The sequence below is a fragment of the Copadichromis virginalis genome, linkage group LG3 (assembly GCF_057382275.1).
Source record: "Copadichromis virginalis isolate Kocher_CV1m ecotype Utaka linkage group LG3, C_Virginalis_male_GT1.1, whole genome shotgun sequence".
Taxonomy (NCBI): domain Eukaryota; kingdom Metazoa; phylum Chordata; class Actinopteri; order Cichliformes; family Cichlidae; genus Copadichromis; species Copadichromis virginalis.
The window spans coordinates 12723196-12795033 of NC_140620.1; the positions used below are offsets into that span (position 1 = coordinate 12723196).

Below are 71838 nucleotides of genomic sequence, written 5' to 3' on the forward strand. Positions count from 1 at the left end.
ATATATTTTAACTCAAACGTACAGTTTTTAAATTTAATGTTGCTGAAACAACAAAGGGATAAAATAATAAATCTATCTGATGGAGAAATCACTCATCTTTGGAAAAGAGAGTTTATTACAGAGAAATGGCTCTTTCCAAAATAAAAGCTATACTAGACGCTTATTCTGGGTTATATTCTCAGCAGCATATTAAACATATCAGGTCCCCATAAGGAGAATCATGTGCTAACGGCTGTCTAAATGACTCGGGTAAAGTTTGTAGCATGCGTGCTTGTTGTTTTTGTCTGCTTCCACTTGTCTTTGCACTCGGATGATGTCGGCGTAAATGTGCAGTCATATTCGTTGTGTTCCCACTAGTGCTGTCAGCATTACGTAATCTCGTTGAAATGACGTTAACGCCACAACACGGCAAATCTCCGTTAACGAGCTACCGCGGACGTGGGGCGTGGGGCTGGACGGCCAACTCGTTAACAAGCTAACTGCGCTAACGCACTAGTTCCCACCCATGTAATAGAGATTGAAAATGTGACGTCATTCAGGGGTAAAACCGCAAAGAATTCTGGGAACTCGTGGCAAGAGGTACTAGCGCACGCAGGCTTTCAATTGAAATCAGTTTTGCAGCGATAAAAAGAAACACAAAAATGTCAAGAAGCTGTTGTATTATTAACTGCAATAGCCGGTCGCATGACAGCCATGGGAAGCCGACGGGTAAAGAGATCGGTTGTTATCGGATTACGTCGTTGAAGAGAAATTGTTCGAGCCATGTTTCCGAAGTAACAAAGAGGCGACTGGATTGCAGCCATTCAAAGATCAAATATAACGTCCCAGAACTCTCCAGCTCACAGGTTAGTCTGCTCCAAGCATTCCCACAAAGGTCAGAGTTTTGTTGTAGTTAATGCGTCATTTTTCTTAACATAATTGGTGATATAGGTTACAAACAAGTCTGGTGCTGAACAGAAATTGTCGCACTATGCTTCTATGTTTATTGTGCATAAATAGTAAATTGTCCTGACACAATATTGTGTTTCGCTTCTGTTATTATGGTACATTGACAAAAACATATACTTTTATTCACAGGATAAAACAGTTGTTTTGTATCACTAATTGTCCAGTGCGATTACAGCATACAATATTATTGTCACTGCTACATTTCTGTGATGAACCAGAAATTATTTCCACTACTAATTAATTACCGTTGAGCTCAAAGGTTATATTAATAAACGGTTAACGAATGTGTATTTATGACGATGTCCTATTAATAAACGGTCTCCTTGCAACATGGCAAATTGAACCCCCCCCCCCCCACCCTCAATCAGATCTGGCGTTTGGAACTATTTTGGTTTTCATGTGACGTATGACCCTGAAGGTAAGCGCGTCATGGACAAAAGTAAAACAGTATGTCGGATGTGCCACGCAATGCTCAATAGAGATTGACAGACCACGTGACTTTTGCGCATTGCATGCCGGGAACTCGTGGCAAATCCAAGTACCTGCATCAAATGCAAACATTTGCAGCACCGCAAAACGTTCATTCTTCGGTTCCAATAAATTCTTGTTTTTTCTTTGCCGCACAAAAAAGGTATGTACAAAACGAAGGAGAACAATGCCGGTCCGTACAAAGACAGACTTGATGAAAAGTCAAAGAAAAGATACGAGGAAAAAAATCAAACCAGTGAAAGGGTCAGACCCTCACAAGCACACAGAGGGACAAAATACGTTAGCGTGCTGCCCAACTTTCACCACGCTCATATTTATAATTATACGATTCTTGGAGTGAGTGCATAAACTCATGAAGTCTAGTAACTTCAGGTCACTGCAACAATCCCCAGTTTGGGTGCAGGACCTTGAAATGCACCGTGTAGAAAGTAAAGACTATCGTACGAACAAAGGTAAGTTTACCAGTCTCACAAATCGTCTTCATAAATACACATTCGGCTTAACTTCTGTCTTGCTAGCTTGCCCTGCGCTCAGTGAATCTGCGTTCGACTACTCCGCCTGGGCTGCACTGTCAAGCACAGATCCACTGAGCGCTCAACACAGACAGCATCGTCAGAAGGAAAGTTGATAAAATAAGTTAAAAATTTTGTATTGTTCGATACATATGCGTACCGAACCGAAAGCACTGTATCGAACGGTTCTGTATCGATACGAGTATTGTTGCACCCCTAATACATACACACACACACACACACACACACACACACACACACACACACACACACACACACACACACATACATACATACATACATACATACATACATACGTGGACACACCATCAGTGCCAAAAGCCAACATAACACAGACTCTGATGCTGCAGGTTTTGTCTCTCTCCATCCAAAATTCACCAAACCAGCAGCAAAAGAAGATCAAAACTACACGTCACATGTAAGAAACATCGTAATTCCCTCTTACTTTTGCTGTTTTGCTTCCACCACAATAAAATCACACTTCCTGCACAGCTCTCTCTCTCTTTGTATTTCAAGAACAGTTTCACATCTCGAATCTCTGTTTTCTGCAGTATTCGATTGCAGCCTACTGTGGTTTTCTCAAAAATGACCTCTGACAAGAAAGTCTCATTTCTCCAGTTCAATACTGAAGAGATTTAAACTTTTTAAATTGCAAAACTCTTAGCTGTGTCTCTAATAAAACCTCTATAACTTTGCTCTGCTTCGCTTCAACAGCATCAGGTAATGTTCACATGTTAATTCATGGCTTTTGTCAGTTTTTTGATCTACTGCAGAATATTTTTAAGGTTATCTGCAATAAAAAGTCAGGCCAGGAAAATCTCCTTAATGTTCTTCTGTGTTTCATCCTGAGTTACTTTGACACAAAGACATCTGCTGTGATGCTTACACCTCTGATGTAGTCTGACTTTTTATTCAATTTTTATAGCTCCACATAAAAACAACAGTTGCCTCAAGGTTTAATATTGTAAGTTTATATTGATGATAAGTATTTATTAAGCTCTGAATTAAAGCTTCACATGTAAATCACAATGATGCAGAACAGCTGATTGTTCTGTAAATAGTTTGAAATGTTTGTTTAAAAAACTGCTTTGGCTGCATTAAAAAAAATAGCTGCAAAAAACTTTGTTTGCCAAACTCAGTTACTTTTTTGAAGAAGTAATTATGTAATTAATTGCTCAACATTGGTCTTTAAATACTGTATTTTGCAGACAGAGTTACAGACTCTCTCCCAGACCACAGACTCAGACTCATAATTCAAGTCAGAGCTTTAAAAGTTGTGTTTTCAAAATTGGAGTTCAAGTTATTTTTACTTCCAATAGTGTCAACATGCTACAGGTCATGAACAAGATTTTTTTAAATTTTCATTGTAAGTGGGCTAAAGCAGTTAATTAAAAGTAGTCTAACATAAATGTAAATGTTGTAATTTGATTATTTTAATAAACATGTAACTTGGATGGATTAGATGCTGGGGTGACCACAGTGCACACGTCTGCTGTGGCTCACAGTGGTCCAAGGGACGCTCAGGGAGTTTGTGTGTTCGCTCAGACACGTGAAAAATTAGAGGGAACATTGATGACCAGTGTTATCAGCCACACCCAAACACACTGCAGCAAGAAGCTCCATCAGTGTCACACTAACTCGAGTCAAAAAGAAGCAGCACAAGTTTAAAAGAATAAAAAGTCACTGATGGATATAAAGGACATTTTATCTGTTCAGTCTCTTCATATGTCTCATGTTCACATGTTCCATATCTTAACTGTGTGTAGCAACAACAGATAACACACATGTGTGGGCCTCATCTGAGCTCTGACACATGTAGCTCAGTGACAGCACTGTCTCTCTCTGCCTCTCTGTCTACATGGCTGTGAACAAAAATATAAACACTGAGGCTTCAAAATGCAGCATCTACAACACTGTCACTCTGCCTCCACCATGGAGACAGTCTCCATGGTGATGAGTACAACTGGCAGCTGAAACTGTTGTGAACTTCTCCATGAGTCATATTTCCTGTTTCAGAGCTGCTGATTGGCTCTTTGGGCCCTTTACCTTCAGGAGGTCATGGACAAAGCACTGAAGCCGTTTATCACGTAAAAAATATTTTTAGTTTATAATAATTTGATAAATAATAAAATATTAATAAAAACTGGAGGTTTTTTTAGAACTTAGATTTTAAGCTATTTATGCCTTTTTTGCTGCTCTTTTTTAAACTTATTCCCTTTAAACTGTATTTATTCTTTTTAAAATATATTGGTTATTGCACTGTAGAGGCTGCTGAGGAACAGTATTTCGTTTCAGGCTGTGTAACACGAAATGACAATAACCAATAAAGTCTTGAGAGCTGCCATCATTGTTCCAGCAGGAGGCAGTAAAACACCAAACTGCACCTGTTGTGCTGAAAAGGTGTGAGCATGTGCAGTAACCCAGTAAGTTACCTGAAAACAGAGATTGTTTTTAAACCTGTAAAGGAGGAAATCCTGACGAACCAATCCACAGCCAGAAAAGAAGTCTAACTCTGTGCTGCTCCAATCAGGAATCAGCTCTGTTACTGTGTGAGTGTGTAAAGTCACAGAGTAGCTGGTTTCAAATGTATCTATAAAGTTTATTTACATTTTATTTAGGCATCAAAAAACAGTCCAAGTTTATTTCTTTGGACTTTGTTCACTTAGCGCCACCTGGAGGACAGTCAGCTCCCTGCAGCAGCTCTGGAGGACTGTTAACTGATGAAGAGCTCGGACTGCACAGCCTGCTTCATCACCGACTTCTTTAAATAAACATGACCACGATCAGTCGCAGCACCTCAGACAAACGTTTGTTACACAGCAGCCGCCTTCACACCGACTGAGCTCCATCACAGCTTCAGAGCTCAGCTTACTAAAGTCAAAGTTTATTTCCTCTCAGGTTTCTTACTTTCAGTAAAGTTTCACTGTTAGAGCCCTGACCAGCATCCTGCAGCATCTGGAGCAGCTGTGTGGTGCTGTCATGGCAATAAGGATCCAAATCTGTGGGGATGTTTCCAGCAGGGGTTATAACCTGCAGTCAGCAAGGTGTGCCTAATAAAGTGGCAGTGTTTATGTCACAGTGCAGCACCATCAGAAAACGGTGGTTTACATCTCTGTTACAGGAAACCTGAAGAGTTAAAACACAAGAGAAGAAAATCTAAACGTTACACAAAGAACATAAAAGAAGTAAACTTCATAAAAACTTCACAAATGATGCTTTAAATGAAAAATAAATCCCTGTAAATAATTCAACAGGTCACATGTTAGAATCAGAATCAGAATCAGAATCAGAAAGGGTTTTATTGCCAAATGTTGAGCAGGTTTACAACATTAGGAAATTGCTGCGGTGCTTCAGTGCAAACATACTGTCATAAAAATATAAAAATAAGAATAAGAATTAAAAGTGCTAAGTGGATAGATATATACATGAGTGCAGGTGGTGATCAGTGCCAAACATGGAATGATGCAGTGAACACAGTGTAGGGTCATGTGTTAGTGGTGGGAACAGTCATACGGTTATTGTTCATGTGTTCAACAGCAGAGGGGAAGAAACTGTTCTTATGGCGAGAGGTTCTGGTGCGAATGGACCGGAGCCTCCTGCCTGAGGGGAGCAGGTCAAACAGACTGTGTCCAGGGTGAGAAGGGTCAGCTGAGATCCGAGCTGCACGCCGCAATGTCCTGGAGGTGTACAGGTCCTGCAGAGATGGGAGTCTGCAGCCAATCACCTTCTCAGCAGAGCGCACAACACGCTGCAGTCTCTGTTTGTCCCTGATAGTGGCTCCAGCGTACCACACAGTGATGGAGGAGGTGAGGATGGACTCGATGATTGCAGTGTAGAATTGCGTCATCGTCCGTGTTGGCAGGTTGAATTTCTTCAGCTGCCTCAGGAAGTACATCCTCTGCTGGGCTTTCTTGATGACGGAGGTGATGGTGGGCTCCCACTTCAGGTCCTGGGTGATGGTGGTACCCAGGAAGCGGAATGAGTCCACAGAGGTGATGGGGGTGTCAGTCAGGATGATGGGGGGGAGTGGGGCTGTGTGCTTCCTGAAGTCCACAATAATCTCCACTGTCTTCTGGGCATTCAGCACCAGGCTGTTGTGGCTGCACCAGGACACCAGACGTTCAACCTCCCTCCTGTAGGCAGACTCATCCCCGTCCGAGATGAGCCCAATAACGGTGGTGTCATCTGCAAACTTGATTAGCTTGACAGACTGGTGGGTGGAGGTGCAGCAGTTGGTGTACAGGGAGAAGAGCAGAGGAGAAAGAACACAGCCCTGAGGGGAGCCGGTGCTGATGGTCCGGGAGTCCGAGACATTCTTTCCCAGCCTCACATGCTGCTTCCTGTCCGTCAGGAAGTCAGTGATCCACCGGCAGATGGGATCAGGCACATTCATCTGGGAAAGCTTGCCTTGGAGATGGTCTGGAAGGATGGTGTTGAAGGCAGAGCTGAAGTCCACAAACAGGATCCTGGCGTAGGTTCCTGGGGAGTCCAGATGCTGCAGGATGAAGTGTAGGGCCATGTTGATTGCGTCATCTACAGACCTGTTGGCTCTGTATGCAAACTGCAGGGGGTCCAGGAGGGGGGCAGTGAGGGTCTTGAGATAGGAGAGAACCAGGTGCTCAAATGACTTCATGACCACAGATGTCAGAGCCACGGGTCTGTAGTCATTTAGTCCAGTGATCCTAGGTTTCTTGGGGACAGGGATTATGGTAGAGGACTTGAAGCAGGCAGGCACATGACATGCCTGCAGTGAGGAGTTAAAAATGCCAGAAAACACTGGGGCCAGCTCGTTTGCACAGTGTCTGAGGGTGGCAGGAGACACGTCGTCTGAACCGGGAGCTTTTCGAGCATTCAGACTCTTAAACTGCTTCCTCACATCTGCTTCATGAATATGAAGAGTTGTGGTGGGAGGAGGTGGTGTGAAATCCTCTTTTGTGTGGGGTGAGGAGGGGGGTGTTGTAGGTGAAGTGTTTGAAGGTGGTGATGGCTCTATGGAGGGGGGAGAGGTGGGGGAATGAGTGTCCAAAGTGTCTCTATTGTTGGGGCCGTTGGAGGTGTGAAGGCTGCCTGATGGCTCGTCAAAACGGCAGTAGAAGTCGTTAAGGGTGTTGGCTAAGAGCAAGTCATCAGTGGAGTGGGGGGTTTTAGGCTTGTAGTTGGTGATATTCCTAAAACCTTTCCACACAGAGGCCGAGTCATTCTCTGAGATCTGCTGCTGCATCTTCTCAGAGTGCTGGTGTTTTGCAATGTCCACTTCTTTAGTGAACCTGTACTTGGCCTCTCTGTAGGTGACTAGTAAACAAGATGGCGGCGCGCACAGACGCAGCGGCCCGGAGCTCCTACACTTTTGCACTTTTGGTGGTACTGTGTATTATTTCACACAGTCTGGGGTTACTTCAATACAACAGAGATGATCTACTACAACTAAGCCGTGGAGATCTTCAACTAACATCCGAGTATCTCATCCCCCCGGAGATCGTTAAGCAACCCCCGGGGCTACCCGCAACAGCAAGCCGCAGGAGGAGACGTTGCGAGCGGAGGCAGAAGAGAGGCAGGCGGACAGCGCCATTCCCGATGCGTCTATTGATCTAGCAGGCCGCACCGCCTATCGAGCCGACAGATCTGCGGACTCGGGTAAGAAGACTGGCGGGGGGCTGTGCATCTATATTAACAACTTTTGGTGCACGAACGTCACGGTAACGGAAAGACTGTGCAGTACAGAGGTAGAACTGTTGGTGTTAAAGTGCCGTCCATTCTATCTCCCTCGGGAATTTTCTGCCGTTTACATCTGCGCTGTTTACATTCCACCAGATGCTAATGCTAAGCTAGCGTTAGCACAATTGAGCAGCAGCATCAATAACAGCCTGGTAGCACACCCGGACAGTGTCTTTATTGCGGCTGGGGATTTTAACCACGCGGACCTGAAATCTGTACTTCACAATTTCCACTATAATGTGAAGTGTGCTACCAGAGGAGATAGAACGTTGGACCAGGTGTACACCAACATGGCGAATGCGTACAGAGCCCAGGCTTATCCCCACCTGGGTCTGTCAGACCATCTCTCCCTTCTGCTACACCCAATATACACACAAAAGATCAAGAGCACTGGGATTACAACCAAAACCGTGAGAACATGGCCGCAGGATGCTATTCCGATGCTTCAGGACTGTTTCCACTGCACAGACTGGGATGTATTCAAGGTGCAGGACACTGACAATCGTGTCGCATTGGACAGTTACACCTCCACTGTCTTGGACTACATCTGTTTCTGTGTGGACAATGTAACAACTTGGAAACGATTCCGTGTGTTCCCTAATAATCCACCCTGGATGACACACGGAGTTCAACAACTTATTCGAACGAGGAACAACGCTTTCAAATCCGGGGACCAGGAGGCATACAGTGCTGCCAGGGCCAACCTGAGAAGAGGCATCAAGACTGCCAAGCAGCACCACAGGAAGCGTATCGAGGCCAGGTTTGAGAACAACACAAACCCAAGGCAAGTCTGGGAGGGCATCAGGGCTATCACGGACTACAAAAGAAGAACACATTCACCCTCAGCCGACAGTTCTACTCTGGCTGAGGATCTAAATCTTTTTTATGCCCGTTTTGATAGGGAGAACACCGACCCTGTCCTGTCCCCTCTCCCCTCAACCAATCCTGCTCCAGTCCTGAGCACTCGTGAGCTGAGGCGTGTGTTCCGGAGCATTAACACCAGGAAGGCGGCCGGGCCAGATGGAGTGCTGGGCCGGGTGCTAAAAGACTGTGCTGCGGACCTGGCGGACGTCTTCACCTCTATATATAACACCTCGTTGTCCTGTTCACTGGTACCATCCTGTTTCAAAGCAGCAACCATCGTTCCCATCCCAAAAAAGTCAAATGTCACATGCCTGAACGATTTCAGACCTGTGGCACTCACCCCCATTCCCGCCAAATGCCTGGAGAGACTGGTTATTAAACACATCAGAGCTGCTTTTCCACCATCCCTGGACTCGCACCAGTTTGCATACAGGGAGAACCGGTCAACCGAGGATGCGATCGCCACAGTGCTGCACACATTACTGAAGCACTTGGAACACAGGAACACCTATGCACGGCTCCTCTTTGTAGACTACAGCTCGGCTTTTAATACCATCCGGCCATACAAACTCCATCCCAAACTCCACCAACTGGGACTTAACTCCTCTCTGTGCAACTGGATTGTGGACTTCCTCACTAACCGTAGACAGAGTGTCAGAGTGGGTAAGAACACCTCTTCCACCCTTGTGGTCAACACCGGTGCCCCTCAGGGGTGTGTCCTGAGCCCTCTGCTATACACTCTCTTCACCCATGACTGTATTTCCTCCTGCGCGTCCAATCTCATTGTTAAGTTTGCAGATGACACTACAGTGCTCGGACTTATATCCAACAATGATGAGACAAACTATAGGACAGAGGTGCAACAACTAGAGTCATGGTGCCACGACAATAACTTGGTCTTAAACACCAAAAAGACCAAGGAGATCATTGTAGATTTCCGGAAGAAGGGTCATAACAACCATCTGCCTCTCTTCATTGGCAGTGAGGCGGTGGAGAGGGTGAGCAGTTTTAAATTCTTGGGAGTAACTGTGACCGAGGACCTGTCCTGGGGCAACCATATCACCTCAGTTGTACGGAAGGCCCAACAGCGCCTCTACTACCTGAGGAGACTGCGGAGCGCACACATTCCCAGATCTCTGATGTTGAACTTCTACAACTGTGCCATCAGCAGCGTTCTGACGTATGGATTTCTAGTGTGGTTCCCCAGCTGCACCAAGGCCGATCAGCAAGCACTCCAGCGGGTGGTGAAAGAAGCTGGCAGAATTATTGGAACAAGTCTGCCAGAGATCAGTAATATCTTCCCCACTCGCTGTCTGAGGAGGGTGCACAGTATCCTGCGGGACCACTTTTTTCAAATCACTTTTTTTTTATTGTCACATCACATGTGCAGGCACACTGGCACAGCACATGCGAGTGAAATTCTTGTGTGTGAGCCCCACAAGCAACAGAGATGTGCAAACACAACAACACAAACGAGCAAAATACAAGAATGGCCAACCTGAAACTAATAAATATATGTACAATATATAATAGTGTATGCATTTCTGGATGTGTATACTAAATATTTTCCTACGTGTGTGTGTGTGTGTGTGTGTGTGTGTATACACATTTTTACAAATTAAATAGTAAAAAAATAAAATAAAGTAATAATAATAATAATAATAAAATATATAAAATATACAGAGTTGAATATGTGCAAAACAAGTGGCATTTATATACAGTGTGGAGTGCATAATGTTGAAGTTCCAGTAGTGAAGCTGAGGTGTCTATGACGTGTTCAGCAGTCTGATGGCCTGATGGAAAAAGCTGTCTCTCAGTCTGCTGGTACGGGACCGGATGCTGCAGAACCTCCTTCCTGATGGAAGCAGTCTGAACAGTTTATGGCTGGGGTGACTGGAGTCCTTGATGATCCTCCCCGCTTTCCTCAGGCACCGCTTCCTGTAGATGTCTTGGAGGGAGGGAAGCTCACCTCCAATTATCTGTTCAGAGCACCGCACTACTCGCTGGAGAGCTTTGCAGTTGTAGGCGGTGCTGTTGCCATACCAGGTGGTGATGCATCCAGTGAGGATGCTCTCAATGACCAACATCACCCTGCGCGCCACCTTTTCCATCTGCTGCCCTCAGGGAGAAGGTACAGGTCTATACAGGCCAGAACATCCAGACTGGCCAACAGCCTGTATCCACAGGCTGTGAGGCTCCTGAACTCTCTGCCCCCCTCTCACGGACAATAACCATATCCAACTTCTTAATAGCAATGAACTGGTCTGCATTGGTGCATCATATCTTTATGTAAACAGCGGCCAGGTTGAATGAAGCAAACTCCCGCGGAGAATAAAACGGTTTGCAGTGAATAAAAAGGTATTCCAGAGAGGGAGAGCAGTGCTGAGCAATCACTGTTACATCTGTGCACCAGCCACTATTAATGTAGAAGCAGACACCTCCACCTTTGGTCTTACCAGAAAGAGAGGCCTGCCGGTCCGCGCGCAGCAGATGAAAGCCCTCCAGCTTGAGCGCGCTGTCCGGGATGTCCTCACAGAGCCACGTCTCCGTAAAACATAACACACAGGAGGAGGCAAAGTCTCTGTTCATGCTTCTCATCAGGGCCAGTTCGTCTGTCTTATTCCTGAGTGATCGTACATTGGAAAGGAAGATCCCAGGAAGAGCAGTTCGCAGTCCACGTCTCCTCAGACGCACGAGTGCGCCGGCTCGCTTACCTCTCTTTCGGCGTCTCACCACCTTAACTAAACTCTGTAGCCGGTCACTGTGGTTTGTCCCAGCAGCTCTTAGGAAACAAACTGCTAACTTCAGTGTCAGCACACACTGTTAGTAAACTATGCAACACTGAATTCAGGTTTCAGTTGTGTTAAGTTGTGAAGTTGTGATGAAAGTCTTCTTACTGACACAGGTAGGATGGTCAGGCGTCCTCTGTTCCTTCACCGTTCATGAACTGTCACTTATAAAATGCTGCCAAACATCAACTACACTCAATAACTAAACGTGTGCAGGTTAAAGTGATGGACGCCCAGATCTGCACTCCAAATACAAACAGACTAAAGGTGTTTCCTCCAGAAACAAAGACAATATTTACAAAGGTCTCACAGGTAAATTGTGAGCGATCACAGCAGCATCTCATCCTGACTAACAGCTTTTAGATGCAGGGAGAGTGTCGTGGTTCAGAGGTGGTTCAGCAGATGATGAAGGCCTTTCTGTTGCATTGTGTAGTGCTGTGGAGGCCATGATGGTCGACTGGGTCTGCTTCTACTGAACTCACAAACACTTCTGAGGTATTTACACCTGAAGCCTCATTGAATGTGAGTCAGAAACAAACGGCTCAGCTGTGATTAATGGATGTTTCCCTGCATTTCTATTTTCACACAGTTTATTTCTTACAGCAGGAAAACTGAACAGAATGTATGTAAGAGGTCAGAGTGAGGATGACGTCACTTAATACAGGAAATACATGTTTGTCTGTTTTGATGATGAAGGACTTCTTCAGCTCTGTAAACAGCTACACTTGAGAGGACAGAGGTGATTTCATGGATCAATAACAATGTGTTTATCAGCTTTCATCATCGCAGTGCAGACATGACGTCAGATCTATCAGAGTGAAGGCCGTCTCTCTGATGACGTCACAGAGCAGAGTCCTTCTGTCCAATAAAGGATCTCAGATCAGCTGCTGCCATCTTGTGGCCACAGTTGGTTACTGTCTCTGAAAGTTGTCTCATGTTTCCTGTTGTCCTGCTAACAAAGGCTGGAGCTCATCATGCTGAGATGGCAGCAGCATTTTGTGGCTCTTCACACATGTTCATTATATTCTGATGATCCTGGATGGAGACAAACTACAGATAAGTGTGTTCAGCCCAACTAGTTTATCTCATTACAGCAGTTTGATGTTTCCCTTTGAATCCCCCTGAAGATCCTGACAGTGAAGCACGTACATAATACTCCAGCCTTTCAACTCTGAGCTTATTTAGTTCTATTAATACACTGAAATCTCATTTGTGTCATGAAGAAAGTCTTTAATCAAACAGAATTCAAAGATCAGAAACATTTCATATATGGAGTTAAACATGAATCATTGTTTCAACAACATATTTATTGTTGTCATAAACAGACAAGAAGACAACAACAAACTGCTCCTCCCATTCAACACATGTCAGTCCATATCCCAGCAAACTAAATCATCTCCATTTACACATCAAATAGAAACATGAATCACTTGTAATGATTAGAAACTTGATAGAATTTCAAATCTAGTTTGGGGAGTCATTCAGTGAGAAACAGTGAAATGATTTTCCATGTGAAAAGGTGGACAGCAGAAACAGAAAGAAAGAGTGAAACTAAAAGAGAAACAAAGAGCTTTGGAACAACGAGGCAGCAGGAGGACAGCTGCAGTTTAACAGCTTCAACTCACTGACAGGAAACAACATTAGAAACATCATCATCCTCAACTCATCTGCTGCACTGACACTGACACCTTCAACGGACACACCTTCAGTTTATCAACAGTCCATATGTATGGAAACATCCTGTGAGTGAAAGTGTGTGTGAAGGTGTGTATGTGTGTGTTAGTATCAGGATCAGAGAATGACAGCTTTCCTCTGTTCCAGTCCAGATTCACTCTGATCCTCTGGAGCTTCTTCTGGACTGAGAGAGCAGTGAGAGGAGCTGATGGTGACAGTGTGTAGTATTCACCTTTATGTAACAATATTCTCCATAATCCAGACTGTATGCGTCCCTTCCTCTTCACAGACTCTGCTAACACACCCAGTGTCCACCCTGCACTGTCTCCAACCTCAACATCCCAGCTGTGAGTCCCTGAGTTAAAGCCCTCAGAGCCCAGGACAGAGCCGTAATAATCAAACCTCTCTGGATTATCAGGAAGCTGCTGCCTCTCTCCTCCTAGTCTCACACTGGTCAGATCTTCAGATAGGATGAGGTTTGGATGAACAGTATTTGGGTCCAGAATGAGAGGAGTGTAGGAGACCATGTCCTTCATGTTGTTCCAGATGTTGAAGGTCAGGTTGCCCAGGTGTTTGGCCTGGTCTATCAGAGCTCCTGAGGGCAGCTGTGGATCATCCAGCAGGGGGCAGCGCTGGACTCTTTCCACTGCAGCCTTGTAGTTGTGCAGGAATGAGACGTCTTCAGCTCTCAGCTCGTCCTCTGTGGCTCTGACTGTGTCTGAAAGAGCTGCTATCTCTCTGCTCAGAGCCTCCATCTTCTCCTTCATCATCCCACTCTTCTGCTCCTCTTCCTCCCTCAGTGCAGCCAGCCTGGCCTCCTCTTCCTCTGCTAGAAACTGGTGAAGCTTCTTAAACTGCTCCTTAATCTGCCTCTCTGTGTGTCGGGCCTGGACCTTAATGTGTTCTGCTGTTTGATCAAACTTCACTTGAACTTCTTCACAAACCTTTAACTTCTTCTTTAAGGGCTCCAGAGTTTCCTGAAGTTCCTTCTTGTGTTGTTGTGCAGCTTCATCGATGGGTCTGAATCTGTGATTGGTGTGTTTTTCTGAGTCTCTGCAGACGACACACACTGGCTGCTGATGGTCCAGACAGAAGAGTTTGAGTTTCTCAGAGTGCAGACTGCAGAGAGCCTCTGAAGCTCTCTGATCTCTCTCCTGTAAGAACGACTCACACAGGTTCCTTAAAGCCAGACATAAAGGTGGATCATCCCTTGAAGATCTTCTCTTACAAACTGGACACTCGTGTGTTGGTCTCTCTCTCCACCATCTCTTCAGACAGTCTTTACAGAAGCTGTGGCTACATGACAGAATAACAGGATCTCTGAAGACCTCCTGACAGACCGGACAGCAGAGATCCTCCTCTGATCTGGAAGCCATTGAGTCTGTGAGTGAAGCTGAAAACAGCAGACAGGAAGTACAGTCAGTCCTGGCTCCCCTCCCTCCTCTACCACCTTCACTGAAACTTCCTTTGAGTCGTGTTTTTGCTCAAACTCACATTCAGTGTGTGGAGCGTCAGCAGCTTGAAGCAGCAGTGTTGGAGTTTTCCACTTTTCTCTCCTGTAGCTGGACTCACTCAGAGGAAGCTGCTAGTTTGGTCTGAGCTCAGTCTGATCGTCTGTGCGTCTCTCTTTACTGAGGACGAAGAACTTCCTGTTTCCTGGTTTGTCACATTTGAGTGACGTGAGGGGAGGAGAAAATGTTGCTGTTTGACTTTTAACTAAGGTGTGTTTCAATCCTGCCTGCAGCTCAAAAGCTGTAAAACAGGTTTTGTGTCTTTTCACCTCCACAGGTCACAACATGAAACCTGTTGTGAAGTTTATAAAATAAAGTGTCACTCGGTGGTGCAGCTGTTTGTCAGCTTCTATTTTAGACTTTGTTCTGGTTCTTGTTCAGGTTCCCAGCAGTGGGAGTGTAATGCAGTCACACACACACAGGTGGTGTTAAGGTGGATTCACTTTGTTACAGACAGTGGTGTTATTTCCTGTAACTAAGGGTGTGTTTCACTCCAAAGTTCAGACATTAACCTGCCAGAAGTTGTAAAAGTTACTGATAAAGAGCTTTTATCTCATTTCACATGCAGGTCAGAGCATGAAAGCTGTGATGCAGCAGTTTGAGAAAAATTGCTGCTGATATAAAATATTTGTTGCAGTTTTACAAAATATATAAAAGAGCAGAAAGAAAAGAAATAAGTGTAAACAGTGCAGCAAAATGCATGTTTTAGTGTGAGTGAAAGCCAAAAACTGCGCTTCCTCCACTTCCATAACATTGATTCATTTATGTTGAATTCTCTCGCAGCTGCTCTATTCCCATGTTGTTGCACTGTATTAATAACTAACCTCGTATTGTGGATGAATAATCTCAGTTGTTCTCCAGACTGAAGTTTGGCCCGTGTCTAGAGAATAGAATAGAATAGAATGCCTTTATTGTCACTATACAGTTGTACAATGAGATACAGAGCATCTCCTACTCAGTGTAAACATACTGGGGGGAGGGGGGGGGGGTACAATTCTACAGCGCTATGTACATATGGACAGTATTAACAAAGGGAAAAAACACAAATTTTAATACATAAAAATATTAATTTCACAGTACTTGATACAGTTATAGATCCAGAGGGCAGATTCTTAATCATTAAACTATCTATACTTGATAAAAAGCTATGTATTGCAAGTGTATATGGTCCAAATGTTGATGATCCCTCATTCTTTCACAGTTTTTTCAGTGCACTCTCTGAACACTTAGATGGCACACTTGTTCTTGGAGGCGACCTCAACCTTGGACTAAATGAAGACATGGATAGGCTCAATACAGCGGGAACTCAGCGTAATTGGCAGTCCATAAATATAATCAAACAGTATATGAGCGACTTTGGTCTTTGCCATGCATGGCGCTCCCTTCACCCCACCAGTAAGGAATATACTTTTTTCTCACATATTCACCACAAATAAACCCATCTAAAAAAGAAATTGATCAGTTTTTGGACAACATAACTCTTCCAAAATTATTAGACACTCAAGCAATGGCACTGGATTCACCACTGACACCAGGTGAACTCCAGGAAGCCCTGATAAGTATGCCCAATAATAAGGCTCCAGGTCCAGACGGCTTTCCTGCAGAATTCTACAAAGAATTCTGGTCGATTCTAGCACCAGTTTTCTACAGAACGTTGTTGGAAATTAAAGAAAAGGGCAGACTTCCATCAAATATGAATTCTGCAAACATTAATCTCCTGCTAAAACCAGGCAAAGACCCTGTATATCCCTCAAGCTATCGTCCAATATCCCTTATAAATGTAGACCTTAAAATAATCTGCAAAGCTCTCTCAAAGAGACTGGAGAAAATAACCCCCCTCTTAATTCATCCGGACCAAACTGGTTTCATAAAAGGTAGGCACTCATCAACAAATACACGTAGATTACTTAATTTGATAGACTACTCATACAGTAAAAACCTAGAAACTACAATATTCTCTTTAGACGCAGAAAAAGCATTTGACAGAGTTAACTGGAAATTTCTATTTGCAACTTTACACAAATTTGGTTTTGGATCCTCTTTCATAAACTGGTTAAAAATATTATATAATTCCCCAACAGCTTGTGTTAGAACAAATGACCAGACATCCTCCAGCTTCTGTCTCTTGAGGGGCACCAGGCAGGGATGCCCACTCTCCCCTTCACTGTTTGCAATTTTTATTGAACCACTAGCAGCAGGAATTAGACAGAATTCAGTAATTAAGGGCATAAAATGCAAGAACGTGGAACATAAAATCAGCCTTTATGCGGATGATGTGTTACTCTTTCTCCAAAATTCACAAACCAATATCTCTGGGGTGATTGAATTGATAAACTCTTTTGCAAGAATATCAGATTACTCAATTAACTGGTCAAAATCTACAGTAAATGGCCTGTAAATGGCCTGTATTTATATAGCGCTTTACTAGTCCCTAAGGACCCCAAAGCGCTTTACATATCCAGTCATCCACCCATTCACACACACATTCACACACAGTTCTACCGATTAATTGCTCCCTCCATAATTCCTCTTCTACACCACTGCAATCGGGAAATATAAAATATTTAGGTATTAATGTTTCTCCCAAGCTTGCAGATCTAACTAAATTAAACCATATCCCACTTTTAAAGAAGGTAGAAGATGATCTGGCTAGATGGAAATGTCTACCCATATCACTCATGGGAAGGGTTGCCGCTATAAAAATGATGGTCTTACCAAAAATAAATTATTTATTCTCAATGATCCCAACTAAACCGCCACAAGATTGGTTCAGATCGCTAGATTCATGTATGTCCAAATTCCTTTGGAAAAATAAACCCCCACGTATAAGCTTAAAACACTACAAAAGACCAAGGATAAAGGAGGACTAGAACTGCCTGACTTTCAGCACTACTTCTTAGCCAACAGGCTTCAGTTTATCTCAGGATGGCTAAAACATACCCTCTTAGATGAACCTTGGCTAGATGTAGAACAAGCACTTTGCAATAATCTAGAGATCTCAGACCTACCATTTATCAGCTCAAACATCCAACGACATGAATGCTTTAAAAGCATCAACATCAGCTCTTCTCTGACAGCATGGTGGGAGTTTCTAAAATTCATTAATCCCATGCAAACGTACACCTATCTGGAACAACCCTGACATATTACAAAACAATAATATGATAAACTTTTCAGATTGGAGTGGTAAAGGAATCAAATATTTAGAACATATACTAGAAGGAACAGAATTTATCTCATTTGACAGACTAGTTACACAATATGGGATCAACAAGAAAAGATTTTTTAGAATATCAACAAATTAAATCCATAGTAAAAAAGACATTTAAACCGGGTCAAGTTGAACTACAAACACCACCAAGTGTGGTTCAGTTTCTTACTCTTAAAACCTCCAAATTACTATCCAAAATATACAGAATGCTTTCTAAAACAGATGAATCAATATCACTTCCTATTGCAAAATGGGAAGCGGATTTATCAGTTAATTTAGACCTAAACTTCTGGTCTCAGATTTGCTTAAAAACCTTTCATCTAATTAGAAATCCCAGTCTTCAAATAATTCAATACAAATTATTACATAGACTGCACTATACAGGTCATCGGATGTTCAAGCTGGGCTTTACGTCTACCAACAACTGCTCACACTGCCAAACCAATTCACCGGACAATTATATCCACGCTCTTTGGTTCTGTCCACCAGTTGAGAAGTTTTGGTGCGAGATATGTGAAGACTTATCGAAGTGTCTGAAATGTAACATTCCAACTTCCCTCTTAGTGTGTTTGTTGGGCAGCTTAGATAATGTCACTTCAGAAAAGAATATAGCCCATATGGTTTTCACTGCCCTATGCATAGCCAAGAAAACTGTCCTCATGAACTGGAAAAATAAAAATAATCTTAATTCTAACCAATATAGAAATTATCTACTAGATTACATTAGTCTTGATACAGCCTCTGCCACCACATCAGATCAATTGCTCTGGGCTCCTTTGATCAGCTCCATCACCTAGTGGGGGTGGGGGGTCATAGTTTGGTCCCGCCTTCACTGTTGTGATTGGTGTGGGGGTAGGGACAGGCTTAGGGCGTCGGGGGGTTCCCCGGAGGCATCTTCCTTGGGGGGCTCAACCCGGGGTAGCGGTCATGTCTGGTTAGGGGCTCTGTTGGCTCTCAGGTGACTGTTTCCTCGCGGCTGCGTGCAGCGGGGCTAGGGGAGGGTCTGTGCTGACGGACGTGGGTTACTGACCTGGTAGCCTGGCTGCCCCTGGGTGGGTCCGGGATGGGCGTGAGGTTCTGGGGGCAGTCCGTCTCTGGGCTGGGGCCCGGGCCGGGCCTCGGGGGCTTGGGTCCTGGTTGGTGTGTTGCCGGGGTTGTGGGCGGGTGGGTGCATGGGGGCCCAGCCCTGGAGCAGGGTGCCGCCGGTGCATCGAGCCACCTGGGGGGCTCTTCAACTGGTGGGGGAGATTGTCACATCTTGCAGGAGCTTTCCTCTCCTCGGGAGCTCTCTCTGCAGGAGGGGGAGATACAGGAGAGGTGGAGGAAGATCTCAGCCTGGGTGTTTATTGTCTTATGTAGTCTGGAAGATGAGTGGATGGTGGGGTGGGTGCAGTTTTCTCTGTGGTGGGGTTGGGTGGACTGTCCCGGGCTCTGTGGGGCCGGGAGGCGCTGCTGCACTGGGCCCGGTCTGGATGGGCCTGGGCCCCCTTTCCCTGGCGGGTCGCGGAGTATGGGGGTGCCTACTGGGGTCAGCGGGGGAGCTGGCCCCAGGGAGGGGTCACTTGCCCCTCCCTTCCTTCCCTCCCATCTCCAGCTGCCTCCCTCTTCCCGCTCCACCACAACCACCCACACATGCAGGACCTTGGAGTAGGGGTATGTCACCAGGGTGCAGAGGAGGCTACCCCCCCCCCCCCCTCCCCTCTGTCCCCTTCTGGCTGCCTCTGCCTCAATTTTATCCCACAACTTAGACATTCACATTACTCACACTCTCATTACACATACATATAGGATCTTGGGGGTGGGCACGATACACGGAATCCAAAGTACCATCAGGGTGTACACCCCATCCCTGGCATCGTTGCCCACCTCTCAGTTTTAAATACACGTAGACATTGAGGGCTTTCAGGAGGGACTATGCGCTTACCTGCTGCTCTCTGGCAGGTAGCTCCATGCCCTCCTGGGTTTTAAATGCACCTTAGAACACACATGCATCAACACTACAATGAGCGGGTGGAGGGAGGTTTGGAGTCTTCTCTCACCCCCATTCTCTGCGACCTGCTGGAGCGGGGGGGCTATGAGGAGGAGTTGGCCGTCCGACTGCGGTCTGGAGTGTGGGGCCTCCCTGCTGCTGCGGAGTCAGGACGGTCTGCCTCCCCCCACCGCAGGGAAAAGGGTAACACCACCTGGGTCTGGGTGCAGTTCCCCCTCCAGGGGCAAGGGTACCTAGACCCGGTTTGTAGAGTACGCTTGGGGAGTGTGATCGTGTGGACAGCGTCTCTTTATGTCTGTCTCCACGTTGGTTGAGTGTGGAGTAAGTGCACATGAGAGCATGAGGGTGGGAATGAATGTTTGTGTCTGTGTGTGCCTGTATGTCTGTGTCTATATGTCAGGTTGGGTGTCAGGCGCCACCTCTCTGGGGACATCTTAGGCCCTCCAAGGTTTGGAGGCCTATCTCCTCCTACCACCACTTCCCCTGCCAGTGGCGGACTCCCTCAGACATCGGTGCGTTGGTGGTTCTTTGTGTCCGGGGATGGGCGTCCAGGTACACGCCGGCTCACTCCTTGGTGGCTGCTTATCGGGGCCTGGAGCCTGAGGCTCGCTCGGGCCACTTCGGAGGTGGGGTGCCCCCGGCCTCTCGGCCTGGGGCTCGGTCACTCAGGCACGGCTGGCTGCCGGCGGAGCTCACGGGCGCGTCACTGCAACACCCCTGGCTTCTGCTCCGCGGCTGCTGAGTGAGCCCTCATCTGGGACTCTCCTCAGCTCTTTCTGGGACAGTGGCGCGGCTGCCCCTCTGTTGGTCTTCCTTGGTCTCTTGTGTTCTGGGGGCCTCTGGATGTCTGGAGTTTTGATCTCCTCCATACCTGCTTCATGCCCTGGAGGACGGGGCTGTGGCCCCCTCCCACACCCTCTAGCAGATCATTACATGAAGGAACCTTTTAAAATAACAAGCGCGTCCATGCTCACAGGTGTACACACGGGTGATCACACCCACAAACTACACCCTTTTTGGCTCCTACCTCAAAGCACACTGTGTTCTGTTGATCTTATGTGCTGCACAATAATGTTTAACATTTAGTATCTACTGTCATATTCCCATATATCATTGTGACGCCTTGATATTCCCCCGGATAAGCTGGAGGAGGTGGCTGGGGAGAGGGAGGTCTGGGCCTCTTTGCTTAGGCTGCTGCCCCCGCGACCCGGCCTCGGATAAAGCGGATGAAGATGGATGCTGTTTATTCTAATACTCTTGTTCTCTTCTGCTTGTTTTCTTTTTTCTTTCTCAGCAGGTGATCCAGGTGATTGATATATGCATTTTTTATTTCTTTTTTTTTTTTTCTCTGCTCATTCTGTTGGTTTTTGTCTTTTGCCCTTCTCCCCTGTCCCTCTTCTCAGCTGTTTCTCTTTCCCTCTTTCTTTCTCCCCTTCTTTCCCCCAGTCAAGTCTGTCCCGTATTCAGTAAGTGAAAATAAAATAAACAATAAAAGGTGAATCAAATGGACCATTACTGCAAGGCTGGGATGGTCAATTTGGTAAAGTAAATCCGTTGGGCATCTTTCTTTGCCTTTAGACAATAATTCTGATGGCAAAAGAGCCAAACTGGACAGGCAAAAAAAAAAAAAAAAAAAAAAAAAGGGAAAAACCTATATATATATATATATAAAATGTACAATATATATATAACAATGTATAGCAATGTATAGCATCCTGCTATGCGATTGCATTTGTCCCTGACCACCAGAACCCCTCACGTTAACTTTTATCGAGTGGAAGAAAAGTTGGCTTTCATCCAGCTTCACTGTGCTAATGTTATGCTAACATAGCATAACATTAGCACATATGATGTCACTAGTGTGCACCACTGCCCTCTCTGTGATTTATGGGAGCAACGTGCTTGCATGCGAATACATGGAGAGAGACGGACTTTATATGTTTTACCCCTCCAGAAACCCTTTGCAATGCTACGGGTTGTATGAACACTGTCTGTCATGCTTGATAAGCAGCAGCCATTCAACTATGGCGCTATTTTTGTGCCACTATTCTGAACGCACGTAAAAAAAAAAATTGAGCGCACATAAAAAAAAGTTTGTGTTGCATTTTCAGGAGAAATTTATTTTGAGCGAAGAGAAGCTGAATTTGAGTGAACAAACTTCATTGCTGCGTGCAAAAAATGTATTTCAGTGTTTGCTATTATCCACACACACACAACAGCCCCTCTCGCTCAGTTTTTGTATTTGTGATGGCTCGCAATGTGTTGCGCGCGCTCTCAACATTTCTGCCCGTGCACGCTCAACTCTTTCTGTACACCGTTATATTTGTGCCACAAAACCAGCCAATCACAGACTTGGATGCAAAAAATCTGATTTGCTGTTCTGGTCTCCAATCAGCTCGAAATGACGAAATGCAATATCCCAAAATGCATTTCGTCCAAAACTCAAACGAGGCAGTGGCGGAGTTTGAAATATTACTCTTTCTGAGTCACAAAATAAACTTTTAAGATATTTTCATGCGAGATTAGTGCTGTGTAAACTTCAAATATCTGCTCGATTCATCAGACATCACATATTTCCATAAGTGCTCTAACGTTTTCGGAGATGGCTGTTAAGGGGGGGGCACGGTATGAAAAGAAAAAAAAAGAATGCTTGGACACTGCTAGCATAATGGACAGGTTTTTGACGGGGCTCCCACACAAACGCAAACCGATGAAACGTCGCCAAATAAGTTTCCAAACCGACTGCCTTCCAAGTCAAAGACTAGAGAATATGATGAAGCATATCCTCCCTGGCTTCACCTGCACAAGTGCCAAGATATGTCCGTGAAGGTTCTCAGTCATCCAGGTCATCGTAGTCTAAGGAACTTGGAAAGAATAGCGTCAGTTCTAAGGTCAAATGGTGTAGAGTCCCAGATTTAAACCCTGTGGCAGTGTCCTCCCATAGAGGGACAAAGGACCCCCTGATGATCCTCTACCTAATCACATGAGCCGAGGTGTGAAAACGGGTGTGGGTCACAATCAGCCAGGGTTTCAGCTGAGCTCACCCTATTATGAGATTTCCTGAGGTCAGATGGCCCATGGTGTGAGTGGGCATTAAGGCGTCTGGGAAGGTGTTTGGGGGGGTGTTTAAGTGGTGGGGGGGGCACAAACATTTTTCTTGTAAAACAAAGGGGGTCCAAGCAAAAGAAGTTTGGGAGCCACTGAACTACGATGACCTAAGACTATGTTAAGCAAAAGGATGGAGGCTGAAGACTGGTGAGTGTCTGAACCACTATTCTCTCAGAGAGCATGATCACCTTACATGATATCCTGGGTCGCCCATGCCCTGGCATTTGTATTGTACTTTATAAAGCTCCAATTGTGATACCAGTTACGTCTTGGAACTTCTTGTTGGTACACTGAGCTACTAGTTATTTCAAGGTTAGTCCACATGTTGGGTGTCAAAAAATCCATAAGGTCCACATCCTATTCATGGAACCGCCTCCACTGGGGTTACTCGGATTGTAGCATTCAAACAGCGAGCTGTTCTCATCCCTTGTCCATGAATGCCTACTTGCTTTTTTTTTCTGTTTTTGCTATTTTTATGATAACACGATATACAAAATACACACTGTATATATGTACTCAGGTCTGGGGCCTGGATGGACCAGTTAGAGACCACTCACTGGACACCAGTGCTTGGACAGGTAGACTCCTTCAGTGAGCCAAAGACAGTAAACTTGCAGATCAGTAAACCCAAATCCAGAACCATGGGTTGTGTGTTTTGTTTAAATCAATACAAATGATAGAATGAAGAAAAGTTAATAAACGCATTAGATCGATCACATTTAAACTCATAAAAAGGGTTTTGGGGACAGTTTTATATTGATGAAAGGACATATTGTAGTGGACTCAATAATTCCTCCATTTTGTTCATTCCTAAATGTTGACTTCCCCAGTTTATGAGAAAAAAATATCACATAAGCTGACCCACAATGTCACAGTACCATGAATAAAACGGCTTCCTCCCTCAGTTTCAAATGAAAACTTTTGTGAAAGTGTGCAGTTTGGTACAGCACTCTGTCTATGAAACATCAGCCTAGTGTTAAAAATGAAACATCACTGAGCTGCACTTGTGGTACTTTGATGTAATGTTTAGGTTTATTAGTTGTTTATCTCATAACCAGAAGTCCTCGTTATGTCCTGCAGAAGTTCTCTGATGACTCTGCAATAGTCGGCCTCATCACTGATGGGGACGACAAGGAGTACAGAGGACTGACTCAAGACTTTGTGGACTGGTGCCAGCTGAACTACCTCCAGATCAACGCCAGTAAAACCAAGGAGCTGGTGATAGACTTCCGCAGGCACAAACATCCTTTACAGATGTAATATTATCTACAGTTACTCTTAGTACCATTGATATTAAGTTAGACTCTTTTTCTCCAATTGATCTTTCTGAGTTAACTTCAATAATTACTTCCTCCAAACCATCAACGTGTCTTTTAGACCCCATTCCTACAAAACTGCTCAAAGAAGTCCTGCCATTAATTAATTCTTCAATCTTAAATATGATCAACCTATCTCTAATAATCGGCTATGTACCACAGGCCTTCAAGCTGGCTGTAGTTAAACCTTTACTCAAAAAGCCATCTCTAGACCCAGCAGTCTTAGCTAATTATAGGCCAATCTCCAGCCTTCCTTTCATATCAAAAATCCTTGAAAGAGTAGTTGTCAAACAGCTAACAGATCATCTGCAGAGGAATGGTTTATTTGAAGAGTTTCAGTCAGGTTTCAGAGCTCAGCACAGCACAGAAACAGCTTTAGTGAAGGTTACAAATGATCTTCTTATGGCCTCTGACAGTGGACTCATCTCTGTGCTTGTCCTGCTAGACCTCAGTGCAGCGTTCGATACTGTTGACCATAATATCCTATTAGAGCGATTAGAACATGCTGTAGGTATTACAAGTACTGCGCTGCAGTGGTTTGTATCATATCTATCCAATAGACTCCAATTCGTGCATGTAAATGGAGAGTCCTCTTCACACACTGAGGTTAATTATGGAGTTCCACAGGGTTCAGTGCTAGGACCAATTCTGTTTACATTATACATGCTTCCCTTAGGCAGTATCATTAGAAGACATAGCATACATTTTCACTGCTATGCAGATGACACCCAGCTCTATCTGTCCATGAAGCCAGATAACACACACCAATTAGTTAAACTGCAGGAATGTCTTAAAGACATAAAGACCTGGATGGCCGCTAACTTTCTGCTTCTTAATTCAGATAAAACTGAGGTTATTGTACTCGGCCCTGAAAATCTTAGAAATATGTTATCTAATCAGATTCTTACTCTGGATGGCATTACCTTGGCCTCCAGTAACGCGGTGAGGAACCTTGGAGTCATTTTTGACCAGGACATGTCCTTCAACGCACATATTAAACAAATATGTAAGACTGCTTTCTTCCATTTGCGCAACATCTCTAAAATTAGAAATATCCTGTCTCAGAGTGACGCTGAAAAACTAGTTCATGCATTTATTACTTCCAGGCTGGACTACTGTAATTCATTATTATCAGGATGTCCAAAAAACTCACTGAAAAGCCTTCAGCTAATCCAAAATGCTGCAGCAAGAGTCCTGACAGGGACTAGAAAGAGAGAGCATATTTCTCCTGTTTTGGCTTCCCTTCATTGGCTTCCTGTTAAATCCAGAATTGAATTCAAAATCCTGCTCCTCACATACAAGGTCTTAAATAATCAGGCCCCATCTTATCTTAATGACCTTGTAGTACCATATCACCCTATTAGAGCGCTCCGCTCTCGCTCTGCAGGCCTACTTGTTGTTCCTAGAGTATTTAAAAGTAGAATGGGAGGGAGAGCCTTCAGTTTTCAGGCCCCTCTTCTGTGGAACCAGCTTCCAGTTTGGATTCGGGAGACAGACACTATCTCTACTTTTAAGATTAGGCTTAAAACTTTCCTTTTTTCTAAAGCATATAGTTAGGGCTGGACCAGGTGACCCTGAATCCTCCCTTAGTTATGCTGCAATAGATGTAGGCTGCCGGGGGATTCCCATGATGCATTGAGTTTTTCCTTTCCAGTCACCTTTCTCACTCACTATGTATTAATAGACCTCTCTGCATTGAATCATATCTGTTATTAACCTCTGTCTCTCTTCCACAGCATGTCTTTATCCTGTCTTCCTTCTCTCACCCCAACCGGTCGCAGCAGATGGCCGCCCCTCCCTGAGCCTGGTTCTGCCGGAGGTTTCTTCCTGTTAAAAGGGAGTTTTTCCTTCCCACTGTCGCCAAAGTGCTTGCTCATAGGGGGTCATATGATTGTTGGGTTTTTCTCTGTATCTATGAAGCGCCTTGAGGCGACTTTTGTTGTGATTTGGCGCTATATAAATAAAATTGAATTGAATTGAATTGAATTGAACATCCTCCACTGCAACCACTGAGCATCCAAGGTATGGACATTGAGGCTGTGGACAGCTACAGGTACCTTGGTGTTCATCTGAACAACAAACTGGACTGGACTCATAACTCAGACGCCCTCTACAGGAAAGGGCAGAGCAGGCTGTACCTGCTGTGGAGACTCAGGTCGTTTGGAGTGGAGGGCCCACTCCTGAAGACCTTCTATGACTCTGTGGTGGCCTCAGCCATCTTCTATGGTGTGGTCTGCCTGGGCGGCAGCATCTCTGCTGGGGACAAGAAGAGACTGAACAGGCTGATCAGAAGGGCCAGCTCTGTTCTAGGATGCCCTCTGAACCCAGTGGAGGTGGTGAGTGACAGGAGAATGGTGGCTAAGATGTCATCCCTGTTGGATAACATCTCCCACCCCATGCAGCAGACTCTGACAGCACTGAGCAGCTCCTTCAGTGCGAGACTGCAGCACCCACGTTGTGGGACAGAGAGATTTTGCAGGTCTACCCACTGCTGTCAGACTCCACAACAAAGACTTTTGCAGCTGATCAAACCCTCACACGTGAAATAAGACTGCTATATGTGCAATTCTTGTACAATTCATCTTCTGACGAAGTTGTATTTTTGTATTTTCTTACTCAGTTGTATGTAGTATTTGTATTTCTATTTTATTCTATTGTATATATTATTCTATTTTATTCTGTTGTATATAGTATTTTATTTTATTCTATTGTATTTTATTGCATTCCAGTGTTTTCTAATTTCTGCTACATAACTTTGCACTTTTGCTGTAACAAAACAAATTTCCCACCTGTGGGACTAATAAAGGTCATCTTATCTTATCTCTCATCTTATCTTAACCAGGCAGCTACTGACATATATGACTTGATTCTTTTTTATTTATATATTTTACATCTTTTATTATTTATTCTATTTATTGTCCAATTCTTCACTTAAACTCATCTAACCACGTTCTCCTAACACAAAACATCAAGCCATTTCTCTTCTTCTTTTCTCTTTTACTCAGTAGAGTGTGAATAAAACCCTGGCTGAGATAATACAGCACAGATGCCCCATGAAGCATTATTTAAAAAAACTAAATGTTAGTAAGTGTCACCAGGTTCCTGCAGCTCTGTGATCATCTTTCCTGTTCATAAATAACAACAGATATTAAAACACAAGGTACCAAACAGACACACACTTTGTAACACTATATACACTTTATTATTAGCTCTGTGATGAGAAATCTTGCTGTAGCAGGAGCAGGAAATAGCTGCTGTGGTTATACGTGCGCATCATACATACATATAAATAGATACTCTAATGTGCTACTGTTGCCCTGTCTATGTAACTGATAAAGTGAAGTTAAAGAGTTTTATACAGATATTAACTGTCCCATGAGGACAAAAAATGGTTTTTGATTTTGTGTTACATCAGCAGGATATGAGAACACCCTAAAGACTGAATAGAAAAAAGCTGACACATGAAGACTGATGTTGTTTGTGTGGGAGTGGGTTTGTGCTGAGATCAGCCTTCTATTGATCTCTGAGCTCAGTACAAACTCCTGTGGTTCATGAGGACTTGGGATACATGACACTGGTTTCACTGAACTAAAATGTCAAACTTTTCCTTAAAGCTCATTGATTTAACTTTTTGCTATAACAATGTCCACTTGCTGTCTTGCTCCTGCTCTTGCTATTCTTGGTTGCTTGTTAGATGTTGGTCCCCACTGATGCAATCCTCTGGCTCATCTGATCCCAAAAAGACTTACAGAGGAAAAAGTAAACAAGAGGGTCCAGACAGATGTTGAAAACTGACATCATGGTGGCCACCTCCTCCAAGTAGAACAATACTGGACCCGCAGAGCAACTGGTCCACAGAAAAGTGACAGGAAGACGAACCAGATTATAGGGCACAAAACAAACACAGAAGATGCTGACCAGCACCAACATGTTCCTGCGAGACTTCACCAGCTTCTCAGCATTGGAGGAGGCCAGCTGCCTCTGCTGTGCCTGCAACACCCTGCGGGAGATGCCGTGGTAGAAGAAGACCAGGGATATGAAGACCAAGAGGAAGATGATGGCACAGATGGTGTGGAGGATTTTGAAGAATAGGCTGATTGATGCACTGAAGAGGGGCCAACATCGGCTTGGGGTAAAAGTCAGGGGTTTCTGGGTGATGAAAAAGAGGATGCTATAAGTAACTGATGGAGCCAGGAGACAAACCCAAGTGACCATGGAGATGATGTGCGCAGTTTGCACTGACTGCAGGACATGAGTTCCTGAAGGATGGACGATTTTAAGATACCTGAAGAGAGAAGACAAAGGAGACAGTAGATAACTTCACGAAGCAGTCACAGTGGTACCACATTCGCAAAGGTCATTATCAAGTTAAAATGATATGTCTACACTGTTTCCGGGTGTCATGGCACAGTGAGTGGACGTGTTTGGTGGCTGCTCCTTACAATCAGGAATAGAAAACACTGAAAACTCGTTAACAGACAACTCAACTGAGTAAGGCGAACGTAGTTGGTGAGGAATAAGGCAAACGGAGGCCAAAATGCCAAGGGGACAGGACAAAGCTGCAAAAACAAATACTAACAATGCAACAGGACAAGCTTGCACGAGCCCCAACAGTATAATTAGCGACTCGGCTGGAGAGCTATTAAAAGCTATCGAGTCCTCGAAATCAGAAATGAAACAAGATAACGAAAGGCTGAGAGAAGACAACACGCTACAGCAGGAACTGGGCGGCAAACTCGATAAGATAAAGGAGGACATAAAAAGTCTGTCGGAGAGAGTGGGGGAAGCTGAGGACCGAGTGGGAAATATAAAATGATATGTCTACACCTTGACCAGCAATGCAGGGGTTTTAGCCATTAACACTGTCATGAACTGTAGTGGGAAATATGTAAAGGTTCCTCACCTGTTGGCAGCGATATAACACATGAATATGATGCTGGCATACATGTTCATGTAGAAGGCAGAAGCTCCAAAGCTGCAGTAGACCTTTTGAATGATGAATGACTTGCTACCATAGTGGGCGATGCGCAGTGGCAGAGAGAGGCAGAGCAGGAAGTCAGCAGCTGTCAGGTTCTTCAGGTAGACCATCAAACTGTTTGACTCCTGCTGCTGAGCTTGACCAATGTAAAACTTTAGGATGAAGCCATTGTGGAGTAAACCTACCTGAAGAGACAGAGAGAGGGTGAGGAGATGAGAACCTTGGTACATACAGTGCTTTGAGAAACTTAAAGCAATTTCTAACACAGCACTGAAGATTGGAAACTTACCAGAAACACCAGACTGTAGACCAGTACAAAGAAAGGGTTCAGTGATGGGACAACTGGATCACAGGTCTGGTTGAAAGATGAAGTCCCATTTGTTGAGTCAGCCATGCTTCTTCAGCTGAAAAAAAAATCCACTTTATTCTCTCTTTGAATGGCTTTACCATCATAGTCTAATTTTATTGTTAAACAAAACAAAGTCAAACTATCCATCCATCCATCTTTATCCGCTTTATCCGGCCGGGTCGCGGGGGGAGCAGCCTAAGCAGAGAGGCCCAGATCTCCCTCTCCCCAGCCACCTCCTCCAGCTTATCCGGGGAAACACCAAGGCTTTCCCAGGCCAGCCGAGAGATATAATCTCTCCAGCGTGTCCTGGGTCTGCTCCAGGGCCTCCTCCCGGTGGGACATGCCCGGAACACCTCACCCAGGAGGCGCCCAGGAGGCATCCTTGTCAGATGCCCGAACCACCTCAGCTGACTCCTTTCGATGTGGAAGAGCAGCGGCTCTACTCTGAGAACTTCTCACCCTATCTCTAAGGGAGAGGCCGGCCATCCTTCGGAGGAAGCTCATTTCTGCCGCTTGTATCCGCGATCTCGTTCTTTCGGTCACTACCCACAGCTCGTGGCCATAGGTGAGGGTAGGGATGTAGATCGACCGGTAAATTGAGGGCTTCGCTTTTACACTCAGCTCCCTCTTCACCATGACGGATGAGTGCAGCGTTCGCATCACTGCAGCTGCAGCACCAACCCGTCTGTCGATCTCCGGCTCCCTTCTCCCATCACTCGCGAACAAGACCCCGAGATACTTGAACTCATCCACTTGGGGCAGGAACTCATCCCCGACCCGGAGTGGGCACTCCACCCATTTCCGGCTAAGAACCATGGCCTCAGATTTGGAGTTTCTGACCTCATTCCCGCTGCTTCACACTCGGCTGCAAAGCATTCCAGTGCGAGCTGGAGGCCCTCACCCGATGAAGCCAACAGAATCACATCATCCGCAAAAAGCAGAGATGAGATTCTGAGGCCACCTAAATGAAAGCCCTCCGCCACTTGGCTGCACCTAGAAAGCCTGTCCATAAAAATTATGAACAGAACCGGAGACAAAGGGCAGCCCTGGCGGAGCCCATCACCCACCGGGAACGAGTCCGACTTATGCAAACTAAGCTCTTGCAACGGTTGTATAGGGATTGAATGGCCCATAGCAATGGGCCAGACACCACATTCTCCCGCAACACCTCCCACAGGACACCTCGAAGGACACGGTCGGATGCCTTCTCCAAGTCCACAAAACACATGTAGACTGGTTGGGCAAACTCCCATGCACCCTCAAGTATCCTCGAGAGGTTAAAGAGCTGGTCCAGTGTTCCGCGACCAGGACGAAAACCGCATTGTTCCTCCTGTATCCGAGGTTCGACTAGCGGACGAACTCTCCTTTCCACCACCCTGGCATAGACTTTTGGCTGAGGAGTGTGATCCCCCTGTACTTGGAACACACCCTCCGGTCTCCCTTCTTAAAGATGGGGACCACCACCCCGGTCTGCCAGTCCAGGGGTACTGCCCCTGATCTCCACGCAACATTGTAGAGGCGTGTCAACCAGGACAACCCTACAATGTCCAGGGCCTTCAGGAACTCGGAGCAGACCTCATCAACACTAGGGGCTCTGCCACCAAGGAGTTGTTTAACTGCCTCAGTGACCTCGCCCTGGAAATTGGCGGGTCTTTCCCCTCATCCCCAGACTCTGCTTCCTCCTCGGAAGACGTGTCAGTGGGATTAAGGAGGTCCTTGAAGTATTCCTTCCACCACTTGACAATTTTCTCAGTCGACGTCAGCAGCGCTCCGCCAGCACTATACACAGTGCAGGTAGAGCACGGCTATCCCCTCCTGAGACGCCTGATGATTTGCCAGAATCTCTTCGAGGCAGTCCGAAAGTCGTTTTCCATGGCCTCTCCGAACTCCTCCCACATCCGAGTTTTTGCTTCAGCCACTGCCCGAGCCTCATTCCGCTTGGCCTCTTAATACCTGTCGGCTGCCTCCGGAGTCCCACGGGCTAACCAAGCCCGATAGGACTCCTTCTTCAGCCTGGTGGCTCCCTTCACCTCTGGTGTCCACCATTTGGTTCGGGGATTACCACCATGGCAGGCACCAACCACCTTGCGGCCGGAGCTCAATGCAACAGCTTCGGCAATGGAGACGCTGAACATGGTCCATTCGGACTCAATGTCCCTAGTCTCCCTCGGAATGCTGTTGAAGCTCTGCCGGAGGTGTGCGTTGAAGATCTCGCGGACTGGGGTCTCTGCTAGAACTTCCCATCACACCCTCACTACGTGTTTAGGTGCACCGGGACCCGTCCAGCGTCCTCCCACGCCACCTGATCCAACTCACCACCAGGTGGTGATCAGTTGACAGCTCAGCCCCTCTCTTTACCCGAGTGTCCGTCCAGTGTCCTCCCACGCCACCTGATCCAACTCACCACCAGGTGGTGATCAGTTGACAGCTCAGCCCCTCTCTTTACCCGAGTGTCCAGAACATATGGTCGCAGGTCTGGTGATACGATTACAAAATCGATCATTGACTTGCGGCTTAGGAGAGTCCTGGTGCCACGTGCCACTTATGGACACTCTTATGTTCGAACAAGGTGTTCGTTATGGCCAAACTGTGATTTGCAAAGAAGTCCAATAACAAAACACCGCTCGGGTTCGGGTCAGGGAGGCCGTTCAATCACGCCCCTCCAGGTCTCGCTGTCGTTACCCACGCGGGAGGATGGGCCCATGTCTCCTCTTCGGGCTGTCCTAAGGCCCGGGGAGGGTGCCCGAGGGCGAGCGTCTGATGGCCATCAGACGCTCGCCCTCGGGCACCCTCCCCGGGTCTGGCTCTAGGGCGGGGCCCCGGTAACCCTATCCCGGGCAGGGTAAACTGTTCCCTCGATGTTCTCTTCATAAGGGTCTTCTGAATCGCTCTTTGTCTGGTCCCTCACATAGGACCAATTTGCCATGGGAGACCCTACCAGGGGGCAAAAGCCCCCAGACAACATAGCCCCTGGGATCCCTGGGACACACAAACCCCTCCAACATGATAAGGTAGCGATTCACTGAGAGAAAGTCAAACTAATTTTAAATATTCTTTTGAACTCTACTGCATCTCTTTTTAAGACAGTAATTTTAATACATGGAGCTTTCTGGGGGAGTTTGCTGACAGTTTGACTAAATTCAGTTCACAACAGTTGTCTCAGTTTGCTTTCTATATGATGCACCCTACAGTCTTGCAGCATTAAAAGCAAAGTTGAGAGCTTAACATGCAAGTATAGAAATCATTAGTGATGTCATCTTTCATGTACAGTTTATATTTATGGAAGCAAAAATGAATCACTTCCTCTCACGAGTCTAATCGTAACAATCATTTCAACATGGACCAAGACAATTCTTTACTCTGAGCATTACAAGGTATCATGTATAACAACATATAACTGGTTATAATCCTGTCTGCATATGTCCAGGTCTACAACATGTTCTTCTTATCAAGAGCTTGTAACATGGGATTGCTGCACAGTCTGTGTGATGATATATAAAGCGTGTCTATACAGATGATACTTTCACATACGGAATCGGAGCAAGGAGGTGTTAAGTAGTCACATATGTTGGACAAAGTTTCATACTGGCATTTCATTTGTGTTTCACCCAGAAGTGTAAACAAAAGTTGTATCCAAATATTTATGATCATCAGAAAGCATGCCAAGAAGAGGAAAGTGATTTCCTCACAAAATACCAAATATTAGATATTAGTTTATTAGATCTTAGATTTTGCACATTGGCAGAGGCCACTTGTAATGCTGATGCAGCTGTGTAGAGTATTTCTATTCCGGGTGTCAGTAGTCACTAACAGTGATCTTTTAAGCTAAGCATGAAATATGTAGAAGTTCAAACAATTTAAGGATGATCAACCAGCAAGACTCACCTCTGTTTCTGCAGTTTTCAGTGAGCAAGTAAAGCTGCTTGAGTAGTTATGCCCATCTGGTTTAACAGTATTGCTGCACATCAGGAAACACACAGTGATCACACCACTAACAGGCACTCTGACTTATTTCCTGCTTGTCTTCCCTGCTAAATAGGGCCAACATGTTTCTAATACAGGCATGAAATTTTCTGATCAGTTGTGATATATGCCATTTTTCTCAGATGACCTCATGATGAGAATGAGGACCCAAGCACACACAAAATGGTGTGAAGGTGTATGTTAAAAAAAAGCTAGCCTTTATTATTGGCTTTACACAACACTACAAAGTAATGAGACATGAAACATGAAGGAAACACAGATGGAGACGAAGAACAGAGGTAAACACACATAATAAATATGCACAAAGGGAAAATGAGGAAATGGGAGGGAGACACAGCTGACACAAATCAGACACGAGCAGGAAGAAGCAAAACAATACACTGATGCAGGGCACAGGACTGTCAAAGTAAAATAAGGACAAACATCAAACCAGGGACACTAGACACAACACAAGAAACACAAGAGATGCAGAGAGAACACCTAACACTGGAAATAATTAACAAATAACCAGGAAACAAGTTAAAATTGTGAATATTAATAAACACAAACATAACCACGGAGTCACTAGACTCCAGACCATAACAGTTTGATGTTATCTTCTATTTTAACTGCATCAGTCAGCCATCTAAACCACCCACACCAGCCCCATCTTCATCTTCATCTTGATCCTTATATCTGTCTTTTTTTACTAAAACACACATTTTGCAGGATGTTGCTGGCACAGCAGTGGCAGAGGCCCCTCTGGCTTTTGGGTGAGATTTAAAGTCAGAGTCATAGATGTCAGTCTTCATCAAGATCTATATGTGTCACGGTCTGGCTGGCAGACCGTGGGGATGTGTGGGGAAGGAGGACCCAGGCGCGGTGCTCTATGTATAAACAGTGTGTTTATTTACAGTGTGCAACAAGGTAACAATAAATCCCCGTGTTTTCCCAGACTCCCGTGTCGTGTCTCCCCGTGAATAGTCCGTGTCTCTGTGCTCTCCGCTCCCGTGTCAGCACCCCCCGGTGCTCGCTGCTCTCGTGTCTTCCACGCTCCTCCTGCTGGAAACAATAGACGCAGCCGTCAGGACACATACAACTGCGGGCATATACACACACTAACTCAACTGAACAGAAGACTAACGTGGAGTCTCAAGCAATGATCCCGCGTCGGTGGGAGCTCCAAGACTGTCTTAAGTAGCTCCCCCGACGAGGCCTGATCAGCAGCAGGTGTGTTGCTTCAGGTGTGGCCAGTCCCCTTGCAGGGCCACACCCTCCAGGCCTGACGCCGCCTATAAACAAGTGCTCAGCCACCCACACACACATATACACAAGCACAGGGAAGGGGGAGCAACACCAAAATACACAACAATAATAATAATATAATACATAACTGCTCAGGGACCCTGGGCCGCTCAGTCCCAGGACCCTGACAATATGAAAGTTAAATCAATACATACACACGCCCACATAGACAGCATCAGTGTTACTGTTGCTATTTTGCTACTGTGGCCGATCAGCTCACAGTGTCACCCTGTATATTATCTCTTCCTCGTTCTGTTGCACTGGTGTTAGGTACTAACATGCAAGTTAGTACCTAACACCAGTGCAGTAATTAACCATTGCAGGTTGATTACTGGTGGTTCCTCTCTCTGCTATATTTGAACTGGTCTCCTGTGCTTATTGATTCATTCATTGGTCTTTCCTGGAGTTTGCTGCTCTCACTGGACAAGCAGTCGACCAATTTACTTGTCACCTTGCAGTGGCAATGCAGTAGTCTTCAGGGGTTACCTGAGTTTAATTACTGATTTGCTACACCCAGTGAGTTTTGGATAAAGGTGTCTAAGGCTACGGTCCCACTGCAGGTCATAATGCTTAATTCCGTTTTTTTGATCGAATCCGATTTTTTTTGTCCGGTTGTTCACACTACAAATAAAATGTGACACCAAAACGCACTCTAGTGTGAACTGTTCACGGCCCTCAAAGCAAAAGAAGACATCACACACAACATGCTTAGACCCAGACCAAACAGTATTGTTTGACTGATGGCCCTTAACCCTTTAAGACTTACCATAGAACCAAGTCCGCCAGAGCTTATATTATATTGTTACATGCTGTAGAGCCATTTTTGGGAGCATTTCAAGTTGCTATACATCAATACAACCATTATAGCCCAAATTTTAATAATATGTCTGTCACGGTTCTGGGTCAGTTTCGATTTTTAGTTTATTTTTGAATGATTGGTTTGGTTTTGGGCGCTATGAGTATTATTATTATAATGATGATGATTAGAATTCTATGTTTCTGTTTATTCATGTTTAAGGATTTGTTCTCGGTTGTATCTCACGTTTAGTTTAGTTCAGGTTCCATGTGTCATTCTCTGTCTGTCTGTCTCTCAGTGTCAGGTGTGCGTCTTGGTGTAGTGTTCTCGTTTCCTGTTTTATTGTGAAGGTCTGCGTCTCATGCGAGTGTGTTCAGTTTTACCTCTGTCTCGTCTTGTTGATTATTCCCAGCTGTGTCCACCACCTGTGTGTAATTCCCCTGTGTTTCTCTGTGTGTATTTAAGTCGTGTCCTCTGTCATTGTAGTTGCTGGTCCGTCTGTGTATCCACCATGTTTCATCCATGTGTTCCCTGCTGTCTACCATGGTCTGCCTCTGCTCGCCGTCCTTCATGTTCATGTTCCTGTTCTGGTTTCTGCGCTGTAGTTCAGTTGTTTTCCACTATAGTTTGTCTTCGTTTGCCACTTTCCCTTTGCCGTTTATTCAATAAACCACCTTCACACCTTCACGACTGCCTGCATTTGGACCCTCCTTCATTTCTTCCACACGGCTCTTGTCACTCGCCGTGACAGTACGGACCAGCCAGATATGGATCCAGCGGCAGTCACCCCACCCACAGAGCTTCGGAATTTCATAACGGACTCAGCTTCAAAATTAATCAACCTGTGGTTAGAGCATGAGGAAGAAACGTTTCTCTACATTCTGGAAGCCAGGCTACAACAGCTTATTTCCGATTATCCCTGGCTATTGGACTCACTGCACCCGCTGGTACAAAACTTCATCCTCCACGAACTCCACCTTCACCCCCCCGCCGCTACCGCTCGCCCGCTCGCTTCCACGGAGTACGTGCCGTCCGAACCGCCGGACGAGGGATTACCCGGCCCGTCGGAGCCGTCTCCGAAAAGAAAGCGACGTTCCCGCCGTCGGCGTAGCACCCCACAGCCGGATGTCGGGACATGTAAGCCACCGGCAGTGGTGAGTGAGAGGGACACTGTTTCTGCGTTGCCAGAAACAAGGACGATTTATTCTGGGGCCATTTTCTGTGTTTCCACTGAAAATGCTAGTGGTGTTTCTATGGCCACTGCTTCAAAGACTGTTTCTTCTGCCCTCAGTTCAGTCGCCACTAGCTCAGCAGCCTACTCACTCATTCATTCAGTCTTCATCCTCACCGCCGCATTACAAGCAGGGAACACACTTCATATAAACTTTTGCTGGTTCTCTTAAGCTGGACATCTCTGAGACAATTGCTCCCTCTAGGGCAGGGGTGCCCAATCCCGGTCGTCGAGAGCTACTGTCCTGCAGCTTTTAGATGCATCCTTGTTCCCACACACCTGAATCAAATGAATGGCTTGTTATCAGGCCTTTGCCAAACATGATGGCATGCTGAAGAGATCAAACCATTTGATGCAGCTGTGTTGGAGTAGGGATGCATCTAAAAGCTGCAGGATAGTAGCTCTCGAGGACCGGGATTGGGCACCCCTGCTCTAGGGCCTCCCCAGAGGCTGGGTGTCGCTCACCAGCCAACTCCACCAGAGACAATGTTGCATTAAGTGCACAGTAATTACATAAATTGCAAAAAAGTGCAATAAACTACAAAACAATTGAAAATCGCTTTTGTTTTTTTAACATATATTTCTAGTTAGAGAAATTTAAGAGGCTTAACCCTCAAAACTGTAAATACAAAAAAGTTGCACAAACTAGTTTCCCACCACAGGAAATTTATTTTGAGTGTCTTCATAGTTTTATTTTTGAAATACACCATTTTTATATACTGCAGGAAAAACAAAAATAAATATTATAATGCAAATGTGCAGAAAAGCAGCATATGCATCAAAATAAACTATTTCCAGCAGTGCAATATGAGTCCTAAGCATCCCAGAAACAACACAGAAAGTCATGAAGTCAAAGATAACTTTTAAAAACACCAGTATAAGCTCATGAGGCCCTGATGGTAAAAAACTACATTTCCGTGAAAATGACGTCACTTCCGGTTTCGGGCAGGTAATGGCGGACATGCAATAGTTCACGCTGACGTCTAGTCCAACATAGGAAGTGTTATGAACAGCTGATCAGATCGGCAAAATGTGTTTCTGGAATATTATGTTTTTGTTGCTGCAAGTGCTTTTTATGCAGTTTTTGCAAAGCTTTATGTGGAAGGAAACTGTGACCGAGGACAAGCTGATGGCATAAGATGTAAGTACAACTCCTCCGGTTTCATATGCAAAAAAAAATGTTGCGCTAGCTTACGTGGTTGCAGTGCTAACGGGATTTAAAAATAGCTACGCAAAACGGAGCGTGCCCGCTCCGACCGGCTTTAAAGGGCTAATATGAAGACTTGTTTCGGACTTTACGTTTCCCAATTTTGTTTTAAGTTATAAATTTACTTTGTTATTTACGAATGGCCTAATAATTATCCTTATTGCTGTTTTAGAGGAGCGGTGCTTCAAAGGATAGTTGCATATTTCTGTCAGAATCTACAGATTATACAGTACAAATAAAATGTTCACGTTTCTTGAGCTTTGTCTTTCCATCAGTTTCACTGACATCTACACTGAATGGCCAGGAAATGTTCACGATGTCTTCTCCGGCGCTGATAATTGGCATCTGTCTTGTGTCAGTGACGTAAAAGACGGATTTATGACCTGACTGTAACCAACTTTAAGGTATAAAGGTGAATTACACCACATTGGACCCGTAATCAGGCCCTGGCCAGTATCACAAGACACAAATAAGGGAGAGTCCAATCCAGGTTACCTTAATTGATGATTCTAAATTTCCCATTGGTGTAGATGTGAGTGTGAACGGTTGTCCATCTCCCTGTGCTAGCCCTGTGACAGACTGCAGACCTGTCCAGGGTGTAACTCGCCTCTCAGCTTTACCTAACAATAAAAAGTGCCTTGAGGTGACTGTTGTTGTATTGTTATGTTGTTTCGACATCATCATCTTTCTCTTCACCTCAAGCCTAAACTCCTTCACTGGAAGAATGCTCCAACACACAAAACGGTGCATAAACATGAGGATTTTCCCTGATATTCCTACATAAATAGCACAGCTGTTGAACGAGTCTCCAGCTTAAGTTCTTGGGGACCCACATCTCTGAGAATCTGTCAATTAACACCTCCAGCCTGGTCAAGAAGGCCCATCAGCAATCTTCCCTCTAAGCTGGCACGTGCACAATTGCGCACTACTGTTGTCACTCTGCCTCCACCATGGAGACAGTCTCCATGGTGATGAGTACAATTGGCAGCTGAAACTGTTGTGAACTTCTCCATGAGTCATATTTCCTGTTTCCGAGCTGCTGATTGGCTCTTTGGGCCCTTTACCTTCAGGAGGTCATGGACGAAGCACTGAAGTCGTTCACAGAGAGAAGTGTGAACTGATCAAGCAAAGAAACTGAAACATTTCAAATGGAAGAAACTGAACTGTTTCCTAATTCCTGTGACTCTGACCTTTGACCTGTGTGTTTATTACCTTTATTATTTTTTAAATCTTAACATCTCTGTTGTGAAACAGACTGAGCACAAAGAAAACAGGATGTTTCTGAGAAAAAGAAGAAGGAAAAAGCCGCAGAGCTGCAGACTGATGCACTTTTACCACAGAGCATGAAAGAAACATGGATGACCAGCAATGTTCCCTCTAAGCTGCGCACGTGCACAATTGCGCACTGCTGGCACGGTCTCTGCGCACAGAAAAACATCTAACCTGAATTTAAATTAAAATAAATACGTTAACAATTCTGTTTTGCAGTGTTAGTCAGTGAGTGACTGGCTGCTCCTGTATGGGATTAGAACGATGCCACCTTATCCCATAGTCCAGCCAATGATGCAATTCACATTCGTATATACGCTAATCAACGTCGTTGACAGGCTATGACAGCGTCCTTATGTGCCGACACCGGTGTTTTAGCAAATCAGCTGATGTGGAGTGAAGCCACGTTAATGACAACGTGTCCAACCATTGGAGATGTGAGCAGGACAGACGAACAACTGACGGAAACATTGTGGACTTTATACCAGTTTTTAAACTGTGTTGATCGGCCACGTAAAACCAGAGTTATGATAAAAATATCTGCAATGTTTGTTTTTCTTCCTGAATACTGTCGTTGTTTATATTTACTGCGGAAGAGACGGTAAAAACAGCGTTTTATATGGAAAACGCTCGAAAGCCTGTGAGCAAACACAAAACCAAAAAACCAAAAAACCCCAGCCTTTCCTATTGGTGGAAAAATGTACCATGTCAACCAATCAAAAAATGATATGGCAACGTGGCATCTAGTTGTTAAGAAACGGGGGGAAGTTTTAGGAGTGACGGCGGTGCTTTGAGATGTGAGAGATTTGTGACGTTTAGCGCAAATCTTGTGTAGTTAGTGTGTAGTTAGTGTGTAGTGTGTCAATAGTTTTGTTGTGTGTGTCAGAACAATGAGGCGACTGCTGAATGTTACAGGTGTTACAGCAGTGATACATCTGCTGTTGTCAGGCCTGCAGGTATCAGGCTGTTGTTCTCCTTTATCTCACAGTGGACAGAAATTATTTTCTGGAGTGGCACAAATAATTTGTGTGGCATCAGATTTGATGCAGAACAGCTGATTGTTCTGTAAATAGTTTGAAATGTTTGTTTAAAAAAACTGCTTTGGCTGCATTTTTAGGTAAACAGCTGCAAAAAACTTTGTTATTTGCAAAACTCAGTTACTTTTTTGAAGAAGTAACTATATAATTAATTGCTCAACATTGGTCTTTATTTACTGTATTTTGCAGACAGAGTTACAGACTCTCTCCCAGACTCAGACTCATGATACAAGTCAGAGCTTTAAAAGTTGTGTTTTCAAAATTAGAGTTCAAGTTATTTTTACTTCCAATAGTGTTAACATGCTACACAGGTCATGAACAAGATTTTTTTACATTTTCATTGTAAGTGGGCTAAAGCAGTTAATTAAAATTAGTCTAACATAAACGTTGTAATTTGATTATTTTAATAAACCAAGTAACTTGGATGTCAGTGCGCCCCAGGGCAGCTGTGGCTACAATGTAGCTTGCTATCGCCAGTGTGTGAATGTGTGTGTGAATGGGTGAATGACTGAATGTAGTGTAAAGCGGTTTGGGGTCCTATGGACTAGAAAAGCGCTATACAAATGCAGGCCATTTATATTAGATGCTGGCGTGACCACAGTGCACACGTCTGCTGTGGCTCACAGTGGTCCAAGGGACGCTCAGGGAGTTTGTGTGTTTGCTCAGACACGTGAAAAATTAGAGGGAACATTGATGACCAGTGTTATCAGCCAAACCCAAACACACTGCAGCAAGAAGCTCCATCAGTGTCACACTAACTCGAGTCAAAAAGAAGCAGCACAAGTTTAAAAGAATAAAAAGTCACTGATGGATATAAAGGACATTTTATCTGTTCAGTCTCTTCATATGTCTCATGTTCACATGTTCCATATCTTAACTGTGTGTAGCAACAACAGATAACACACATGTGTGGGCCTCATCTGAGCTCTGACACATGTAGCTCAGTGACAGCACTGTCTCTCTCTGCCTCTCTGTCTACATGGCTGTGGACAAAAATATAAACACTGAGGCTTCAAAATGCAGCATCTACAACACTGTCACTCTGCCTCCACCATGGAGACCGTCTCCATGGTGATGAGTACAATTGGCAGCTGAAACTGTTGTGAACTTCTCCATGAGTCATATTTCCTGTTTCAGAGCTGCTGATTGGCTCTTTGGGCCCTTTACCTTCAGGAGGTCATGGACGAAGCACTGAAGTCGTTTATCACGTAAAAAATATTTTTAGTTTATAATAATTTGATAAATAATAAAATATTAATAAAAACTGGAGGTTTTTTTAGAACTTAGATTTTAAGCTATTTATGCCTTTTTTGCTGCTCTTTTTTAAACTTATTCCCTTTAAACTGTATTTATTCTTTTTAAAATATATTGGTTATTGCACTGTAGAGGCTGCTGAGGAACAGTATTTCGTTTCAGGCTGTGTAACACGAAATGACAATAACCAATAAAGTCTTGAGAGCTGCCATCATTGTTCCAGCAGGAGGCAGTAAAACACCAAACTGCACCTGTTGTGCTGAAAAGGTGTGAGCATGTGCAGTAACCCAGTAAGTTACCTGAATATCTCTCTCTCACACACACACACACACACACACACACACACACACACACACACACACACACACACACACAGTACTGATACTAATGACTCGCTCTCAGATCTATTTGGGTTTAATGTCAGGGTATATTTGTGGATGAAAGTTTTGGTAGGACACATGATGTGGACAGTCTGGTAATCCCAGAATATTTTAATGTAAGAAAACTCCAGACAGCTCTGGAGAAAGTTTCAGAGTAAAAGCCCTGGAGTGTTTTACATGTTATTCTGTTGGATTAAATCTGACGGAGCTGATTCATAAACACTTCACTGCCAGGTATCAGGTGACCTGCAGAGACTGATCCTACAAACACTCAGAAACAGAGTAAACCAAACTGCACCACAGTGATCAGACGAAACCTTCCTGACATGAACACAGCTCCTCAGTAAAAACTGTGAACCAGCAGAGAGACTACACCCAGCACCATACACCACCTCTCTGACACAGTACACCCTCGGGCAGGTGGTGTCCCCATAAACAGTGTGAGAAGCTCTGATTATTTACTATGTTCAAACAAACTGAGTGTCCACAAACGTCTGAGCTCACAGTGAGAGCTGCTGGCACAGTTTGGAGGTGTTCTGCCCCCTGCTGGACACACAGAGCTACAACATGAGGATCAGAGGAGGCTGGTGCTGCTTCACCTTTAGACACAAGAAGGAGGTCAAAAAATGTAGAAACAGAGATTGTTTTTAAACCTGTAAAGGAGGAAATCCTGAAGAACCAATCCACAGCCAGAAAAGAAGTCTAACTCTGTGCTGCTCCAATCAGGAATCAGCTCTGTTACTGTGTGAGTGTGTAAAGTCACAGAGTAGCTGGTTTCAAATGTATCTATAAAGTTTATTTACATTTTATTTAGGCTTCAAAAAACAGTCCAAGTTTATTTCTTTGGACTTTGTTCACTTAATGGATGTTTCCCTGCATTTCTATTTTCACACAGTTTATTTCTTACAGCAGGAAAACTGAACAGAATGTATGTAAGAGGTCAGAGTGAGGATGACGTCACTTAATACAGGAAATACATGTTTGTCTGTTTTGATGATGAAGGACTTCTTCAGCTCTGTAAACAGCTACACTTGAGAGGACAGAGGTGATTTCATGGATCAATAACAATGTGTTTATCAGCTTTCATCATCGCAGTGCAGACATGACGTCAGATCTATCAGAGTGAAGGCCGTCTCTCTGATGACGTCACAGAGCAGAGTCCTTCTGTCCAATAAAGGATCTCAGATCAGCTGCTGCCATCTTGTGGCCACAGTTGGTTACTGTCTCTGAAAGTTGTCTCATGTTTCCTGTTGTCCTGCTAACAAAGGCTGGAGCTCATCATGCTGAGAGGGCAGCAGCATTTTGTGGCTCTTCACACATGTTCATTATATTCTGATGATCCTGGATGGAGACAAACTACAGATAAGTGTGTTCAGCCCAACTAGTTTATCTCATTACAGCAGTTTGATGTTTCCCTTTGAATCCCCCTGAAGATCCTGACAGTGAAGCACGTACATAATACTCCAGCCTTTCAACTCTGAGCTTATTTAGTTCTATTAATACACTGAAATCTCATTTGTGTCATGAAGAAAGTCTTTAATCAAACAGAATTCAAAGATCAGAAACATTTCATATATGGAGTTAAACATGAATCATTGTTTCAACAACATATTTATTGTTGTCATAAACAGACAAGAAGACAACAACAAACTGCTCCTCCCATTCAACACATGTCAGTCCATATCCCAGCAAACTAAATCATCTCCATTTACACATCAAATAGAAACATGAATCACTTGTAATGATTAGAAACTTGATAGAATTTCAAATCTAGTTTGGGGAGTCATTCAGTGAGAAACAGTGAAATGATTTTCCATGTGAAAAGGTGGACAGCAGAAACAGAAAGAAACAGTGAAACTAAAAGAGAAACAAAGAGCTTTGGAACAACGAGGCAGCAGGAGGACAGCTGCAGTTTAACAGCTTCAACTCACTGACAGGAAACAACATTAGAAACATCATCATCCTCAACTCATCTGCTGCACTGACACTGACACCTTCAACGGACACACCTTCACTTTACCACCATCAACAGTGCGAATGAGTAGAAACATCCTGTGAGTGAAAGTGTGTGTGAAGGTGTGTATGTGTGTGTTAGTATCAGGATCAGAGAACGACAGCTTTCCTCTGTTCCAGTCCAGATTCACTCTGATCCTCTGGAGCTTCTTCTCTACTGAGAGAGCAGTGAGAGGAGCTGATGGTGAGCGTGTGTAGTATTTACCTAAAAAGAACAATATTGTCCATAATCCAGACAGTATGACTCCCTTCCTCTGCACAGACTCTGCTGACACACCCAGTTCCCACCGTGTACTGTCTCCAACTTCAACATCCCAGCTGTGAGTCCCTGAGTTAAAGCCCTCAGAGCCCAGGACAGAGTTGTAATAATCAAACCTCTCTGGATTATCAGGAAGCTGCTGCTTCTCTCCTCCTCTCACACTGGTCAGATCTTCAGACAGGATGAGGTTTGGATGAGCAGTGTTTGGGTCCAGAATGAGAGGAGTGTAGGAGACCATGTCCTTCATGTTGTTCCAGATGTTGAAGGTCAGGTTGCCCAGGTGTTTGGCCTGGTCTATCAGAGCTCCTGAGGGCAGCTGTGGATCATCCAGCAGGGGGCAGCGCTGGACTCTTTCCACTGCAGCCTTGTAGTTGTGCAGGAATGAGACGTCTTCAGCTCTCAGCTCCTCCTCTGTGGCTCTGACTGTGTCTGAAAGAGCTGCTATCTCTCTGCTCAGAGCCTCCATCTTCTCCTTCATCATCCCACTCTTCTGCTCCTCTTCCTCCCTCAGTGCAGCCAGCCTGGCCTCCTCTTCCTCTGCTAGAAACTGGTGAAGCTTCTTAAACTGCTCCTTAATCTGCCTCTCTGTGTGTCGGGCCTGGACCTTAATGTGTTCTGCTGTTTGATCAAACTTCACTTGAACTTCTTCACAAACCTTTAACTTCTTCTTTAAGGGCTCCAGAGTTTCCTGAAGTTCCTTCTTGTGTTGTTGTGCAGCTTCATCGATGGGTCTGAATCTGTGATTGGTGTGTTTTTCTGAGTCTCTGCAGACGTGACACACACTGGCTGCTGATGGTCCAGACAGAAGAGTTTGAGTTTCTCAGAGTGCAGACTGCAGAGAGCCTCTGAAGCTCTCTGATCTCTCTCCTGTAAGAACGACTCACACAGGTTCTTTAAAGCCAGATTTAAAGGTGGATCATTCCTTGAAGATCTTCTGTTACAAACTGGACACTCGTGTGTTGGTCTCTCTCTCCACCATCTCTTCAGACAGTCTTTACAGAAGCTGTGGCTACATGACAGAAGAACAGGATCTCTGAAGACCTCCTGACAGACCGGACAGCAGAGATCCTCCTCTGATCTGGAAGCCATTGAGTCTGTGAGTGAAGCTGAAAACAGCAGACAGGAAGTACAGTCAGTCCTGGCTCCTCCCCTCCCTCCTCTACCACCTTCACTGAAACTTCCTTTGAGTCGTGTTTTTGCTCAAACTCACATTCAGTGTGTGGAGCGTCAGCAGCTTGAAGCAGCAGTGTTGGAGTTTTCCACTTTTCTCTCCTGTAGCTGGACTCACTCAGAGGAAGCTGCTAGTTTGGTCTGAGCTCAGTCTGATCGTCTGTGCGTCTCTCTTTACTGAAGAAGAAAAACATCTTGTTTCCTGGTTTTGTTGCATGTAAGTGACGTGAGGGGAGGAGACAAATGTTGCTTTACCTGTAGCCTAGGTGTGCTTCATTCCAGAGTTAGACTTTCATCCTGCCAGCAGCTCAAAAGCTATAAAACAGGTTTTCCTCCATTCCAGCTGCACATGTCACAACATTACTCTTAATTTTAATTACTTTTGTAGAATCTATTTAGACTTTGAAGCAAAACTATCAGATTTCTCACATAACTAAAAGATTTAATTTATTTATCAGTAATCATCAGTGCACCTTACTCACCAATTTTGGGTAAAACACACTGCTAACCTCAGTAAGGGCCAGTCAAAACACCCTTTACCTCAGGTCACAAATAAGTACAGTATTAAAGTTCTGTGAGTGATGAGACATTCTGTATGATTTTAGGATGGATTTCTTCATTTTAGCCCTGATTTTGATTTTGCTGTATTTCCAAATCTTAGACATAATGGAGGATTTCGGAACATAAAACTTACCAGAAAGTGATTATCATCAACAGTTTGGTTGCTGATGTCATAGCTAAATTTAACCCAAAAAAGATGTGACACCATTAAAAACTGCCAAAAAACTATGCTTGAGACTAGGGCTGGGCCATATTATACCGTCCACGGTAATACCGGTATAATGTTAGGCAACGATAGGAAAATGAAATATCGCGATAGAATATGAGTAAAACGCGCATGCGCAGTGCCTTTGTTTTCATACGCACATGGCCGATTGTTGAGTGAAACAGATGAACCAGAATTGGTTTGTAAAAATGGTGCAACTTCAGTGATGTGGAACTGGTTTGGTGTTTGTCCGTCAGATACACGACAAAGCACATTTTTTTGCAGAACATGCAAGCGGCCGTCGTTATTGTCGTATTTGTCGGACTAAGATGCTCTTAAATCTGGGAGTAATCTGGGTCCTAAACTCCGTATGCTTCAGGTCAAACGAACACTGCAGCATCACTGAGAGTTAAAAACTGTCTCAATTCTTTGATCTTTAATAAAACGATCAGCATTGCTGCTTAACCAGGTGAAATTATGAAGTTTAACTTCCAGGCATCCATGAAAACAAAATTTATTAAGTTAGCTCGCTAGTTTCGCTAGTTACCTAAGCATGATATAGCATGTTCTGACTGAGATTTCTGGAAAAATTCAAACGTACAGCTCTGCTATCACGTCCAACATAAATGAAGACAGGAAACTAAACAGCAGTGACGTTTGTAGGGTTACTGAAGTTGGGCTAGCTGGTATATAATGATGTGCTACCTGATCGCTAGCGACACAGCTATGTTAGCATAACATAAACAGTGAAGCTGGAGGACGAACACTAACGTTAACTTTTATAAGTGTTAAAGTTCCTGATAGTTAGAGACAAATGCAATCGCATGGCAGGATGCTGTAAACGGACTAAACTTCAGTCAGGAGAACAACTGAGATAATCCATCCACAATACCAGGTTAGTCATTAATATACTGCAACAACATGGGAATAGAGCAGCTGCCAGAGAATTCAACATTAATGAATCAATGGTACAGAAGTGGAGGAAGCAAGAAGAATGAGTTTAATAAAGTTTGATTTATCTGACTGCTTTGTTTCGCTTAATGTGCCTTATAATCCCGTGCACCTTATGGTCCGAAAAATACGTACTGCACACTGCAGTTTAATGTTGCAAAGCACCTCTTTTTAACTTCAGTGGATATTATACATGGTTATGCTCAGGATATGTCAGCCCATTTCTAGTGGAAATGCCTTTTGGTTAAACTTTCAGCAAGGAATTTGCATTTGCACTGTTACATTTTTATAAAGCTTTAATGTACATAAAAACCAGCTTCTTGTTTAAGTGAAAATAAATGGAAGGTTGTCTTTTTGCGCTAGTAATGTTGTGGAGTTGTATTTTGTCTCGCATCAATTATATCGTCAGTTATATCGTTATCGCAAATTTTCAAATATATATCGTGATAAATATTTTTGGCCATATCGCCCTGCTCTACTTGAGACTTGTGTCTTTTAGGGACTTTTCTAACACAAATATCTGCTTTAACTTAAATGAGGACCACGAATGTCCTTTGGAAACTGGTAAATACAATGAACTCTTTGACTAAACATCTGCTTGTGTTAAGGTACGCTTCATGATTTCAAGATTTATTTCTTTTCTCTTGGTGTTCCAGTCCAGTCTTGCTTTTTTCCTGTAAATAAACCTTTTTTTGAGTTTGCTTTGGGTCCAAACCTATGTGGAGCCTCTAGTCTGTGACAGATGATGGATCATGTACAAAAGACGGTTTGTCTCAGGTGAGCCAGATACAAAATCTAAGCGTCACAATATTTGCACTACTCGGTGTACATCTCTAATATTTTATTTTGTTTTCCTTGAACACACGAGCACATTTTACAGCAAGTGCAGCAGTAAATGTATTGATGGTACATTTTACTGCACTTGTACATCTTGGAAGACTGTGTTGAATCAGCCTATGCATGACCTCTGTTACCTAAGCACTTCCCATCAGGGCCCCCAATGTTCTCAGTACTGCTAAATCTCCTGGGCACTGAGGAATTTCCATTCACAACAAAATGCGGTATTTCTCCAGCTTCTCGTGTTCCTTCTTCCTGATATTGCTGTCATTCGGAACCGCTACATCGATCACTACGGCCGTCTTCTTCTGTTTGTCTACCACCACTATGTCCGGTTGGTTAGCCACCACCATTTTGTCCGTCTGTATCTGGAAGTCCCACAGGATCTTAGCTCGGTCATTCTCCACCACCCTTGGGGGCATCTCCCATTTTGACCTCGAGACTTCCAGGTTATACTCGGCACAGATGTTCCTGTACACTATGCCGGCCACTTGGTTATGGCGTTCCATGTATGCCTTGCCTGCTAGCATCTTGCACCCTGCTGTTATGTGCTGGATTGTCTCTGGGGCATCTTTACACAGCCTGCACCTGGGGTCTTGCCTGGTGTGATAGACCCCAGCCTCTATGGATCTTGTACTCAGAGCTTGTTCTTGTGCTGCCATGATTAGTGCCTCTGTGCTGTCTTTCAGTCCAGCTTTGTCCAGCCACTGTTAGGATTTCTGGATATCAGCCACCTCCTCTATCTGCCGGTGGTAAATACCGTGCAGGGGCCTGTCCTTCCATGATGGTTCCTCGTCTCCAACCTCTTTCTTGGGTTTCTGCTGCCTGAGGTATTCACTGAGCACTCGGTCAGTTGGGGCCATCTTCCCAATGTATTCTTGGATGTTCGTTGTCTCATCCTGGACTGTGGTGCTGACACTCACCAGTCCCCGGCCCCCTTCCTTCCGCTTAGCGTACAGCCTCAGGGTGCTGGACTTGGGGTGAAACCCTCCATGCATGGTAAGGAGCTTTCTTGTCTTTATGTCAGTGGCTTCTATCTCCTCCTTTGGCCAGCCTATTACCCCAGCAGGGTACCTGATCACGGGCAGGGCGTACGTGTTGATGGCCCGGATCTTGTTCTTACCATTCAGCTGACTCCTCAGGACTTGCCTGACCCTCTGCAGGTACTTGGTGGTTGCAGCCTTTCTAGCGGCCTCTTCATGGTTCCCATTTGCCTGCGGGATCCCCAAGTACTTGTAACTGTCCTCTATGTCTGCAATGTTGCCTTCTGGTAGTTCAAACCCCTCAGTTCTGACTACCTTCCCTCTCTTTGTTACCATCCGACTACACTTCTCTCTCTCTCTCTCTCTCTCTCTCTCTCTCTCTCTATATATATATATATATATATATATATATATATATATATATATATAAATAGATATATGTATATATATATATATATATACACACACACATATATATATATCACTGACTTTAATTATTAAACATTCGCACATAAATAAGTGACGTCATATTCAGTACTTTTGACAGTTCACTCTTCGGCCGCTCCATCTTATTAGGGAAATTCCAAATACATAAATGTAAATTTCAAAACTCAACCCCATCATTTAATTTATTTTTGATTGAAATTGAATATTACTTAAAGTCTCTTAAATTAACTTCCAATAAAAAAGCTTTATCATTGATTGAAGTTCATTCAGAAATGTTTAGCAAATGAGCTGTCACAACTTTCAAGTACAAAGTTGTTATGAAGTCTGTCACATTCCCCCCCTTTTTTCTTTTTTTCTTTTCTATCCTTTATTTATTTATCCTCCTTATTTCATTGTACTGTATATTGTTACTCTTATTTGCCTTGTATGTCTACTGTACAAACTGAACTGGAATGACTGACTGTTCGCTTTATAAGTTCAATAAAGTTTGGGAAAAAAAAAATCTCTTCGGCTGCTCCCTTCTGCCGTATTTTGCCGCAAAATTATCCACACCCACCGCCGTGCTATGAATTGTGGGATATATGGGACCACGAAGCGTGCACCGGACCACGCTTGATATTTGGGGAAATCGACGGCGCATTTGGAGTATGCATTTGAAGCACACTTTGAATTGGGACAGCCGTCGTCGCGTGGCGGTGACGTAACCGCACTTGAAATGCGTACTTTAAGCGTGCAGTCTCTTAATTGGGACACAGCTTGTGTGTATTTAAGTTGTGTCTTCTGTCATGGTAGTTGCTGGTTCGTCTGTGTTGTTTCCCCTCGGTCTCCCTGCATCTCTCCATGTGTATTTCCCCGGACCTCCCTGCATCTTCGTTTCTGGTTTGTTTTGTTAGTTTTACCCAGTTTAGGTTCCAGTTTCATGTTCCCAGTGCCTTTGTTGTTTGTTTTTCCCTTCGTTAATAAACACTCACCTGCACCAGAGCTGCCGCGTCCAGGTCCTAAATATTCCACACGGCTTGACCCGGCAAACCGTGACATTTCCAGTGTTTCCAATCTCTTCCCCTGGCCTTATTAAGCTCATTCCTAAACATTGCATCAGCAGCTAAACTGCTAGTCCACATTCAAAAAACAGTGGTTTTATCTGGCCCCCTCCCCAGCAAGACAAGGGTTGATATGTTTAGCTTGCTGGCTGTCTGAGTGGTGTCCAAAAAACAATGTGGGCTTTCTAGATAATTGAGAAACTTTCAGGATTAAATCTGGTGTTGTTAGGAGAGACGGCATCCATCCCACTTTGGATGAAGCAGCTCTTATTTGTAAAAACCTGGTCAAATATATGAAAACGTCCAAAAATGTGCCCTAAAGGCTGATTCTGTTCATCTGGACGCAGCATTTTCAGTGGGAGAAACGTTTCATCACTCATCCATTCTCTCTTGGCTCTTGACGGAGGCGGTCGCACTTTCTCCCTCTCCTTCTCCCTTATCTTTCCTGCTTGGCTTCTCATGTCTTGTATAGTGTTGCTTATTCTCCAACCCTAAGAGAGTCTCCCAGACTTGTTCTCTAAAAACATAAAGAAGAACTATGGATTTGATCAACTGGTCTCTTAACACAGGGTTTGTACGCTTTTTTCAGGGTCAAATTCAAGCACTTTTTAAGCACTTTCAAGGTCCCTTTTCAAGCTTTTCCAGCACATGCCCCCCCCCCCCCCCCCCCCAAAATAAAAAAGAATGCATGTTTCAATTCGCATCACCTCAGTAAGACCATGTGAAAATGAAAACAAATCATCCTAGGTGAACTTGAACACCTTTGTTCCCCTTTTGTTAAGTAATAGAGAAACGCACCACACAAAAATACTGTAGAAGGAAACGGTTGCCTTATATACAGAGTGTATAAACTCAAAATGCACATTTCACTTAAAAATTAAGATTTGACAATGTGAACAAATCAACCCCAAAAAAAGAGATAAATAAGTCTTCTCATCAGAAATTGATGCTTTTTTCCTGTGTGACAAAAAAAATGTCACACAGGAGCCTGAGTGCTGAAGATATCTACCTATTCAAAACCATGGTTACAGGGTACTGGTGGATCAGAGCTGGCTTGGCCCTGACTTATCGAAGAATTAAGAAAGCGGAACCGGCTGTTCAACCCCCCCCCCCCCAAGGCTGCCCGCTGGGATTGGAACGATGTGAAGAGTTTGTCAAAATGGGCTCATTGAGTCAGCACGGAGAAGATCTTGGAGAGGCTACGGCTGCTGTGAATACTCAGAATAAGATCTCTGACTGCAGACTGGATACATCTCAGAAGGGCTCGCTCGGAATAACATCTCTGGGCGCAAATTGGATGACATCTCGGGGAGGCACACTGCCGTGAGTTCTCAGAAATCGGCTCCTTGAGCACAAGAAATGACAACATCACAGAACGCAAGTATGGCGAAGCTCGCGGCTCTCCAACGGGAGATTGAGAGACCAGTGTTGGACTGTAGAACTGCTTTGAAATTCATATGAGCTGTTCGCACTAAAGTAAAAAATACCATCACTTATGCGGATACCCCTTTGGTGCCAGCTGCGGTCTCAAGGCTGGAGCTGAACAACAACACCCTGATAACGACTGTGTTTAGTCTGTTCCTTCCCATTCCATGCAAGGCCACCTGGGTTGGCTGGAAGACTGTTTACTTAGCCTAGCAGGGCGAAGGACACTGTCTCAGCTGAACTACGGACATGCACACACACACACACACAGACATATACACTGATATGCACACATTCATCCACCTCCCTTTTCAAACGCCTTCAACGCTTGTTCCCTTCCGATGTTGCACCCTTTACCCATCCCTGTTGCTTGTCATGTGTTTCTTTGGTGTAGTAAGAGTTTTTTTTTTCATGTGCTATGTGCAAAGGTGTTTTTTTCTGTTGTCAAACTGATCTCCCTGTTGGAGCTCAGTCTGGGGGGAGTTATTTTTTCTCCTTATCTTTCCTCATGTGGTGCATTTTCCATTGTTATACCTCTCTGACCTCTCTTCCCCATGTGATGTTTTGTGTAATGTATGTATGGTCGGAGGGTAAGATGGTGCCGCCATTGCGTGCAATAGGTTGGCAGCCTTATGAAATTTCCCCTTGAGGGACTAATAAAGGTATATCAAAATCCTGTTCCCTGATGGTGTTACGTGTCTTTGAATACACATGGACCAACAGGAAGTCTACATCAGAGCAAGTCCACTCAACCGTGGCATCCTGTGAGAGGTCAGCTGTCGTTTTGCAGGGCAAGATGGCAGACTCCGATCCTTCTACCACCTTCACAATCACCTGCTGGTCTGAGAGGACAAGGAACAAAAAATGATCACATATAGAAGCAGCAGCCATTACCACGACAGTGAACTACACTGTTATCCTAGTACAGTGGAACCCCGACTTATGAATACCCCATTTAACGAAAATTTCAAGTTACGAAGGCACTTAACGGCAATATTTCTGCCCATGTTACGGCAAAATGCCCGCGTAACGAAATCCGCTGGCTCTGATTGGCTGAGCCCAGAATGCCTACAATGCCCACAATGCCTTCCAGATGACGTGACAACCCCCTTTGCTTTCGTACTTGCGCTTCGCTGTTCCACTTGAACAACGTATTGTTGTTGCAGTTAGCAATTAGCCTATCGGCTATCGTTTACTCAAAAGGCGCGATGGGTGCTTCGACTTACGAAAATCTTCGACTTACGAAAGACCGTCGGGAACAAATTAATTTCGTAAGTCGAGGTTCCACTGTATTTACATTCCTCTCCTCTGACTCTGTCCTTCCAGTAGTGTTAATAAAGTATTTAAACATCCTTTGTGTGGCCATTATCAGTTGATAGTGTGCTGAGCCTCGTGGAGTGGTGCACAGATACTTTTACATGTTCATTCACTGCAGAAAATAATACAAAATCACTCATTTGACATTTTTTTAATTTTTTTGCATGTTAAATCGAGCACTCAGATGAAACAAACCTTGCACCCTCCTAATGAACTAACAGTGAGAAAAACATATCAGGGTTTTCAAACTGTGCTAAAGAGCCGGCAACATGCGGCTAGCTTATCTAGGATTATTGCCTCAGACAAGGTGCCAGCTCAGAGTTCAGCTTCACACCTTGTTAAACCAGATCAGTGGAAACAAGTCCAGACGCGCACAGATCACTTCTGAGGAAAGAGGAAGACGTTCAGTTTCCTCATAGTTTCACACCTGAGTGCTACGGCTGGAGGCGGCTGCTGCGGCACACACAAAGCTCCACCTTCACCCCGACATGGAAACATGCACTGAGCTTCAGGCCTGAAGCTCAGCCAATCACAGAAGAGAATCGGGAATGAACTTGATCAGCTGAGAACAGAGACGGTGATTTGAGGTTCAGCTGTCAGAGTGAGGCTACCTCACAGTGGACCTGAGCCCCTTTCCTTGTGCATCTCCCATCAGTTCAGTTCTTTGGGTCCTCACAAAAGCAAAGACCTCTAGGGCAAAGGTGTTCTTCCTATTCTTCCTCCCCGCAACGTGACATACAAAGAAACAGCAGACAATCCTTCGCCTGTATGTGTGTGTCATGGTCCTCCAGGCCTGCTGTGTGTCGCTGCCATTTCTCTCTCAGTATGAATATGTAGTGTTTTTGTGTTTGTTTCTTTAACCAGGCCTGCTGGGTCCAGGATCCAGGACCTTCACCCTCCTCCTCTAACCGTGCAAGTGAACCAGCTCCCATCTGTAAGTCTGCTTTCCTGTTGTTGCCTCAAAGATTACTCATTTGTCATCTCCTCAGTGCAGCAGCCCTGGTGTTGTTTCCCCGCAGAGAGGGAGAGAGAGCGCCAGCTGTGGATTAGTGCTGGTAGAAGTGTATCGAGGCTTCGAGACGACCTGAAACCGTCTCCACAGTGACACCTGCTGGACAATTTGGCTATCACTATAGGAGTAAATGGAGCTCTCGCCCTGAGTGAGCACTTGGTGACATGAGGCCTGGGATTTTCTTCTCCTTTCAAGAGACTGAAAAGAAGCTCAGTCATGTGAAAGCCTGGCTTTCAACATCCCGTTACTCCTGTCTACCTTCTTTATCTCTTCGACCGTTTAACCCTTTAACCTTCACACACTCTCTTTCTTGATTGAAAAAGAACAAACTCTGGGACTGAATTCAGAAGTTCAGATGGTTCAACTTTAGACTTGAGAGGAAAACGATACTTCTGAACCAAACAAAGGACTAAACTTTGGGATGGAAATACAGGATTTTACATACCAATGAAATGAATGGGACTAAATGAGAGGAGGATTTAATGCAGCTCAAGTTCAGAATCATAAGGCCAGATTAACGGCATGGTTAGTTTTCCCTGTGGTCTCTCTTTTCTGCTGCCTGTAAGATCAATCTTCAACATCCTTTGTCCATTGTATCCACTGTCCCTCCCACGCACATGTCCACACCGTCTCAGTCTTGTCTCTCTAACTTTGCAGCGAGTGCACTCCCTTTACCAGCCTTAGTCCTTGTGTTTAAAGTCCCTACTCTCACCTCCACAGTCCCGTCTTTCCTTCTGTCTTGCTGCCTCCGAACAGCTTTCCTTGTCTCTTCCTTTGTTTGCATTAACACCCTGTTGGTCAACAGCACCAGAGGCCATCATCATGAACCTGGGCCCTGACTGATTCAGTACGTTTATGATCCGCATGTTTGATTTTGCAGAGATTTTATGTCTTTCCTGATTTGACCTTCCCTATTCAGACACACAGTCAAATGCTGCTCTGGTTCAATCAGCTCTCTAAAGCGATTCCTCTGCTTCCTCAGATCTGCTGCCAGCTGCTAACAAGAGTTCAAACTGTCTCACTGACATCGTTTCATATGTATGAATGCGTGATACAGCTTCTACTCCTGCATCAAACTATAATGTTCTCCATGCCAACGTCACTTTTTTTCTTCACTGTGCAGTTTTTGGGGACTTTTTGCAAAAATGTAACACATTTGGTGTGTATATAGGCTACATGGCGAATTCTGATTAGTAAAATAACACAGTGTGTAACATCCTTCAGCATCAACTTAAATCTCTGGAACGCTTGATGTAACCCAACTGTGATGATGAGCACCACAGTCGCTGTGCACCAACACAGTTTTCTTTACTGTGTGTTCACCACAGAGAGGCAAGCTAGCCTAACTCTGCCCTGAACTGCACAGTATTTTTATGCAACCTTTAAGTAAGACAAAGTTAGTACACCCCGACTGTTATGCAGGAGCATTCACAATATGAAAAAATATAACTTCACATCATAAACTGTCAAGAGATTTATTCTAAAAGACACTTCTTCAGCTGAGAGTCAGAGAGTGAAGACACACACGCTGCAGACTTTACTTGCAAGGGCGTTCACAGAGCTCACATCAGAGTGGGGCCCTGTGAAGTGTGCGCTCTGTTCTTGCACTTGTCTTTATTTATACACAAGAAAAATGAAAACATTTGTTCAGTGGAATGTTGATACGTGAGCATGTGTGTGTGTGTGTGTGTGTGTGTGTGTGTGTGTGTGTGTGTGTGTGTGTGTGTGTGTGTGTGTGTGTGCGAGGTCAGAACTGCTTGTTCAACTTCTTACTATCGCTGCGGGAAGATTCAGATAAAATATCAGAACACGTTTTATAAAGAACAATCAGCTGGAATTTTTAAAATAAAGTCTGCAACACAGAAAGAGCTGTGATCAAGCTTTTTATTACTGCGCCAACACACATCAAACATCACAGTTCAGTCATGTCAGCGCTGCCACAGAGGTCGTGCTCCTCCTCCTTTATGCATTCCAAGGAAGAGGGAGGAAGTTACAAACTGATACTACCACACTTCACGTGTCTCGCTATGAAACCTAACAGATCAATGGTTAAGCTGTTTGGTGCGCTTGGCCTTATCAGCACCTTTAAAGGGAGTTGTTTTCTCAAACTGCTGACGCTGAAGTAAGTTCATCTAGTTTTAGAAACTTTCACTGAACAGTGTATAACAGTGTCACAACTAAGCATATGCATAAGCACTTAAATACTTTAAATGAGAATATCAGAAAATTTCTATTACAGAGGCTAGAGCCTGTCCCAGTAGTCACAGGTAGAGCACACCTGGACAGGTCACCAGTCTGTCAGAGGACTAACACAGAGACAGACATCAGAGTAACAAATCTATTTAAAATTAATGTAAGTTTGCTGCAGCTGTATGTATGAACATGTGTTTCTGTGCTCACAGTCCACCTCTCAGGAACCTGCAGTTCACTTTTTAGTCTACTTTAAACAGACCTCACAAAAGGCTGATGTGGCTGGATCAGTAGTCTGATTTAATTACGATACCTTTGGCCAGGGATTCATCTGGTGCATCGCTTCACTGCAGTCTTACGTAGTTTCCCCACACTTGAATAAAAAAATACTGATATATACAAATAACAGCTACAGCTGATGCAGCCTGACTCAATCCTAAATGTTCAGCACACAGAGACACAGAGGTGCCGTTTAAAGTTTAGTGTTAACCTGAGTCACTGATCATTTGCAGTATTACAGAGTCTGGCAGTCTTTGCATGATGTCCACGTCACTGTAAGTTTCTAGCTGACTCTCAGGTGTGACAGGTGTGCCAGCAGGAAAGAGTAATAATAACCTGCATCCTGAGGTTTGTCCTGCAGGATTAAAGGAGCCAGGCTTTGTTCACACAGCTGGGATTGTATTTTACACTGATCCTGGGTCAGTATAAGTATCATACAGTTTAAACGAAGCACTGAAACTTGCACATATTTATTATAGATGCACTGAAGAAAAACGGGATATTTACCGTCAGGCTGTGGCTGCGATTAAACACTTTACTGGAAACTTTATTAACCAGTCACTTCATCAGTCATGACAGAAGCTAATATTTCTGTGCTAACATCGTCTAAACCAGTGGTTCCCAAACGTTTTTTGCTGGGCCCCCCTTTGTTTTACAAGAAAAATTCCGCTAGTTTTCTAAAGTTTATTTCCACTCAGGTTCATCACTTTCAGTAAAGTTTCACTTTTAGAGCCCTGACCTTTTGGACATTTTGTTTGGTTTGCTGAGGGGCTCTTGGTTTGTTCTGTTCCGTTGTTTTGTTGTCCTTGTTTTGATACAGACTTTTCAAAAAAGTGTTTTGCTTTTCTTTCACAAATGTGGGGATTAAATTGTGTTTAAATGTACAAAACAGTGATGTCATGTTTTGTGATGAGGACCCAGGCACAGAGAGACTTGATGAATGTAAGAATCTTTTGATAGAAATTTGCAGACTTGCACAGAGATGGTAAAATTATGATGACTGATAATGGAGACGAAGATAACAGACGATGAGGACAGGGAGGAACAGGGGTTTAAATGCACCAAGGAGACAGTCAGAGAGAACTCGGGACAACTGGAGACATTTAAGGATGCAGGGACTGACAGAGATGGGGAAGAAGTCTCATCGTGACGTGTAAAGTTTATCTTGCCTGGCTGGGCAGCTCTCTGGGTGCTCAGCACCCCCAAAGCTCTAATCCTTGAATCGCCCCTGGTTTATACTCTGTGCTTTAGGTCATTAGACTGGTTGGCGACATAAAACTGGAATAAACAGGACTTTTAGCGCACACTTTTCCGAGAATGTAGCTCATGCTACATCCCAACTATGAGAGGACAGCATGAGAACAGAACACACAAAAAAACCTCTCCTGCACAAAAAGCACATAAATGTCCACAGCACAACATTATGGAGTACGTGACAAGCAACAGGGGTGGGTAGGGGGTGAGGAGTAATCCGAAGCAAACACAGCAGCCATCCATCCGCTGGGCCCAGACCCGCCGTGGAGGGAAAACCATTGAAGGCTTTTGTAAAGGGAGGGGGGATGAGTGTGTGCATATCAGTGTATATGTATGTGTGTGTGTGTCCAGAGTTCAGCTGAGACAGTGTCCTTCACCCTGCTAGGCTAAGTAAACAGTCTTCCAGCCAACCCAGTGCGAACAACACATGAGAATTTCAAAGCTGTTCTAACAGTCCGACACTGGTCTCTCAATCTCCCGTAGGAGAGCCGTGAGCTTCTCCATGATGTTATCAAACTTGTGCTCTGTGATCTTGTCATTCTTGTGCTCAAAGAGCCGATTCTGGGAACTCACGACCGCAGTGAGCCTCTCCACGATGTGATCCAGTTTGGGCTCAGAGGTCTTATTCTGAGTATTCACAGCAGCCGAAACCCGGGATCCAAAACAACTGTGAGAGACTAATTCGTCTCAATCGTGGGGTCGTGAAACGAGGCGAATGGAGGATTAAAAGGTAAGCACCACCTGTTACATCAAAGTGTGCATATTGGATGAATTCTAAATTATCTGTTCGCTAAGTTGAACGACACTCTTGGGAAATTCTTCCAGTGTTTGGGCGCTAGAGCGAGAGACTTTTGTTAACAACTGCAGGTCGATGTCTAATGGGCTGAGTTTTGTCCTGGGGTTGGTTCCCCCACCGATGGCTGGATGCAGCAGCGGACCAGCAGGGGGCCTAGGCTGGTAACCTGCGAATTGAGGACCCTCAAACCAACTTAGAATAGCACAGAGCAAGAGACGTTTGCTAAGAAGTGCAGGTTGATGTCTGCTGGCCATAAAGTGTTAAACTCGCTGTGACTGTTTAGATTAAAAGGACCTTAAGAGTCCCACATGTTGTGACCCGTCTCACAAGCAAGTGAATCATTTTGTGTTGTTTAATAGCAGCTGCGTTGAGAAAAGAGGTGGGTTAGAGTGGCCAGAGTAGATCTCCGCAGCTGTGTGTGTGAGTGTGTGGATGTGTGGTTGTTGAATGTGACAGGCACCATGTGACATCCTAGGAGAGGAGAAGGTGGTGGGCTGTGAAGGCGAGAGAGGAAGTGGAGATAGTGGCTTTGGGTGGAAGACAGACACTAAACAAATGGAGAAGTTAGGAGACGCAGTCTGTGGAAACGTGCCTAAAACAGAGGCAAAAAGGGAAGTAAAAGAAATGCTGAAAAATGCCAAGGGGAAAAGAATATCATTAAGTAAAATTATTAGGACAACTGCACAAAATTTAAAGAAGAATTAATGAAGAACAGGAGGAATTGGAAAAAAGAAGGCACGGGGATATTTAAATTAGGAACATGCGAGGGTAAAGAGGTGGCTAAATGGGTAAACTGGTAGAAAACTGAGGAACGCAGTGACGTGAAGAGTGTGTGTGTGAGTAAAACAGGAAGTGAGAGTGTGTGCAGGGAGCCCGAAGGAAGTCGGCTGATGTGAGTAGAATGAATGATGAAAGAGACGTATGAAAGTGTGGATAGAAAAACCAGAATGAAAGTGTTATTGAGCAGTGATGAAAAGGATATTAAATGAGTTTCTTAGTGTGTTAGCACAGGTGACCACTGAGCTGGATCAACCCTCCTCCACGAGCACAGCGGCTGGAGCAACATGATAGATTAACATAACTGGAACCATAACCAGACCATGTTTTGGCTAAAAATTTCACAGCTTCACCTCCACGTACATCTTATTCTGAAAAACCCCTCTCTGAAGACAAAATATGGCCTCAGACTAACAGTATCCACTTCCAGGCTCAGCAGCTGGGGAACGGACAGCAGCAATGAGAGAATTAGAGGAGACCATGGAGGAGAGATGAAGGCTGTGAGAGTACATGAAAACTGGATCGAAGTTTGGGGCCAACTGACTCGTGGAGGTGGAGGAAGTGTCCAAAGCAATGAAACAAAATACACGCACATAAGCAGAGAGGTGCAAAAGAAAAGGCACCTTTTAAGGAGATGCCTTTGTGGTTAAAAAACAAAAGGGAGCTAGGGCAGAGAGAGGCTTTGCTGAATCTGCAGCTCCTTGAACACACATACAATTAACCTGCATACTAACACACACACATGCAAAGAAGATCAGTTTACACTCATGAACATGTTAATATAATATGTTAATATTAAAGCAGGGGAACTGAACATACACTTGTTATTAAATGTTAGTCCACTGTTGACAGATAACTCCAGGTTGCAGGACAACAGTGTAACTGTCATGGTTAGGAAGGGTGTGGACTCAGATGCAGGACTCAGAAACAGGAGGTTAACTGAGAGCGCAGCTTTATTTGCTGGGACATCCATTAATCCATTAACAGAAGAGACAAACTAGGATCCACAAACTTGAACTAAAACTAACCAGACTCTGGGAACTTAAAGTAGACAGGAGGAGAGGGTGACGTTAAGGACGCAACACAGAACTGATGGAGACGCTGGCTGTGTCCCAATTAAGAGACCGCAAGCTTGAAGTACGCATTTTGAGTGCGATTACATCAGAGTGAAGCAGCATCAGAAAACGGTGGTTTAGATCTCTGTTACAGGAAACCTGAAGAGTTAAAACACAAGAGAAGAAAATTGTCAGGGTTGGCTGTGTGGCAGGCAGGCAGGCAGGCGTGGTGGACCCAAAATGCAGGACTGAGACACAAAATTAAAACGTAAAGCGCAGCTTTCTTGCAGGGAAAAACGTCTTACTTAACTAAACTCACCAAAAGACAAACAAAACTCTGGACAGAGGAACTAAGGACTAAAACCCTGGAAAAGAAATACTGAACCAGAGCAGGAGACATAACACACAGCAGGTTGAGGGTACGACACGACAGGGAACAAAGGAAACACACGGCAGTAATCAAGGGATGAGAGACAGGAGGGGAACACACCTGGGAGAAATCACAGCTGACGAGACAAGGACAAAAAGCAGGACACATTCACATTAGACAAAGACCTTCAAAGTAAAACAGGAAGTATAACACAGAAACGCGGACTTGACACGGTGGAGACAGCAACTAAGACACACAGAGACATAAACCATAAGGCAGAGGACTCTAAGAACCAAAATACACAGAGGGAAATACTCAGCATGGAACACAAGAAACTAGACTCGAGGGAGCAACAAAAGACCAACCATGAGAACATAATTCACAACACAGAGTGACAGAAAACACAAGAAACTCAAAACATGTGAAGACACAGACCAAAAAACACGGACTTTACACATAACAGAGGGGGCACAGGGAAACATGAGGGGCAAGGGATCAAAACTAGAAACCATAGACAAAACCCAAAAAATCACACAGAACTAAAAACGCTGAGTCAGGAGACAAAGGATCCTGACAAAAAGAAAATCTAAACGTTACACAAAGAACATAAAAGAAGTAAACTTCATAAAAACTTCACAAATGATGCTTTAAATGAAAAATAAATCCCTGTAAATGATTCAACAGGTCACATGTTAGAACCACCTTAACTAAACTCTGTAGCCGGTCACTGTGGTTTGTCCCAGCAGCTCTTAGGAAACAAACTGCTAACTTCAGTGTCAGCACACACTGTTAGTAAACTATGCAACACTGAATTCAGGTTTCAGTTGTGTTAAGTTGTGAAGTTGTGATGAAAGTCTTCTTACTGACACAGGTAGGATGGTCAGGCGTCCTCTGTTCCTTCACCCTTCATGAACTGTCACTTATAAAATGCTGCCAAACATCAACTACACTCAATAACTAAACGTGTGCAGGTTAAAGTGATGGACGCCCAGATCTGCACTCCAAATACAAACAGACTAAAGGTGTTTCCTCCAGAAACAAAGACAATATTTACAAAGGTCTCACAGGTAAATTGTGAGCGATCACAGCAGCATCTCATCCTGACTAACAGCTTTTAGATGCAGGGAGAGCGTCGTGGTTCAGAGGTGGTTCAGCAGATGATGAAGGCCTTTCTGTTGCATTGTGTAGTGCTGTGGAGGCCATGATGGTCGACTGGGTCTGCTTCTACTGAACTCACAAACACTTCTGAGGTATTTACACCTGAAGCCTCATTGAATGTGAGTCAGAAACAAACGGCTCAGCTGTGATTAATGGATGTTTCCCTGCATTTCTATTTTCACACAGTTTATTTCTTACAGCAGGAAAACTGAACAGAATGTATGTAAGAGGTCAGAGTGAGGATGACGTCACTTAATACAGGAAATACATGTTTGTCTGTTTTGATGATGAAGGACTTCTTCAGCTCTGTAAACAGCTACACTTGAGAGGACAGAGGTGATTTCATGGATCAATAACAATGTGTTTATCAGCTTTCATCATCGCAGTGCAGACATGACGTCAGATCTATCAGAGTGAAGGCCGTCTCTCTGATGACGTCACAGAGCAGAGTCCTTCTGTCCAATAAAGGATCTCAGATCAGCTGCTGCCATCTTGTGGCCACAGTTGGTTACTGTCTCTGAAAGTTGTCTCATGTTTCCTGTTGTCCTGCTAACAAAGGCTGGAGCTCATCATGCTGAGAGGGCAGCAGCATTTTGTGGCTCTTCACACATGTTCATTATATTCTGATGATCCTGGATGGAGACAAACTACAGATAAGTGTGTTCAGCCCAACTAGTTTATCTCATTACAGCAGTTTGATGTTTCCCTTTGAATCCTCCTGAAGATCCTGACAGTGAAGCACGTACATAATACTCCAGCCTTTCAACTCTGAGCTTATTTAGTTCTATTAATACACTGAAATCTCATTTGTGTCATGAAGAAAGTCTTTAATCAAACAGAATTCAAAGATCAGAAACATTTCATATATGGAGTTAAACATGAATCATTGTTTCAACAACATATTTATTGTTGTCATAAACAGACAAGAAGACAACAACAAACTGCTCCTCCCATTCAACACATGTCAGTCCATATCCCAGCAAACTAAATCATCTCCATTTACACATCAAATAGAAACATGAATCACTTGTAATGATTAGAAACTTGATAGAATTTCAAATCTAGTTTGGGGAGTCATTCAGTGAGAAACAGTGAAATGATTTTCCATGTGAAAAGGTGGACAGCAGAAACAGAAAGAAAGAGTGAAACTAAAAGAGAAACAAAGAGCTTTGGAACAACGAGGCAGCAGGAGGACAGCTGCAGTTTAACAGCTTCAACTCACTGACAGGAAACAACATTAGAAACATCATCATCCTCAACTCATCTGCTGCACTGACACTGACACCTTCAACGGAAACACCTTTGCTTTAACAGCAGTTTCAATGTATGGAAACATCCTGTGAGTGAAAGTGTGTGTGAAGGTGTGTATGTGTGTGTTAGTATCAGGATCAGAGAACGACAGCTTTCCTCTGTTCCAGTCCAGATTCACTCTGATCCTCTGGAGCTTCTTCTGGACTGAGAGAGCAGTGAGAGGAGCTGATGATGAGAGTGCTGAGTATTTACCTTTATTGAACCCTATTATCCATAATCCAGACCGTATGTCTCCCTTCCTCTGCACAGACTCTGCTAACACACCCAGTCCCCACACTGTACTGTCTCCAACTTCAACATCCCAGCTGTGAGTCCCTGAGTTAAAGCCCTCAGAGCCCAGGACAGAGCTGTAATCATCAATCCTCTCTGGATTATCAGGAAGCTGCTTCTCTCCTCCTCGTCTCACACTGGTCAGATCTTCAGACAGGATGAGTTGTGGATTTGCAGTGTTTGGGTCCAGAATGAGAGGAGTGTAGGAGACCACGTCCTTCATGTTGTTCCAGATGTTGAAGGTCAGGTTGCCCAGGTGTTTGGCCTGGTCTATCAGAGCTCCTGAGGGCAGCTGTGGATCATCCAGCAGGGGGCAGCGCTGGACTCTTTCCACTGCAGCCTTGTAGTTGTGCAGGAATGAGACGTCTTCAGCTCTCAGCTCCTCCTCTGTGGCTCTGACTGTGTCTGAAAGAGCTGCTATCTCTCTGCTCAGAGCCTCCATCTTCTCCTTCATCATCCCACTCTTCTGCTCCTCTTCCTCCCTCAGTGCAGCCAGCCTGGCCTCCTCTTCCTCTGCTAGAAACTGATGAAGCTTCTTAAACTGCTCCTTAATCTGCCTCTCTGTGTGTCGGGCCTGGACCTTAATGTGTTCTGCTGTTTGATCAAACTTCACTTGAACTTCTTCACAAACCTTTAACTTCTTCTTTAAGGGCTCCAGAGTTTCCTGAAGTTCCTTCTTGTGTTGTTGTGCAGCTTCATCGATAAGTCTGAATCTGTCCCTGGTGTGATCTTCTGAGGCACAGCAGACGACACACACTGGCTGCTGATGGTCCAGACAGAAGAGTCTGAGGTTCTCAGAGTGCAGACTGCAGAGAGCCTCTGAAGCTCTCTGATCTCTCTCCTGTAAGAACGACTCACACAGGTTCCTTAAAGCCAGATTTAAAGGTGGATACTCCTTTGAAGACCTTCTGTTACAAACTGGACAGTCGTGTGTTGGTCTCTCTCTCCACCATCTCTTCAGACAGTCTTTACAGAAGCTGTGGCTACATGACAGAAGAACAGGATCTCTGAAGACCTCCTGACAGACCGGACAGCAGAGATCCTCCTCTGATCTGGAAGCCATTGAGTCTGTGAGTGAAGCTGAAAACAGCAGACAGGAAGTACAGTCAGTCCTGGCTCCCCTCCCTCCTCTACCACCTTCACTGAAACTTCCTTTGAGTCGTGTTTCTGCTCAAACTCACATTCAGTGTGTGGAGCGTCAGCAGCTTGAAGCAGCAGTGTTGGAGTTTTCCACTTTTCTCTCCTGTAGCTGGACTCACTCAGAGGAAGCTGCTAGTTTGGTCTGAGCTCAGTCTGATCGTCTGTGCGTCTCTCTTTACTGAGGACGAAGAACTTCCTTTTTCCTGGTTTGTCACATTTGAGCGACGTTAGGGGAGGAGACAAATGTTGCTTTACCTGTAGTCTAGGTGTGCTTCATTCCAGAGTTAGACTTTCATCCTGCCAGCAGCTCAAAAGCTATAAAACAGGTTTTCCTCCATTCCAGCTGCACATGTCACAACATTACTCTTAATTTTAATTACTTTTGTAGAATCTATTTAGACTTTGAAGCAAAACTATCAGATTTCTCACATAACTAAAAGATTTGATTTAATTATCAGTAATCATCAGTGCACCTGACTCACATATTTTGGGTAAAACACACTGCTAACCTCAGTAAGGGCCAGTCAAAACACCCTTTACCTCGGAGCACTAATGAGTACAGTATCAAAGTTCTGTGAGTGATGAGACATTCTGTATGATTTTAGGATGGATTTCTTCATTTTAGCCCTGATTTTGATTTTGCTGTATTTCCAATCGCTAATCACCTCTGAGAACTAAAAGAGAAACAAAGAGCTTTGGAACAACGAGGCAGCAGGAGGACAGCTGCAGTTTAACAGCTTCAACTCACTGACAGGAAACAACATTAGAAACATCATCATCCTCAACTCATCTGCTGCACTGACACTGACACCTTCAACGGACACACCTTCACTTTACCATCAGTTTGAATGTATGGAAACATCCTGTGAGTGAAAGTGTGTGTGAAGGTGTGTATGTGTGTGTTAGTATCAGGATCAGAGAACGACAGCTTTCCTCTGTTCCAGTCCAGATTCATTCTGATCCTCTGGAGCTTCTTCTGAACTGAAAAAGAAGTTTCAGCTGCTGGGTAGAATTTTTTATCTTCGAAGAACCCTATTGTCCATAATCCAGACAGTATGCTTCCCTTCCTCTGCTCAGACTCTGCCAACACACCCAGTTCCCACCCTGTACTGTCTCCAACTTCAACATCCCAGCTGTGAGTCCCTGAGTTAAAGCTCTCAGAGCCCAGGACAGAGCAGGAATGATCAAACCTCTCTGGATTATCAGGAAGCTGCTTCTCTCCTCCTCGTCTCACACTGGTCAGATCTTCAGACAGGATGAGTTCTGGATCAGCAGTGTTTGGGTCCAGAATGAGATTGCTAGAACATATTAGTAGTCTGGCAGCTTGGAGGCGAGAACGACGTGATTTGTTCAGGCTGGTAAACAGGACATTACAATAATCTAAACACAATGACACAAATGTATGAACAGTTTTTTCCAGTTCAGCCGAGGAGATAATATGTCACAGTAGGGCTGGGCCATATTATATCTTTCACGGTAATACCGGTACAATGCTAGACTACGATAAGAAAATAAAATATCTCAATAGAATATGGGTAAAACGCGCATGCGCAGTGCCGAAAAAGCACGGCGGTAACGGAGAAGGAGAATGGGAAAAGCAGATTGTTGAGTGAAATGGATAAACCAGAAAAATGGTGTAACTTAACTGGTTTGGTGTTTGTCCGTCAGATCCACAACAAAGCACTTTTTTCTTTTGTAGAACATGCAAGCGGCCGTCGTTATTGCCGTATTTGTCAGACTAAGGTGCTCGTAAATCTGGGAGTAATCTGGGTCCAAAACTCCATCCACTTGAGGTCCCCTCCAGGTCCCAAAGTCAAACAACACTGCAGCATCACTGAGAGTTAAAAAACTGTCTAAATTCTTCCATCTTTAATACAACGATCAGCGTTGCTGCTTTACCAGGTGTAACTATGAAGTTTAACATCCAGGCATCTGTGAAAACAGAATTCATTACATTTAACGGAGTTAGAAGTTAGCTCCCTAGTGTTAAGGTTCAAAATATTGGGGATGGAGACAAGAGAAAAAACCACAATAACAACACTGGTCCGGTCGGGTTGAGTCAAACGATGATTTTAATGATCACACGCATGGGAGATGGACACTGATGCAGACAGCCTCAGATCTCAAAATGGTGGAGCATTGCTCAAACTTTTATAGCCTCTGGTGCCTCCACCTTATCATAAAAGCCTAAACATTCACATGCTTTCTCTCACACAGCGCCTAAGCTACGACCTTGGCTCCCTGTTTATCTGCTCCTGCTGAGATGGGGCAGAAAACTCCAGTATATTCTGTTCTCTTCTAATCAGACAAATAAGGCGATGACTTTCTGCGAACAGTATTTCTTATAACTCAGCAGTATAATGCATCATAAAGCAATATCATTCATTCACAATAAGTCAACAGTTTAATATAATGCAAATCAGTTTAACTAATGCAATAGTTGTCAGCTTCTTCTAATTCAGGAGAATAATGCAAACTAAAACTACATAATAATTCACAATCTTTAATTAGGGGTATAACATGGCATAAAATAATATTATAATCTAATAATTCCCCCTGATGAGCTCATTAGAATAATGAGCTCACCAACACCCCATAATTCAGTGTGGCCAGGTTCATCTCTTCTCACTCCTGAGGTCCTTTGTCCCCCTGAGGGGCGAACCATATGTGAGATGACCTCTATGTTTGCACAATTCAGATGCAAGAAAAACTATTATTCCAACAATAGCGGGTACAGATGACACTCCCCAGTTCTCCCACAGCTTTATTTGGTGCTACCTTATACCCTTCAGACGTACTCAGACTAGAACCTCTGTCCAAGGAGCTTCTAGCCTTTATTTTATTGCTGCAGCTACCAGTGTCGTCCAGTTGGGTGATCCTCTGCTCTTCTTTCTTCAACCTTAGGGGTTAGACAACCCTTCAGTCGTGGCACAGATCAGGGGATTATTCTGCCCCGATTTCAAACAACGATCTGTGTATCCTCCAGAAAAAGGAACAGGAAGGTGTCCCCCTTTTTGCCCAAAAGCCTCTTGAACTTCGTTGGTCTGGTGTTCCCGGATTTCCGCCAAACCCTTCATGGTTATTGCTGTGTTTATGGGATCCATCCTTTTGTGGTGACTAGCTGGAGCCCAAACGCCATGACCCTTGGACCCAGTTGATGTCTCGGCAGTCACTGTGTCTGTCTCTGCTGCCGAGGATCCTCGCATCTCTGTGACCTCGTCTGGTGTCTGTTCCTTTCTCTGTAAGAGACAGAAAACCAAAACACCTCTCTTCCTACCCCTAATAATCTAATGTTATTATCTACTGACCTTCTAATGATTCAGAATTGGTCTAAAACATTTCAGAATGTCCCAGGGACTTATTCTACTCATATCCTATGTGTGTGTAAGCGTGTTTGCATTTAGCCCTCTGCACTCAAAGTCAATACCTGCAATATATCAGTCCGGACCATCACGCCAAACGAAGCTTCTGACCTTCAAAACACCAAGTGCCAACTCATTATAAGCACATTTGCAAGGTGTGTCTGAGAATTATTGAAACCACTCTTTTTAACAAAAGACAAAGAAATTAACAAATCTTCTAAACGCTATTCAGTTAATTTCAATGATTAATGCTTAAACATGGACGTGATGATCTATGCTTCTCACTGATTCTCTACAAAAGTCCGTCTTCTCGGACCGCTATTAGCTTAAGCTTTACCATACCTAAGGTATTAAAGACACAAATCAAGTTATAAAATGTTCAAATAATCCTTGTTTGATGTTAAAGCTCAACTTTCCCCCCCTTTTTTGACACATTCCAATGTGTCAAATCAACGGAGCTAGAACATTCAAAAAAGTTAGGCAGCTACAAAGTTTCCCAGACTCTTAAGGTGATCCGCGTGTAACGTTCTGACTCAGGTATTTAATATTTTAATAAAGGTCGTTTAATTAACTGCCACTATTTAAACTAAACTTAAAGACATAATTGAAGAAAAGATCTCAAAGAATAACATGATATCAGTGTTTTGTAAGCGCGTGCGGCCTTCTATGCTCGAAGCCTTTTCCCTCAATAGATCAGTCAGACATTCGCGCTGACTTTTAACCCTTATTAACCCTTATTAACTTGAGCACAACTCTACAATGAGCAACAAGTCGCAATATGTATAAAAATGATCATGGTTACACCTGCAATGAAAAATTATATCATTATCCTAACACCTGTAAATAGAAGATTCATCAGAGGTTATAACAATCACAAGAACACAGATGTTAGTATAAGGTCAAAAGCTTCAATAAATGATCATCGATGCAATGCTTGTTGCATGATTCTCATACAATAATAATGCTGATATTAAAATAACAGTAAAACCCCTTTTGTCCCGTTTCACTTGACACCTAAACGTTTATAAATGCCTCTTTTAAATTTTATTTCCCCCTGTTCTCCCCTTACTGACCACAGCAGGGGGATCTTAGTTTTGAATCAGCCATGAATCCAGCTCACCTGATTCATCAGTGAGCTCCACCATCACTGGCGTCTGCCAGGGTGGCGCTGCATACTCTTCCTTTAATGTCACTATTTTCAACCTGTTAATTAGAGTGCTTAAACCTGAAGTCGACTACGTCCACAACAAGTCAATACAGCTGTAAATGTGGCCAATTATCAATCTATTACCAATCAATAACAACAGATAACTTCTATTTTATGCATGCTTTTAATCAACCACTCACCCAGAGGATCTCCAATCCCAGGAAATTCCTTCTCCTCAGTCAATGAGTCTGTCCTCCTTCCATGCCCTGGTAACTGGTCCATCCAGAGCCATATGATCTCAAATATACATACAACAAGCCAAACCACACCTTGGTCACACCATCCCTTTTCCGCCCCGAAGATGTCCAATGCCATCCTAGTATGGACTGAAAGTGGCTTTAACGCTGACTGTCCTGACAATCCATCTTATAACATTTGCTGGTCAGATCTGCCAATCTCCGCCCCAGGGTTTTAACTATTTTGCAATTTTCATTAGTTTCTATGTTTTTTCTAGTTTTGCCTCCAGATTTTCAATTTTTTTTTTTTTTTTTTTTTTTACCAGTTGGAATCAGTTTTTACCAATTCTTTGCTAGTTTAGTCTAGTTTTTATTTTCTGAAACTCCTTAGTTTCAGTTTAGTTTTAGTTGTGTTTTGCAAAAATTAAGTGTAACAAAATCTCAGTTCCATCATATCAGTCATGCTCTTCTGGTTATCCTTGGGTGTTGAGACTAATCACTGTTAACTCTTGCCGCACCAAGTGTTCCTAATTTTGGTTGAAGTGAATTGATAACCTTTTTGAAGGCGATTGTTTCACACATTTGTTTAGATGTCCCAGTCCTGTTATCTCGGGATACATCACGCTGCCTTATCTGGGGTTAGCTGTTTTCGGGGGATGCGGGTTGAGTGGGGGAGCTCTTCAAGGAGGGGGAGTGTGCTCCCCCTGATGAGGTCTTCTAGGTAAGCTAGGTTAACCTTCTTGTGTGAGCTTTTCAAGTGCACTTTAAGGTTTGTGGGATTTTTCGTGTCATAAATGTCCCTCATAACCCCCTGATGGCCCAGTAATTCATTTTTGCGCACTGTAGTACACATTTAGTTTTTGCTTGTAGCTCTCATACTCTACTTGCCACTCCTCTAAGTCCTGATGTTTCTTAGAGAGGACAACAGTACCTTTAAAATTATATCACATGTGTGGGGGTGTGGCCTTGCCAATTGTTTTTCCCACCTTTTCAAAATGGCTGGCGTGCCCACAAGCACATTTTATGGAAGAAAGAAAGGTAAGCTTGATATTTACATTTAAAATGTTTTGTTAAACTCAGATTTTTATTTTATTCAAAAAATAAACATCTAGTAAATAATTTGAGGGGTCTTTAAGAATTAGGCTTATTTAGTTTCACAGAGAACATGACTAATTTATTAATGTGTGCTCTACACATTGGGACTTTATACTTATATTTATTTCACTGTTTCCTAGTAGACAACGGAGAAAATTCTTAACAGAATTATTGAGGGAGATTCAAACATAGATTTTTCAGAGGATGAGAGTCATGTGAGCCAGGTAGGAGAGGGTGAGAACCCAGGAGGAGCCACACAAAGATTATCGAGATGCAGTGGCAGATGTAATGGAGAAAAACACAGGGCCACCTGAAATCTGTCATCCTATCTGGTCCAAAACCAACATGTAGGAGAACCTGGAATTTTGATTTTGAGTTAAAAATAAAATATGGGTAAAATGCAGAAATGTTTTCCAGTAAAGTAAAAAATAAGAGTCGCAATTATAGTTGAATCCATGACACCTAATTGTTTCTACAAGATCACGTCGTTGCTAAAAGTTATCAGTGATCTCAATGTGTGAAAAGAACTCCCAGTATCTGGAGTTCAAGCTCCTCTTGGCTGAGAAACCCTGGGACAAACATGTGAACAAGACCTGAATAGTACCAGTAATGAAGAGTTCTCTCCAAAAATCAAGAAAAGGAAGCCCCAATCAGATGAGAGTGTAGCAAAATATGGTTCACTCCACTTGCCTGAAATGGTTAACAGTCCAAGGCATTTCAGTTGTAGAATGGTTGGGTGCAACAGTAAAACACATGTGAGATGTGGGAAGTGCCAAATGTTCCTTTGTGTCTCCAAATAAAATCAGTACTTCCTCAGATATCATAAATAAATTGACTTTTGTGAAATAGAAAGCCCAGTGCAATCACTTGTTCTTGAACCAATGGCTTACAGCTAGTGAAGTGTCAGTGACTTCTAAGTTGATCCCTGATCTACATTTTTTGATAATGTTATATAAATAAGTTTTAATATCCTGCTTACAAAAATTTCAGTGGAACGTGTAATCTTCTTAAATAGCTCTTGAATGTTGTTAGTTTCACATTCGTGATCAATGAACTCCCCTTGTGCACTGTAGTGCACATGTTGTAAAATTTAAATAAAATTAGTTAAAAACAATTTTGTTTTTGTATTGTGTTTATTTTACCGTCCCAACACTTGATTTATCTTAAAAAGAAAAAAGAAAAAGAAAAAGAAAAAATGAAAATACTTATCAATGCAACTAAACACATTCTGCTATAAATCCAGTTAATTTTAGTTAGTTTT

General features: G+C 44.0%; 4 protein-coding genes across 5 annotated transcripts; all 4 read right to left on the reverse strand.

Annotated features, from left to right (window-relative positions):
* Positions 1 to 12614: 12614 nt before the first annotated feature.
* On the reverse strand, positions 12615 to 14919 carry LOC146712859 (nuclear factor 7, ovary-like). Its single transcript, XM_085444862.1, has 2 exons — positions 14507 to 14919; positions 12615 to 14405 (listed from the first exon to the last, which is right to left on the reverse strand). The coding sequence occupies exon 2, from the start codon at positions 14386 to 14388 to the stop codon at positions 12997 to 12999; it is 1392 nt and encodes a 463-aa protein (XP_085300988.1). The 5' UTR covers positions 14389 to 14405; positions 14507 to 14919; the 3' UTR covers positions 12615 to 12996.
* Positions 14920 to 27838: 12919 nt separating this feature from the next.
* On the reverse strand, positions 27839 to 29520 carry LOC146712860 (P2Y purinoceptor 14-like). The gene is made up of 3 exons (XM_085452658.1): positions 29416 to 29520; positions 29052 to 29311; positions 27839 to 28433 (listed from the first exon to the last, which is right to left on the reverse strand). Exons 1-3 carry the CDS (start codon positions 29518 to 29520, stop codon positions 27839 to 27841), a joined length of 960 nt encoding a protein of 319 aa, XP_085308784.1.
* A 13941-nt stretch (positions 29521 to 43461) lies between these two features.
* LOC146712861 (nuclear factor 7, ovary-like) lies at positions 43462 to 46151 on the reverse strand. 2 transcript variants are annotated; one of them, XM_085444881.1, is made up of 3 exons: positions 45615 to 46150; positions 45400 to 45536; positions 43462 to 45295 (listed from the first exon to the last, which is right to left on the reverse strand). In XM_085444881.1, the coding sequence occupies exon 3, from the start codon at positions 44668 to 44670 to the stop codon at positions 43882 to 43884; it is 789 nt and encodes a 262-aa protein (XP_085301007.1). In that variant the 5' UTR covers positions 44671 to 45295; positions 45400 to 45536; positions 45615 to 46150; the 3' UTR covers positions 43462 to 43881. The 2 variants fall into 2 exon arrangements, with proteins under 2 accessions (XP_085301007.1, XP_085301000.1); XM_085444874.1 differs by having other exon boundaries at positions 45400 to 46151.
* Positions 46152 to 62878: 16727 nt separating this feature from the next.
* LOC146712862 (nuclear factor 7, ovary-like) lies at positions 62879 to 64914 on the reverse strand. Its single transcript, XM_085444894.1, has 2 exons — positions 64779 to 64914; positions 62879 to 64677 (listed from the first exon to the last, which is right to left on the reverse strand). Exon 2 carries the CDS (start codon positions 64658 to 64660, stop codon positions 63272 to 63274), a length of 1389 nt encoding a protein of 462 aa, XP_085301020.1. The 5' UTR covers positions 64661 to 64677; positions 64779 to 64914; the 3' UTR covers positions 62879 to 63271.
* Positions 64915 to 71838: the final 6924 nt, after the last annotated feature.

Excerpts from the sequence above, each read along its gene's own strand:
- LOC146712860 (XM_085452658.1), bottom strand. The coding sequence starts at position 29,520 with ATGGCTGACTCAACAAATGGGACTTCATCTTTCAACCAGACCTGTGAT. Across the intron at positions 29,312-29,415 it reads TCTACAGTCTGGTGTTTCTG|GTAGGTTTACTCCACAATGG; the intron begins GTAAGTTTCCAA and ends CTGTCTCTTCAG. Across the intron at positions 28,434-29,051 it reads TGTTATATCGCTGCCAACAG|GTATCTTAAAATCGTCCATC; the intron begins GTGAGGAACCTT and ends TTCTCTCTTCAG.
- LOC146712861 (XM_085444874.1), bottom strand. The coding sequence starts at position 44,670 with ATGATGAAGGAGAAGATGGAGGCTCTGAGCAGAGAGATAGCAGCTCTT.
- LOC146712862 (XM_085444894.1), bottom strand. The coding sequence starts at position 64,660 with ATGGCTTCCAGATCAGAGGAGGATCTCTGCTGTCCGGTCTGTCAGGAG.
- LOC146712859 (XM_085444862.1), bottom strand. The coding sequence starts at position 14,388 with ATGGCTTCCAGATCAGAGGAGGATCTCTGCTGTCCGGTCTGTCAGGAG.